This window comes from Jatropha curcas, chromosome 4 (assembly GCF_041381405.1).
Source record: "Jatropha curcas cultivar XTBG-Jc1 chromosome 4, XTBG_Jcur_1.0, whole genome shotgun sequence".
Classification (NCBI taxonomy): Eukaryota; Viridiplantae; Streptophyta; class Magnoliopsida; order Malpighiales; family Euphorbiaceae; genus Jatropha; species Jatropha curcas.
The window spans coordinates 26,468,969-26,541,057 of record NC_143154.1 but is presented as its reverse complement, the minus strand read 5'-3'; the positions used below and the strand labels follow the sequence as shown (position 1 = coordinate 26,541,057).

The following is a 72,089-nucleotide window of genomic DNA, read 5'->3' as shown; positions in this document are numbered from 1 at the left end:
CTATATTCGTGAATAGTAACTGTATACGTGAATATTACTATGCGTGAATAGTGCTGGGCTTACTTAAAACGACTCAGCAACAGTAACGCCAATAGTACTGGTCACCATCAACTTTGAGTTACTATTTTACTATTCATCACTAAGTCGATTCTGCAACGTAGTTCCGAACGGACTGCACCAATGGTCTCGGAGTAATTTTCTCGTTGTCGTGGTATATTTATTTTCAAAATATATCCACGGATCCGGTAAATCTGGCTCTGATACCACTTGTTAGGGCCCGGTAATAAAATTACGAGAATAATAATACAGCAGAAAAATAGAAATATGACACACAGATATTTACATGGTTCACTCTTAACTGTTTAGGGCTACGTCCACAGGACAAAAACTGAATAATTCTTCCACTATTAAAAAATAGTAGGCTTACAAAGAGAGTAATACAAAATAGTGGCACTCAAAAGTATTTCCTAAATTATCCTCACTATTCTCTCTACCCGAGTTTTAGAACCCAATTCTAAAACTGAAACTCTCAAAAAACTCTCTTTTTTGTTCTGTCGCTCGGTTGTGTGTATTAAGATGGCTGAGCCATCTCCTATTTATAGGAGAGGGTGGACGCGTTAATTACGCGTCCACCGAAATACAGGTCACCTACCAAAGAAATCTCCTATTTCCATCTTTTCTTTTTCAACTACGAGGTGATTCTCATATCTAACGATTCTCTTACGGTCTTATCTAACAAACTCAGTGAAAAAATCAATATAAGTCAATATAAAGAAAACGAAAACGAAATAGGAGAATTTATCTTTTACAGTCTTACCCAACAAACTCAATGAAAAAGTCAAAATAAGTTAATATAGAGAAATCGAAAACGACGCAAGAGAATTTAGTTATATTAAAAGGTGAAGATAATGAGGGCTTGAATTTGGAAATGATAATGAATATTATGGATTTGGATAGGAAATTTTAATGGCTTTATAGTTTTACTTTGTTTTATGTTAAAATTTTAAACTTGATAGTTTGATATTTTAAACTTACAACACGCAAGTGATTAAGTTATTTTCATTTTTTATTTAGTAAATAATTTAGAATTGAAATTTATATAAATACATTAATTATTTGCACTTAATTTTTAGTATTTTATGGCAGAATTAATACTGAATCTTCGATTCTCGATCCTCGATTCTAAAGATAAAGATTTCAAATCTTGAAAATGAAATTTCCTCCACGCAATATTTTGATTTGTCCGACAGTCTACTAGTGATCGAATCTCTGGCTATGTCTTGCATTGACTTGGAGTCAATTTCGTAAGTCTATTTTCCTGGCTTTGCTATAATTATTAATTTATTAATTTATTATAATAGCCATACAATTGCTTGGAAAAATCTATATATGGATTTACTGTGGAGTCAAGTAGGAATTAAATCTTTGGCTTTATATATTTTTTAACGTATACTGCAAATAATTATGCTATTAGAATTCAAAATTGGCTTGTTGATTTATTACTATAAATAAGAGTAGTTGAAAAATATAGGATCATCTCCAACATGAAGGCGGCCTTTCTCCTAATATGCATTCTCTTGGCTACCATTTTCTTTTCCCCTTCTCTCACTTCAGCTAGAGAATTTCCTGCTATGGAGAAAGGAATAATCTTTTTTTTTTGTTATTATTATAGACCGAAACTGAACTTAAATATGCAAAAGTTTACAAAGGTTCAAGCCAGACGAATTCATAATTTTTTTTTATAAATTGGAGTAATAAACGCGTTTATCTTGTAATAATGCAGTTAAATTTACAATAAAATATATGCAATGGAGTTTAAATTCTCCTTTTAATAATTTCTGATGTATATACCAATATGAATTAATATCAGATGCAGGAATAACAGGGCCAGTAGCAGCTGATCCCAAAAAACCACCGTTTGAATGCGGCCGTGGGAATAGATACTGTCTGCCCTATCGCAATAAAAGACACCCACCTTGTGGCCCTTACGGTTGTTCTCTGGTTACGAAACCTTGAATATATATATATATATATATATATATATAATGATGAATAAATAAAAACGAGTGTTAATGTCAAAAAAAAAAAAAAAAGAAAAAAGAAAAAACGAGTGTTATGAACTTGCCAACTATATATATGTCAAGACTTTTATATTTACCGAGGTGTTATCCTAGAATTGTCCCTCTTTTTATATGTAGTAATTTTATTTTGACTGGCATTGGACGTTATTTAGGTATTTATAATTTTATCTTTACATATATAATTTTTTATCTACAACATAATATAATATGATATGATCAACCGTTTATATTATTAAAGTATGTGAGAGTATACTAATATTTTAAATTGATGGGATAATTCAAATTGGGGTGAGAATTAATGGTTAAAAATGAAAAATCAAATTATTTTGACTTGCACAATTAATCTTAAATCTTGAATGAAATAATAATACCCGAAATAAAAGTAAATATTTGTTACCCACTCCATTGAATACTCGCCCGAATTTAATTCAAATGAGGCGGGTAAAATTTAATATATTTAAGAAAGAGGCGGATGTGAATTAAAAAATATATATATATATGACATGGTTATTACCTGCTCCATTTTATTTAAAAACATTAAGCTAATGTTTTCTATTTCTATTTTTATTTTCTTTTATAAAATTTATCTAAACATGGTCTGTCCTGTGACCTGTCCACTCTAATTAAAATCGATAGTGAGACAAAAATGTATTTAATTTTCATATCGGATAGAGGTATTAGAAAACCCGCCTTATACCTGATCCATTATCATTCCTAACTCTTATATAAGATAAACTCTTAATTTAATATTTGTCATTTGTTGATTTAAAAGATTTAATCGAGTGATAATAATCTAAAAAAGAAGAGAAATTCAAATCTCACCAATTTAGAAATTTAAAAAAAAAAAAAATTCCGATGATAAAATTATTTTTCTGGTATGAGAAAAAAAGTATACTTTCACAACAAAATGGTTCAATTTTCAATTGATGCAGTCAACCCTTGTCACTTTTCCACAACAAAGAACCAACAAATTTTGGAAAAAAGAAATTTCTTGCACAGAATCTGTTGGTGGGGTACTTTAAGTAATGACTAATGCATAGTAACAATAGGACCTATTTTATTATATTAAATTTAGCCAAATGTATAAATTCACTTTGCATTTTGTATAAAAATACTTTGTGGTATTTTCAATTTCTAATTTGACCATAGAAAATTTTAATTTATAAAATTATATAATTAAACACTTTAATTTAATTATTTTTTATATTAAATATTTTAAATTGAATCAATTGAATACTTATTAAATAGTTAAAAATGTGAAAATTTGTTATTCTAAAAATTAGAGTAACCAAAATATAAAATCAATGCTTTTACATAGAAAATTCAAAAGTAAAAAAATGAATGTTACATTGTTTGAAAGCTCCAAAATCATATATAGATGAGAATTTTGTTCTTACACATTAACATAAGAAGAAGGAAAAAACATATCTATTATTTCAATTTAATATAATTTCTTTTCAACCTCCCACGATGATTATTGAATTTCTTCTCATTATTATTGTATTTCCTTCCTTATTCCATTCGAGCTACTAGACATATAAATAGGAATATTTATTTTTATTACTATTCCATTTCATTTGTGTATTTCGCTTAGTGTTTCTGATTTGGAATATTTAGAACTTAAAGTCCAACTTCAATGGATGATTCTTGATTTAATATCTTGAATTTAGAATATTGATTTTCAATTGAATCTGACTTAAGTATGTAGAAGCGAAAAAAAAAAAAAAAAAAAAAAAGGAAGAAACAATGCATGGAGAATTCTAATTTGCTAACCGTGCGAATATCATTCCCGCCACAAAGGCACAAACAGAGCAGTTATTTAACGGTTACAATTTTAAAAACTTAGGAAACTGAATCAACCAAACCCTAGAATCTGCAATTCTTTCACTGCATTTGGGAAATTAATTAATTCTATGCAATGTCAACTATATTCCTTCTCTTTTTGCCGCTAATCACTGCTTCTACTTTCACATTTTTCCAGAATTCGCCCAGTTAGATTCTCTCTTTGTTTTCTTCCAGTAGTACATGAAATTTTATGCAATACTACTTTTTGATGCTTAACCTAATTTTCTCTTGATTTAGGCAAAGGACCTTCAACAAGAACCACTTGCAGGCTTTCGAAACCTCTTATTGGTGAAGATGGCAGGATTTATACTTGTTGTGAAAGAAATTTTTTTGCATTTGAAAGTAATGGGTCAATTTCTTGGACATTACATTTGACTCATGCATGCAATGTTACTCTAGCTCCTGTTCGTGGCGGTAGAGGAAAGGTAAGTGAGCAGTTTGTAATCCTCTCTATCTTCTTCTACAATATGGCACTGTGTAGACTCATTCATGGTTTTGGTAGTTATATATGGTTGCAGAAAACAGAGTCATGAACATAAGTTTTCTAGATGATGCAACAACTTCACCTACAGCAGATATCTTTTTTGGTCCTGAAAAGGGGCAAGAAGGTGGAGGAGAAATTATTGGGCTTGTAGTGAACACCATGAGTTCATTTGTGTTGATCAATATCAAGAACCAAGGGCTATTTGCATATTCGATGAGTGGACAGTTGCTATGGAGTATAGGACCTGTGATCTCTCAATTTAATTATAGTATTGGTTGCAGAAAAGGTATTCCAGATTGCTATTTTACTTCTGTTCCTGTGATTGATCATTGTCAGGCTAGTATATATGTAAGGTTTTGCTCTTACCCCTTTTTTATTTTGTGGGTTTAGTTAATTTTTGGTTCGATTATGAGTTAATTGAGATCTTTATACTTGCAGATTTCAAATAATGTAGGGGAGATTTATTCTGTGTCCCTTCATAGTCCTCATTTTAATTGGATCCATGATTTAAGCTCATTTTACAAAGATTTCAGTCTAATTTCTGGTAATAATGGTCTTTTGTATGTTATTCTGCCCATCAAGGCTCTTGTGTTGGCATTAGATGTTTCTATGGGCAATCTTTTACGGCAGACAAGTATTGGACCTTTAAGTGCAGCTGAAGGTGCAGCAATGGTGGATTCTAATGGTAAAGTTGAGTTACAGATGAACAGTGACTTCTAATACACATAAAGTACAATAATATAGGAATCAAACTCAAAATTTAAGATCTCAATGGCAGGTTGGATATCTCTCGGTTCATTGGATGGATTTCTCTACTCAATCTCACCAAATGGAGTTGTGAAGAAATTTTCAAAAGAATCTGAACTAAATAATGTTATTCAAGTTAGTCCATTACTTGATTGTTCTGGCTATGCAGTTTACATATGTCAAACAGAGATGGAAGGAAAGGTTAGTCAAGTAATTGGGGAATACAATTATATCTCAGCTTTGAAGCCTAAAGGTGTTGTCTTCACCTTGTTGGTTCCAGCAACTGGAGCTGTCTACTGGTCTGAAAGCTATCCTGGTAATTTTTTTTCAGTCTTGATTTTGGCATGAAAAGATTTTAATTAATGGAGTTTCTATCTCATTATCTCCAAAAGACTCTCAATGTGCTCTCCTGCAGATCAATTTCCATTGTTACTATCTCAAAGTGATTTGCAGCATTTTGTATTGGATGAGGGAATCCTTCTTGCATTTATTGCTGCTTCAAGTGAGATTCTAACACAATCATAAACTAAACCCTAATCAACTGGGATAAAAGTTAACAAATGGTATTATATTAAACTGACTTATTTTATTAGTAAACTTGACTCTAACCAGTGTTCGAACTCGAGATTTCTATATTTTATACACGATTACAGTACAAGCACTAAAAATTTTGCACATACATGTACAATTCTTATTGTTGTTCATTTCTAGATAATTGTTTGCTATAAAATTTTAAATTAATTAATTGAATAAATCATTGGTAATTAACTAATCACAGACTATGTTCTTCTTATGTGTTATTGAACTTACACTTTGGCTTTTGTGGATGACATGCAGAGGTAGGCAACCCACTACCATGCCGCAGCAAAGGTTCTTTTTCTTTTTAATCTCTTCTTGTAAATTTTCTTGATGATCGTATGATATAAACCACAACAATCTTTATTTATTTATTTATTTTGTGATCAGATGAGAAGCTTGTATCTACCTGCTCACAAGCAAGGCCCAAGCATCCCAAAAATTACACGGGTAAGCTCTATAATTCTATAAACATTGAAAAATTATTTAACAATTATTAAGAAGTTGATATGAAAAGCTGTCTTGTATTACTCTTGATTCAGGTAATGAGAGAACAATAATGTTGTTTCTGGTATTTGAGTCCATAGTGTTGGTGATTTTAGCTGGGCTTGTGCGATTTTGCTGCATATTTTGGAGCAAAAAGAAACTTCAAGATCAAGATTTGGGAGATTTTCTTGAAAAGAGAGTAAGAGCATTCATATGTTCTGCATTAATTCTTTGCATAAACATATTTTTCACATTTTCCGATATATAAAAATTAATATCATAAAATACTCGAGTGTCTGTCTTGTAATACAGAAAGATAAATCTTCAAATTCTGATACTTCTTCCCTCTTTGAAAAATGTTCAGCGATCTCTCCAGCTCAAGAAGAAAGCATTCGATAGGACGATAACAGAACTACAACAAAAGGCTGCAGAGGAAGCAGTGGCAAATAATGTGATAGAAGAAATGGGAGATTTGATAAGAGAAAGAAACGTAATTGAAAGGAAGCTTTCAACGACATACAGTTTGGGCAGAGATAGCCATGGCCTCCAGTCAAAACCTATCCTTCCAGTATGTGATGGAAAAACAAGGAGTTACTCTTTTCAAAGTGTAAAGAAAGAAAGTGTTACTATTTTTCACACATTAAGTGATACATCTTCTGAAGAAAGCAGCAGCGAGAGAGATTATAAGTTCAAGGCAAAAGAACCAGTACAAGCAGAAGATAGTTCGAGTGATGATGGAGATTGGGTAAGAGACTCACCAAATTCATCAGAACCAGTAGCATCGAGTTCAAAGGAAGTAATAGAGCTGTGTGATGATGGAGAAGAGGTGCAATCAACAGAAACAAGTGGAAGAAGAAGCATATGGTTGAAAAGAAGGAGGGCTTTGTCTTCAACTGACTAGCAACAATTTAATTTTGAAGTTTGGAAAGTTTTTGAGTAATTTTATAACAATGCAACTGGCATGAACTAAAAACATACCTTACCCAAATAATTGGCAAGTATCATTCTTTGCTTCTATATATATATAACCCTCGATTCCTAATACGAAATTTCCAATTGCAATCGATTTCAATGATATTTTGGTTTCGGCAATTTTTTCGTAAGCTACATATTTTTTTCATTTTTAGGAAAAATAAGAAATTCAAATAGAAATTTGAGCAAATTTTAATAAAATTATTTTATTTTAAATATTAAATTTATCTGATTTTTCTTTACCGATTTTATTTACCTATCAGTAATATAAGAAATAGCCTAAGCAATGTTTAAAGAATCATTAGCAACAAGCCATGGTATGATACCGGATGAAATAGCGTCCAAAATTTTTACATCTAAAAAAAACTGAATGAGCAAATTTAAAAAATTAATTTATACACAGAATTTGGTATCACCCTAAATATGAATTAAATAAATGAATATTATCACCGGATCTAATGGGTTAAAATTCCATGGATATGTTTGAAAGAAGTAAAATAGGAAAAGAAAGTTGTTAAAAGTTTAATTTCTTAGTAAAAAACATTTTCTAATTCTCAATATTTCCCTACCAAATTTAAATTAGAGTATAAAAAATGAATAAAAGTATAATTAATTTTCAATTCTAATGATTTTACCACTCCTATTCCGACATTTATATGATTATCGCCTCTTACTTCTTGGGGAAAGAAAATCCAACAGATCCGGCTCTCGATTCGATTCCGCTTCTGCTGGGTGGGGTTCACTTCTTTTGCAGATACACAAGTCTTCTGATTTCCATTATCTCAGGTGAAATCCTTTGCTTCAAAACCCTAATTCTACCTTCTTTTTCTTTCCCTGTTAGGTTGCCGAGAAAGTTCAGGAAAAGAATAGGAAGCAATTGAAACCGCTAACTTTGTCTCTTTCCTTTTTGATTTGTTCACCTTTTTAAGTTTAGTTGCTTCAATTTCTGTTATTTCCATCCCAGTAAGCAGAAAAGAATATTTTTCACTTAAATTGTTCGTTCTTGATATTACTTTGCCTTTTGCTATTAAAGAAATAGAAATGAGATTTGTTTAAGGTTTAATATAATGTCATTGGGTGATGTGATTGAAATGAACTATTTCCAATTTTGATTATGATTTTTAGGCAATACTTTAATTTCTTCTTCTTTGTAGGTTAAAGCACATGACTGAGAGTCTAGCATTTTGTACTGAGCTAAAGTTTCATTCAGTTTAGCGTGTAGTTGCCTGGCTAACTTGGCGTTTTAACTGTTGTAATGTTTGTATTCTATTTCCTCTTTCTAATTCACATACTGGAGATACTGCCACTTCTATTGTTAAAGACTTAGAGATGGAGTCTTCTGTAATCTCTAACGGAGTATGATATATAATTAACTAGAAAGTTAGAGATCGAGTCTTATTTACCAGATTATGATATATGGTTAATTAAAAAGTTGAAGTTTTCTTTTCTGTGAATGTAATTTCTCAATTGGCGTGTGATATGGTGAGCAGTTTTTTGCTTCAATAATTAGAAATGATTTCATGCAGGTTAATTGCAACACTTTTGGTAGCACACTTGTAACAAGAAAATACCTTCCCTAGGTATGGAAACTGAGGATATGATTGGCCTCCCTGCTTCCAGCAATTCTAGAGATAGCAGTGAGAGCGGTGAAATTCACAAGTCTGGATTTGGGTCAGGTGTAGCACACTTATTGTAGGTGTTGGTTAATATATTTTATAGAAAGCATAAATGTTGAAATTATTTATAAAAAATATATTAATGGACAATATATGTAAACTATATGATTTAACATAAAACATGGCTAGTAATATCAACATTTGAATTTTAGGTCAATAAAATATTTAATTCAATGATGTAAAATAAATAATTGAAATATAAAAAATTAATGTGAAATTGAGAATTAAATATATATGTAAAGGTGAAGATTAATTTTTCATGTATTTATAAAATTATGTTTTAATACATTAATCATAAAGGGTACTATGTGACTCTTAAGAGGCCTTAATAAAAAATTTCGTATTTGAACTCTAAATATAAAATCCTTTTAAATACTTTAAAGAGAGAATTTTTCTTTTTTACGGGTATAATCTAAATTGGGAGTTTTTAAACACCCAACGGTTCAAAAACTAAAAATAAAGGCTGCTAAGATGGAGGAAGAGGTAGAGTCCAAATTTGACGATTAACAACCCCATCGAACAAAGAAAAAAGAGAACGCTATCGCTTCCACTCTCTATCATGCCCATAATCGAGTTTTAAAGCCGTCGTAAGTCAAACATTCCGTCTTTTGATTTATACGTACAATTTTATTTTTTACATGTGTTTTAAATCTATTTAACGTACTTTTTTAAACAATTGTAATATCTATAAATTTTAGACTAATCAATATGTAACCTATTTAATATCTATGTATTTATATCTATCTTTCTATACCATATATAAATATGAAAACAGGGAGAATAATGAGAATTTTAATATTGCTCTCAATGAAATTTTGAATATCTTAAAATAGCTGTAGGTATAACCAATTCGAACATTATATTTTATATCAATGAGTATTTAGACGAGTAGTTCGACACACTTCTCCCTTATGTGAGATCAAGAGTTTCATTCTCATGGATGGAGTAAATACTCACTGAGATTATTTTATCCCTTCTTGGACTGACCTAATGCAAACAGAATTTAGTTATAACTCAATGGGCTCGGGATACTTGTGGTTAAGACAAAAAAAGTACATTTTATTATTGATTGGATATAATTTCTAAAACTTATTTTTTATAAATATATATAATAAAAAGGAAAACAATATACTCTTTTTTTTATGGTTGTAGGAAAAATTATGGGTTTATTTGGAGAGGATACATCGTTTCTTTTATGTAATCTTTTTTTATTACTTAATTAACTTATTTATTTATTTTTTATTACTTAATTAACTTATTGGATCCTAGCATGATTTGCTTTGTAATTTTCATTTATTGACTTGGCTTTTTTTTCCCATCAAATTCAAATTTAATTAAACTATAGCATTTTCAGAGTTATTTTTTAAATTCAAATTGGTAATTTTTTTAATATAATTTATTATAATATGTTGAGTTCTTAAAAGAGTTTTATTCTAAATAAAAATTTATTATTTATTATTTTCTTTTTCGTATTGAATTAATTTGTAACTGCTGTCACTTTAATTAGTAAGAGATTTATATCCCCTTGGCCTCGTGATTAAGCATTTTTAATTTTTTTAATATTTTTTCTTTTATATCCTAAATATATTTGACTTAAAAGAAAATAGTGTTTATAAAATTGAAAAAAACCATAATTATTATTTATATAGATGTGAATGTCTTAGGTGATGGTACTATTGGCATAATCGACAAGCCTCAACCAAAGAAAGGGTATCCATACAAACCTTATCCACCGAAGAAAAAGCCGCCACCCAAGAAGAAGAAGCCACCGATGTAGAAGCCTTGTTATCAATACAAGTCCCATGCTTATGAAACAAGTAGTTCTTGAAAATGGATTTCTGTACGTGTGGACAATAAATGTTCTCGATGTCACTGTCTTGAGAACTTTAATTTCTGGCTTAATTGCACTTTCTTAGTACTTATGTGTTGTTTGTACTTTGATTATAAAAAAAATACTATTAATGCAATAAAATTAGCCTATCAATAAATTCTTACAATTTCTTTCACGGATTGAGAAAAACATGCAATCTAGAAAAATAAATAAAGTGAAAAAAATAGAGTAAAATATTGTTCATTTTGAATTTCCGACAAAAGATTCATCTAATAAATTTTTTTGAATGATAATCTAAAATAAGATGTTAGATTCAAATTTCATCGATATAGATTTTTTTTTCATTTATTTAGGTATATTATAAAATTTTTTTTCTGATATGAGACAAAAAAATATAATTCTCTCAATAATTGCTTCAATTGACAAGTCAACCTTGGCCACCTTTCCTTTTTTAGTAACAGAGAGATCAAACCTTGAAAATAAAATTTACTCTGCCAACACCAACTACTAGTTGATCAGTGGGATGAGGTGTTGGATTCCTTAAGCAACCTCCACGATTCAAACTGGTACTATTAATATAGAACACTGGATTGGAAGGGTCACCTCCATAATAAATCTCCGCAAAACCTAAAATTTAAGTCATTTTTGGAAGATTATTTTGTACAAAATTATTATATTTTGAGACAAATGGAGTAATTTATTAATTTATTATAACAGCTATACAATTGCTTGGAAAAATCTATCTATGGATTTACTGTGGAGTCACGTTGTAATTGATCAAAGTCTTTGGCTTTATATATTTTTTAACATATAGTTGCAAATAATTGTGTATTTATTGTGGAAACAAGTTGTAATTGATTAAGTCTTGGCTTTATATATTTTTTAACATATAGTTGCAAATAATTATGTTATTACAATTCAAATTTGGCTTGCTGATTTATCACTATAAATAAGAGTACTCGAAGAAACACATAATCATCTCCAACATGAAGAAGGCCTTTCTCCTGATTTGCATTCTTTTGGCTACCATTTCCCTTTCCCCTTCTCTCACTTCAGCTAGGGAATTAGCTGCTATTGGGAAAGGTAAGAACTAGCTACCTAGCCAGCACTTTCTTTCAATAAATTTTTCATCTGCTAAGCAAATTCAAATATAAAATTTTCTTATATCGTCTTTTACGCTTTACTCCTAAAATGTTTTTTTAATAATATTTTTTTATTATTAAACATGTTTACAGGCCAAGACTGAATTTTAAAATGTAAAATATATATATTTTTTTAAATTGAAGTAATAAACGTGTTTTTTGTAATAGTGCTGTTAAATTTATAATAAATATATGCAATGGAGAGTTGAAATTCTCTTTTTTAATAATTTTTGATGTATCTACCGACATGGATTAATATCAGATGCAGGAATACCAATAAGGTGGAAGTGGCCAGGTAAGCCATTTGGATGCCTTGTGAAGAAAAATTGTCTGCCTCCAATCCCTCCCATAAAAAGATTCCCTCCCAGAAGAAGAATCTATGCCCCACCTCCCCCCCGTTGAGTTCCTTACAGAAATAAGGGTTGTGATTCTCATATTACGAACCCTTGAAAATATATATATATATAGACGAAGTCATCTTCATTTTATACATAATAATAAATAAATAAAAACAAATGTTATGGCCAATCAAATATGGTTTGGTTCACTTATATGAGGAGTGAGAAGTTTTAAGTTCGAGTCATTTTGGCTACAAGTGTTTTTATTATTTTAATGAGTCAAGGGGAGGGTTACCCCTATTGTGTAGCCCACAGTGTTATTTTAGTCTATTGTCAACTATACGTCAAGACTTATATATGTATGCAGATGTTATCTTAGAACATTGCCTCTTCTTATATGAAGTTATTTATTTATTTATTTATTTACCTTGTGTTGCATGTCGTTTACATATTTATAATTTTACCTTCACATATTCAAATATATATGAAATCTTCTTGTAGAGGTTTCTGACTCTTGCTCCTAAAATGGTTTTAGGAGAACCTTTTTTTTACCCAATTATTAGAGCTATTTATGAGCCTAGACTAAATTTAAGAATGCAAAACAAAGGTCCAATTAAGAAAATCCTACAATTTCTTTCACGGATTGAGGAAAACACACAGTCTAGAAAAATAAATAAAGTGAAGAAATAGAGTAAAATATTGTTTATTTTGAATTTCCGATAAAAGATTCATCTAATAAATTTTATTGAATGATAATCTAAAATAATACGGGAGATTCAAATTTTATTGATATATATATATATATATATATTTTTTGGCATATTATAAAATTCTTTTTCTGATATGAGAAAAGAAGTATAATTTTCTCTATAAATAACATAATAGTACAAATAATCACTAGATCAAAATCCAATAGATTAGCAGAAATTACAAGAGAATGCAAAATCCAATAGCTTGCTTTTAGTTTCTTCTTCTCCTTTGATCTATCTTTATCGGTGGTTTATGAATGGGGTCGCATCTATACCCAAATCAGATGTCAATACAAACACTAATGCATTGTTTAGACGGAGAGATGACGTAAAATGAGAGAGTAAAATAGTACTGTTCATTTTACCTTCTTATTTTATGCTCTTTATTTGGTTTGGAGGGAAAATAAAAGGGTGGGACTAAAAAAAATTTATTTTACTTAGTTGCATCTTTATTATTTTTATTTTCCTCTCATTTTGGAAAGTAAATTGGAGGAAGTAAAATAAAGATATTTTACATCCACTCCTTATTTTACCTCCTTTCCAAATAAGGTATTTTGCAAATCCAAATAAACTTTTACTTATTATTTTAAGTGCCTCCTTATTTTACATCCAACCAAATAAGTTCTAAGAAATCGTTGCATGGTGTTGTGAAGATTCGAATATAAAATTTTCTTATAACGTCTCTTACATTTTACTCCTAAAATGTTTTTTTAATAATATTTTTTTTATTATTAAACCTACTGTTTACAGGCCAAGACTGAGTTTTAAAATGTAAAATTTTACGAGATAGATGATTTATAATTTTTTTTTCATAAATTGAAGTAATAAACGTATTTTTTGTTATAGAGCTGTTAAATTTATAATAAATATATGCAATGGAGAATCGAAATTCTCCTTTTTAATAATTTCTGATGTATCTACCAATATGAATGAATAGCAGATGCAGGAATAAGAATAAGGCCGCCAATTATAGGTAAGCCCAAAAACCTACCATTTAGATGTAGCCGTGGGAAGAAATATTGTCTGCCTCCAATCCCTCCCAAAAGAAGAATCCCTCCCCCACCTCGCCCACCTTGAGGCCCTTACAAAAAGAAGGGTTGTGATTCTCATATTATGAACCCTTGAATATATATATATATATATATATGGTCTAGTTCACTTATATGAGGAGTGAGAAGTTTTAAGTTCGAGTCATTTTGGCTACAAGTGTTTTTACTAATTTAATGAGTCAAGGGGGAGGGCTACCCCTATTATGTGGTTCCGGACAATTTCAAAAATAGTGGAACCAGAACTGAACCATAGGCCATCGATTTCGGTTCCCATTCGAACCGATTTCGGTTCCAATTTTCACTGGTTCAGAACCGACGATTCCCATTCTCACCGGTTCGGAATCGACAGTTTCGATTCCGAAAACCGTAATATGTCTGTAACTAGCTACCTACTTTGTATTTCCACAATTTAAAATATTAGTATTATCAGAATTTTATGATTCATGATATGAATCCTATCATTCGATTCAATTTTCATGCTAAACAATTTGAATCTTATGATTCAAGTCAATTCTCATATCCAGTGATTCTCTTACGGTCTTACCTAACAAACTCAGTGGAAAAGTCAATACAAGTCAATATAGAGAAAACGAAGCAGGAGAATATAGTTATATTAAAAGGTGAAGATAATGACGGCTTGAATTTTGAAATGATAATGAATATTATGGATTTGGATAGGAAATTTTAATGGCTTCATAGTTTTACTTTGTTTTATGTTAAAATTTTGAACTTGATAGTTTGATATTTTAAACATACAACACGCAAGTCATTAAGTTCTCTTCATTTTGTATTTAGTAAGTGATTTAGAATTGAAATTTATATAAATACATTAATTATTTGCACTTAATTTTTAGTATCTTGTGGCAGAATGAATACTGAATCTTATGATTCGATTCTCGATCCTCGATTTTAAAGATAAAGATTTCGATTGTGGATTTGATAACTATAGTGTATAATATTATGTTTTTTTGAAGTAAAAAATGGTTTCATTAAATGAGCCACAGGAGATAGATTTGCTTATTCTTTGCTCAACATATTCAAATATATATGAAATCTTCTTGTAGAGGTCTTGACCTTTACTCCTAAAATGGTTTTTTTGGAGAACTTTTTTTTTCCCCCAATTATTAGAGCTATTTATGAGCCTAGACTAAATTTACGAATGCAAAACAAAGGTCCAATTAAGAAAATCCTACAATTTCTTTCACAGATTGAGAAAAACACAGAGTCTAGAAAAATAAATAAAGTGAAGAGTAAAATATTGTTCATTTTGAATTTCTGATAACAGATTCATTTAATAAATTTTATTAAATGATAATCTAAAATAAGATGGGAGATTCAAATTTCATGGATATAGATTTTTTTTGGTATATCATAAAATTCTTTTTCTGATATGAGAAAAAGAAGTAATTCTCTGAATAAATGGTTCAATTGATGAGTCAACTTTGATCACCTTTTACTTTTCATCAAGAGAGAGGTTCAATCTTGAAAATGAAATTTCCTCTACGCAATATTTTGATTTATCCGACAGTCTACTACTGAATATTTGGCTATGTCTTGCATTGACCTGGAGTCTGTGAATGTCTTTTCTACAGTGTCAATGCCGGACTGCAAACAGTCCGGCCGGACCGAAGGCCATTTTGGACATTTACTGGAAGTATGTCAATATGGTACTTAAAACGTCCGGAATGTCGCGAGGATCGCGGAACAGGTCCCGGAATATTTTTCGGAGGTCCGAAACTCCCAAAAAGGCTCCCGGAGCGAGGCACGGTGTCCACACCGGCCACGGCGGCGCCGGCCGCCGGGCACGGCGGCGCCTGCCGCCGGTCACGACGACTCCGGCCGCCGGGCACGGCGGCAGCAGCCGCCCAGCCTGGGCGGCACCTGCCGCCCCACTTCCTGGGCGAGGGCTGCCGCCCTGTGCGGGTGAGGCCTGCCGCCCAGCGCGCGCGGGGCCTGTCGCCCCGCGCGGGCGAGGCGTGACGCCCCGCGCGCGCGGGGCCTGTCGCCCCGCGCGGGCGAGGCCTGCCGCCCAGCGCGCGCGGGGCCTGTCGCCCCGCGCGGGCGAGGCGTGCCGCCCAGCGCACGCGGGGCCTGTCGCCCCGCGCGGGCAGGGCCTGGCCCCCCACCCCCCTGGGCGGCACCTGCCGCCCAGCTTGGGCGACACCTGCCGCCCAGACAGGGCGGGGCCTGCCGCCCCACCGACTGGGCGGCAGCAGCCGCGCTCCCAGACGGAACCCCCCGCCCAGCGTGGGCGGGGCCTGCCGCCCCACCGACAGGGCGGCACTGCCGCCGAGCCAGGCGGCACCTACCGCCCAGCCTCTTGGGCGGTAGCTGCCGCCAAGCCAGGCGGCACCTGCCGCCCTGGACCCGAAAATGGCCTATAAATAGACCATTTTCATCCATTTTCTGGTGCGCCTTGTCTGTTTTGATAGACGAATCCTTCTCCCTCTCACGCTCCTTGCGTTTTCTTTACCGCTTTTTGCATTTAATTTAATTTTTATTGCATTTTTATTGTGATATTTAGACATTAAAATTAAACAAATTAAAATTAATTAATATTTCCTAAGCGAGGAGCTTAATCTGGAATTAAGAAGCGGTCGTCGATTAAATCAGGTATGTAAACGAAACTCTGCCTATTTAATTTTAGCACTTCATGCATATTTCTCTTCTACTCTTAATAATTCTACAATTGCATAAATGCATCCACGTCATTATTTTTTTAGACAAATAAACTGTCTTAATTAAACACGATTAAGCTTAAATGCCCGGTTAATCAATAATCGTGGTATTAAAGCCTTAAATCCGATAATATTGGTTAAAAGAGCCTAGTTAATTAATAACTACGGTTCAATTGCCTTATTTCGAATAAATCTGGCTTAAGTCAAATTAATCAATAATTTTGACTAAAAGCTTTAATCAATCACGTTTCGACAATAAATTGTGATTAAGCTCGAACGCCCGATTAATTAATAATCGTGGCATTAAAGCCTAAATCGCACATTTTGGCAAACAAATTGCCTAAATCAACTCATTTTGGCCAAAGGCCTTAAAATCAACCATTTTGGCGAAAATCGCCTAAAATCAACATTTTTGGCAACAATTGCCCAAATCAAAAATCATTTTGGCTAAAAGCCATTAAAATCAACATTTTTGGCAACATGCCTAAAAATCAATCAATCTTTGGCAGAATGCCTAAACAAAATGCACAAAGCATACGCACTCATGCACAAAGCATACACACTCATGCACAAAGCATACACACTGATGCACAAAGCATACACACTCATGCACAAAGCATACACACTCATGCACAAAGCATACACACTCATGCATTAAGCATACACCTTCAAAGCCCTTCAAAGAAGGCCTATCGAACTACGTTGACTTTGATCTTCCATTCAAACGGAAGTACGTAGGCATGTTTGGGATTTAAACCCGAGCGGCTGTGAATACTCAAATTTTGAGGCTTCTCATGTTGTTGGTGGCATGTGAAACTCTTTAAATGGAGGAAAACACGCTGCTACAGTGCCATACCAATTAGTTTGACTTTGCTACAGTGCCATGCCAAACAGTCCGGCCGGACCGGAGGCCATTTTGGACATTTACTGGAAATATGTCAATATGGTACTTGAAACGTCCGGAATATCGCGAGGATCGCGGAACAGGTCCTGAAATATTTTTCAGAGGTTCGGAACTCCCAAAAAGGCCCTCGGAACGAGGCACGGTGCCTGCCGCCTAGCACGCGCGGGCGAGGCATGCCGCCTAGCATGCGCGGGGCCTGTCGCCCCGCGCAGGCGGGGCCTGTTGCCCCGCGCAGGCGGGGCCTGGCCCCCCACGCCCCTGGGCGGCACCTGCCGCCCAGCTTGGGCGACACCTGCCGCCCAGACCAGGCGGGGCCTGCCGCCCCACCGACTGGGCGGCAGCTGCCGCCCTCCCAGGCGGCACCCCCCGCCCAGCGTGGGCGGGGCCTGCTGCCGCCCTCCTGGGCGGCACCTGCCGCCGAGCCAGGCGGCACCTGCCGCCCAGCCCCCCGGGCGGCAGCTGCCGCCCTCCCGGCGGCACCTGCCGCCCTGGACCCGGAAATGGCCTATAAATAGGCCATTTTCAGTCCAATTTTGGCACGCCTTGTCTGTTTTGACGGACGAATCCTTCTCCCTCTCACGCTCCTTGCGTTTTCTTTACCGCTTTTTGCATTTTAATTTAATTTTTATTGCATTTTTATTGTGATATTTGACCACTAAAATTAAATAAAATTAAAAATTAATTAATATACCTAAACGAGGAGCTTAACCTGGAGTTAAGAAGTGGTCGACGATTGAATCGGGTACGTAAACGAAACTCTGCCTATTTAATTTTAGCACTTCATGCATGCTTCTTTTCTACTCTTAATAATTCTATAATTGCATAAACGCATTCACATCATCATTTAGACAAATAAACCGTCTTAAATTAATTTGATTAAGCTCAAATGCCCGGTTAATCAATAATCGCGGTATTAAAGTTTAAATCCGACAATATTGGCTAAAAGAGCCTAGTTAATTAATAACTACGGTTCAACTGCCTTATTTCGAACAAATCCGGCTTAAGTCCAATTAATCAATAATTGTGACTAAAAGCCTAAATCAATTTTTTTTGGCAAAATGCCTACAAATCAACCTTTTTCGGCTAAAAGTCGTAAAACCGAACCATTTTGGCGAAACGCCTTAAAATCAATCTTTTTCGACTAAAAGTCGTAGAATTGAACCATTTTGGCCGAAGGCCGCAAAATCAACCATTTTGGCGACAATCGCCTAAATCGCACATTTTTGGCAAACTAATTGCCTAAAACAACACCTTTTGGCCAAAGGCCTAAAATTAATCATTTTAGCGACAAATTTTAGGCCTTTTGGCCAAAGGCCTAAAATTAATCATTTTAGCGACAAATCGCTTAAAATCGACATTTTTAGCAAAATGCCTTTAAAATCAACCATTTTCGGCTCAAAGCCGTGAAATCGACATTTTTGGCAAAATGCCTTAAAATGAACCAATTTTCGGCCAAAGGCCTAAAATCAACCATTTAGCGACAAATCGCTTAAAATCAATCTTTTGGCAAAATGCCTTAAAATCAATCATTTTCGGTTTAAAACCGTAAAATCAACCATTTTAAACACAAATCGCTTGAAATCGACATTTTTGGCAAAATGCCTTAAAATCAACCATTTTCGGTTTAAAACCATAAAATCAATCTTTTAAGCGACAAATCGTTTAAATGAACCATTTTGGCACAAATGCCTCAAAATCAACATTTTTGGCAAAATGCCTAAACAAAATGCACAAAGCATACACACTTATGCACAAAGCATACACACTTATGCACAAAGCATACACAAAATCATGCACAAAGCATACACAAAATCATGCACTAAGCATACACACACCCATGCATTAAGCATATCATTCAAAGCCCTCTAAAAGAGGCCTATCGAACTACGTTGACTTTGATCTTCCATTCAAACGGAAGTACGTAGGCACGTTCGGGATTTCACCCCGGGTGGCAAGTCAAAATCACATAAACATTTCATTAATCCATCATTCACCTTGCAAAGCATTCATCCATCGGTTAGTTCATCAACATGACATAGTCTCGGGATCCACCTCGGGTTCGTAGATTGTGCCTTAATCATTGGGATAATTAATCTAGTAACTAGGTTAATTAAAAATGGAGTCACTTAGGGTTTTTTCCTAGTTTACCCTTAAATAATTAAACAAGGTGGCGACTCACACACTCACGTGCATTTCTTCTCATTCATCATATGCATCACATGCCCATGTGCTTTTGGGGAAGGGGTTCACAGCGGCAAGTCAAAATCACTCAAACATTTCATTAATCCATCATTCACCTTGCAAAGCATTCATTCATCGGTTAGTTTATCAGCATGACATAGTCTCGGGATCCACCTCGGGTTTGCAGACTGTGCCTTAAACATTGGGATAATTAATCTAGTAACTAGGTTAATTAAAATCGGAGTCACTTAGGGTTTTTTCCTAGTTTACCCTAAAATAATTAAACAAGGTGGCGACTCACACACTCACGTGCATTTCTTTCTTTTGTCATATGCATCACATGCCTATGATATTTTGGGGAGGGGTTCACAGTTTGGCGGCTTCACTGGGGATTTATGTAATCATTTTGCATAAAGCGGACTACGATTGTTGTGTAAACTAACCCGCCCTTCTTTAGGGTGTTATTTTACAATGCTTTGTTTTGCAGGGTATCCTAGCACGAATCAAGTGTTCTTTCTTTAAGAATACTTGATGAGGAAATTTGCACGATTGAGAATCTTTTTCTCCATTGCATAAAAAATGAACTTCAAATGAATTTCTTCTCTTCTGTTCAAACTTCTGAGTCTGGATAGCAAGTAGCGCTGATCGGCAGGTCTCTTTGATTATGCCGGCGGACAGCCAAAGCGTCCTCCCTGTTACCGCAAACCATCTCTAATCCTTTTGGAGGTGGCCCATGAGTATGCGTACCGTTGGACCCACGCGAAACTCCTTGTTTCACATGTGGTTAGGTATATCCATACTCAAGGTTCAAGGGTCCCTTAATGAGCCGATTCTCTATTTGTGTCATAGCCTATAGAACCTATCCTTTAGGACTGTATGCACCCGATGATGCTGAATCATTCCATTAAAAATGGATTATGTTGTGATGTTGTGCGCATTCATGCATTCATCCCATATTTCAAAAAAAAAAAATTCCATTTCAAAGCTGAAAATTCACATTTTGGCCCCTAAATCGAGTCTCTAAAATCAAGTCTCCATCACCAGTGGTCATTCCACAAGGAGTAACAAAAAATTGAGTCATTCTCAAAAGTTCATTTTGAAAGCGTCACTCTTTGAGTCATTCATCGAAAAAAAAAAAATGTCAATCCCCGGGGTTTCCAAAACAACCCTAAAAATGTCAAACATAATCGTTGAGAGGTAATTCTTTAATACCTCGTCTCCACTCGGACCATCGTTTCTTCGATCCTTTCAGACGAGCGATGTCATCAACATTGTCTGTTTCCTCGAGTCATATAAGTGACTTTGTTCTCTTTGATTCCTCAATCGATTGGACAAGTACAACACCAATGTTTTGAAGTATTCCATGGTCAGCACCATTCTGGGGGCAAGAAGTGATAAGAACCTTCACCATTCTCCCATCACAGAAGTAATCACGGAATTTCTAGTCTTTCATTAAGAAGAAATTCTATTTCAGCTAATAAAGGCATCAAACAGGGGGCGAAATCCTCCAGGTCGGATTCAGGGGCAAGTGTTAACATACACAACCCAGGGTGAAACCCAACTATCGTCGACCTCTTTTTACATAAAACTTAGGGTGAAACCCTAACCAATAGCCAACCATTCTTCATCCAAAACCAAGCCATTTGATCATTTCGACTTTAGGTGGACCCTTGGTTCTCAAAGAAAAAAAAAACACAAAAATAAAACAACTCTCTTATCGAGCTCTCTAAGAGGCAAAACATCTTTTCAAGTCCTCTAAGAGGCAAAATTTCTTTTTAACTCCTCAAAGAGGCTAAAACATCTTTAAGTTGCAAAAATAATTCCATGCATTTGATCATTTCATAAAAAAAATAAAAAATAAAAAATAAAAAAATAAAAATCACATTCGGCCGCAGAGGCCCAACAATCACATTCCGGCAACAGAGGCCCGAAGAATCAGAATCAGGCCCAGAGGCCCGAAAAATCACATTCAGGCCACAGAGGCCCGAAAAATCACAATTCAGGCCGCAGAGGCCCGAAAAATCACATTCAGGCCGCAGAGGCCCGAAAAATCACATTCAGGCCGCAGAGGCCCAAAAATTCACATTCAGGCCGCAGAGGCCCAACAATTCACATTCAGGCCAAAGTGGCCCGAAAAATCACATTCAGGCCACAGAGGCCCGAAAAATCACATTCAGGCCACAGAGGCCCGAAAAATCACATTCGGCCGCAGAGGCCTGAAAATTCACAATTCGGCCTAAGGCCCGAAATTCAAAACTCGGCCTAGGGTCCGAAAATTCACAACTCAGCCCAAGGCCCCACAATCCCAATTTGGCCCAAGGTCCGAGTTTCGCCTTCAAAATTTGCTCCTTCAGACGGCCACTGGCTCTCATAAATCATTTTTATGATAGCCAGTGGGGGGCAACTGTGAATACTCAAATTTTGACCTTGCTACAGTAACTTTGACTTTTCTACAGTGTCAATGCCGGACTGCAAACAGTCCGGCCGGACTGAAGGCCATTTTGGACATTTACTAGAAGTATGTCAATATGGTACTTAAAACGTCCGGAATGTCGCGAGGATCGCGGAACAGGTCCCGGAATATTTTTCGGAGGTCCGAAACTCCCAAAAAGGCTCCTGGAGCGAGGCACGGTGTCCACACCGGCCACGGCGGCGCCTACCGCAGGTCACGGCGACTCCGGCCGCCCCACTTCCTGGGCGAGGCCTGCCGCCCAGCGCGCGCGGGGCCTGTCGCCCCGCGCGGGCGAGGCGTGACGCCCCGCGCGGGTGAGGCGTGCCGCCCAGCGCACGCGGGGCCTGTCCCCCGCGCGGGCAGGGCCTGGCCCCCCACCCCCCTGGGCGGCACCTGCCGCCCAGCTTGGGCGACACCTGCCGCCCAGACCGGGCGGGGCCTGCCGCCCCACCGACTGGGCGGCAGCTGCTGCGCTCCCAGGCGGCACCCCCCGCCCAGCGTGGGCGGGGCCTGCCGCCCAGCCTCTTGGGCGGCAGCTGCCGCCAAGCCAGGCGGCACCTGCCGCCCTGGACCCGAAAATGGCCTATAAATAGACCATTTTCAGCCATTTTCTGGTGCGCCTTGTCTGTTTTGATAGACGAATCCTTCTCCCTCTCACGCTCCTTGCGTTTTCTTTACCGCTTTTTGCATTTAATTTAATTTTTATTGCATTTTTATTGTGATATTTGGACATTAAAATTAAACAAATTAAAATTAATTAATATTTCCTAAGCGAGGAGCTTAATCTGGAATTAAGAAGCGGTCGTCGATTAAATCAGGTATGTAAACGAAACTCTGCCTATTTAATTTTAGCACTTCATGCATATTTCTCTTCTACTCTTAATAATTCTACAATTGCATAAATGCATCCACGTCATTATTTTTTTAGACAAATAAACTGTCTTAATTAAACACGATTAAGCTTAAATGCCCGGTTAATCAATAATCGTGGTATTAAAGCCTTAAATCCGATAATATTGGTTAAAAGAGCCTAGTTAATTAATAACTACGGTTCAATTGCCTTATTTCGAATAAATCTGGCTTAAGTCAAATTAATCAATAATTGTGACTAAAAGCTTTAATCAATCACGTTTCGACAATAAATAGTGATTAAGCTCGAACGCCCGATTAATTAATAATCGTGGCATTAAAGCCTAAATCGCACATTTTGGCAAACAAATTGCCTAAATCAACTCATTTTGGCCAAAGGCCTTAAAATCAACCATTTTGGCGAAAATCGCCTAAAATCAACATTTTTGGCAACAATTGCCTAAATCAAAAATCATTTTGGCTAAAAGCCATTAAAATCAACATTTTTGGCAACATGCCTAAAAATCAATCAATCTTTGGCAGAATACCTAAACAAAATGCACAAAGCATACGCACTTATGCACAAAGCATACACACTTATGCACAAAGCATACGCACTCATGCACAAAGCATACGCACTCATGCACAAAGCATACACACTCATGCACAAAGCATACACACTCATGCATTAAGCATACACCTTCAAAGCCCTTCAAAGAAGGCCTATCGAACTACGTTGACTTTGATCTTCCATTCAAACGGAAGTACGTAGGCATGTTTGGGATTTAAACCCAAGCGGCAAGTCAAAATCACTCAAACATTTCATTAATCCATCATTCACCTTGCAAAGCATTCATTCATCGGTTAGTTTATCAGCATGACATAGTCTCGGGATCCACCTCGGGTTTGCAGACTGTGCCTTAAACATTGGGATAGTTAATCTAGTAACTAGGTTAATTAAAATCGGAGTCACTTAGGGTTTTTTCCTAGTTTACCCTAAAATAATTAAACAAGGTGGCGACTCACACACTCACGTGCATTTCTTTCTTTTGTCATATGCATCACATGCCTATGATATTTTGGGGAGGGGTTCACAGAGTCAATTTCGTAAGTCTATTTTCCTGGCTTGCTATAATTATTAATTTATTTTAATAGCCATACAATTGCTTGGAAAAATGTACGGAGTCAAGTAGTAATTAAGTCTTTGGCTTTATATATTTTTTAACATATACTGCAAATAATTATGTTATTAGAATTCAAATTTGGCTTGCTGATTTATTACTATAAATATAGGATCATCTCCAACATGAAGCGGCCTTTCTCCTAATATGCATTCTCTTGGCTACCATCTCCTTTTCCCCTTCTCTCACTGCAGCTAGAGAATTAGCTGCTATCGAGAAAGGTAAGACCTAGCTATCTCTTAAAAATGTTTCCTTGGAATAATCTTTTTATTATTATTATTATTATAGACCGAAACTGAACTTAATATGCAAAAGTTTACAAAGGTTCAAGCCAGACGAATTTATAATTTTTTTTTTCATAAATTTGGAGTAATAAACGCATTTATCTTGTAATAGTGCAGTTAAATTTACAATAAAATATATGCAATGGAGAGTTTAAATTCTCCTATTAATAATTTCTGATGTATCTACTAATAAGAATTAATATCAGATGCAGGAAGAACAGGGCCAGTAGGAGCTGATCCTAAAAAACCACCGTTTGAATGCGGCCGTGGGAAGAGATATTGTCTGCCCCCCAAAAGAAAAGACCCACCTTGTGACCCTTACAATAGGAAGAAGGGTTGTTCTCATGTTCCGAACCCTTGAATATATAACACATATAATATAAAAATGAAGTCATCTTTATTTTATATATAATAATGAATAAATAAAAAGGAGAGTGTTATGAACTTGGCAACTATATATACGTCAAGAGTTTTATATTTACTGAGGTGTTATCCTAGAATTGTCCCTCTTTTTATATGTAGTATTTTTATTTTGATTTGGGTTGCACGTTGTTTAGGTATTTATAATTTTATCTTTATATATATATAATTTTTTATTTACGACATAATGTAATATGATCAACCGTTTATATTATTAAAGTATGTGAGAGTATACTAATATTTTAAATTGATTGGATAATTCAAATTGGGGTAAGAATTAATGGTTTAAAATGAAAAATTAAATTATTTTGATTTGCACAATTATTCTTAAACTTTGGATGAAATAATAATACCCGAAATAAAAGTAAATATTTGTTACTCATTCCGTTGAATACTCGCCTGAATTTGATTCAAATGAGGCGGGTAAAATTTAATATATTTAAGAAAGAGGCGGATATGAATTAAAATATATATATATATATATATATATATATATATATATATATATATATATATATATATATATATATATATATATATATATATATCATAGTTATGACCTGCTCCATTTTATTTAAAAACATTAGGCCAATGTTTTCTATTTCTATTTTTATTTTCCTAACTCTTACATAAGATAAACTCTTAATTTAATATTTGTCATTTGTTGATTGAAAAGATTTAATCGAGTGATAATAATCTAAAATAAGAAGAGAAATTCAAATCTCACCAATATAGAAATCAAAAAAAAATTTTGGGAAGATAAAATTCTTTTTCTGGTATGAGAAAAAAGTATACTTCTCACAACAAAATGGTTCAGTTTTCAATTGACGCAGTCAACACTTGTCACTTTTCCACAGTAAGGAATGAACAAATTTTGGAAAAGAAATTTCTCGCACAGAATCTATTGATGGGGTACTTTAAATAATGACTAATGGATAGCAACAATAGGACCTATTTTATTATATTAAATTTAGCCAAATGCATAAATTCACTTTGCATTTTATATAAAAACATTTTGTGAATTTTTATTTTGACCATAAAACTTTAATTTATAAAATTATATAATTAAACACTTTAATTTAATTATTTTTTATATTAAATATTTTAACTTGAAAAATTGAATCAATTGAATACTTATTAAATAGTTAAAAAATGTGAAAATTTGTTATTCTAAAAATTATAGTAACCAAAATATAAAATCAATGCTTTTACATAGAAAAGTCAAAAGTAAAAAAATGAATGTTACATTGTTTGAAAGCTCCAAAATCATATATAGACGAGAATTTTGTTCTTACACATTAACATAAGAAGAAGGCAAAAAACATATTTATTATTTCAATTTAATATAATTTCTTTTCAACGTCCCACGATGATTATTGAATTTCTTCTCATTATTATTGTATTTCCTTCCTTATTCCATTCAAGCTGCTAGACATATAAATAGGAATACCTATTTTTATTACTATTCCATTTTATTTGTGTATTTCGCGTTTTCTCATCATAGTAGATGCAACTGTAAAGAAAAAATGATTCTTTTTGTACCCCCAATATATCATAGTCGGCTACCGACGTGTGGTCTTTAATCTTGCTTTTTGAAACTATAGTATGCTTGTTCGATAAGTCGTTCTTAGTTTTTATAATTTGGAATATTTAGAACTTAAAAGGCCAACTTCAATGGATGATTCTTGATTTGCATCGACTAACGAGTCAAGATAATTAAGTTATTTCATTTTTTATTTTTTTTCAAAAATATTTTTAAGATACAAATAAATCATGCTGTTAAGGGAAAATTTTTTGAATAATTAGTTTTATATAGCGTGTTTTTTATATTATTGATTATAATCTATATAAATATTACATTTAACTTTTTTTTTTTTTAAATAAACATTGAGAATTTTATATTATCTTAAAATTAAGGAAAATAAATTATTGCAATCGCTTAATGACGATATTCCCATCTCATTGATTTAATATCTTGGATTTAGAATATTGATTTTTTATTGAATCCGACTTAAGTATGTAGAAGCAAAAAAAGAAAAAAAAAAAAGGACAAAAAAAAAAAAAAAAAGAAACAATGCATGGAGAATTCTAATTCCTAACCGTGCGAATATCATTCCCGCCACAAAGGCACAAACAGAGCAGTTATTTAACGGTTACAATTTTAAAAACTTAGGAAACTGAATCAACCAAACCCTCGAATCTGCAATTCTTTCACTGCATTTGGGAAATTAATTAATTCTATGCAATGTCAACTATATTCCTTCTCTTTTTGCCGCTAATCACTGCCTCTACTTTCACATTTTTCCAGAATTCGCCCAGTTAGATTCTCCCTTTGTTTTCTTCCAGTGGTACATGAAATTTTATGCAATACTACTTTTTGATGCTTAACCTAATTTTCTCTTGATTTAGGCGAAGGACCTTCAACAAGAACCACTTGCAGGCTTTCGAAACCTCTTATTGGTGAAGATGGCAGGATTTATACTTGTTGTGAAAGAAATTTTTTTGCATTTGAAAGTAATGGGTCAATTTCTTGAACGTTACATTTGACTCATGCATGCAATGTTACTCTAGCTCCTGTTCATGGCGGTAGAGGAAAGGTAAGTAAGCAATTTGTAATTCTCTCTATCTTCTTCTACAATATGGCACTATGTAGACTCATTCATGGTTTTGGTAGTTATATATGGTTGCAGAAAACAGATAGTTATATATGGTTGCAGAAAACAGAGTCCTGAACATAAGTTTTCTAGATGATGCGACAACTTCACCTACAGCAGATATCTTTTTTGGTCCTGAAAAGGGGCAAGAAGGTGGAGGAGAAATTATTGGGCTTGTAGTGAACACAATGAGTTCATATGTGTTGATCAATATCAAGAACCAAGGGCTATTTGCATATTCGATGAGTGGACAGTTGCTATGGAGTGTAGGACCTGTGATATCTCAATTTAATTATAGTCTTGGTTGCAGAAAAGGTATTCCAGATTGCTATTTTACTTCTGTTCCTGTGATTGATCATTGTCAGGCTAGTGTATATGTAAGGTTTTGCTCTTACCCCTTTTTTATTTTGTGGGTTTAGTTAATTTTTTGTTTGATTAAGAGTTAATTGAGATCTTTACACCTGCAGATTTCAAATAATGCAGGGCAGATTTATTCTGTGTCCCTTCATAGTCCTCATTTTAATTGGATCCATGATTTAAGCTCATTTGACAAAAATTTCAGTCTAATTTCTGGTAATAATGGTCTTCTGTATGTTATTCTGCCCATCAAGGCTCTTGTGTTGGCATTAGATGTTTCTATGGGCAATCTTTTATGGCAGACAAGTATTGGACCTTTAAGTGCAGCTGAAGGTGCAGCAATGGTGGATTCTAATGGTAAAGTTGAGTTACAGATGAACAGTGACTTCTAATACAACTAAAGTACAATAATATAGGAATCAAACTCAAAATTGAAGATCTCAATGGCAGGTTGGATATCTCTTGGTTCATTGGATGGATTTCTCTACTAAATCTCACCAAATGGAGTTGTGAAGAAATTTTCAAAAGAATCTGAACTAAATAATGTTATTCAAGTTAGTCCATTACTTGATTGTTCTGGCTACGCAGTTTACATATGTCAAACAGAGATGGAAGGAAAGGTTAGTCAAGTAATTGGGGAATACAATTATATCTCAGCTTTGAAGCCTAAAGGTGTTGTCTTCACCTTGTTGGTTCCAGCAACTGGAGCTGTCTACTGGTCTGAAAGCTATCCTGGTAATTTTTTTCCAGTCTTGATTTTGGCATGAAAAGATTTTAATTAATGGAGTTTCTATCTCATTATCTCCAAAAGACCTCAAAGTGCTTTCTTGCAGATCAATTTCCATTGTTATTGTCTCAAAGTGATTTGCAGCATTTTTTATTGGATGAGGGAATCCTTCTTGCATTTATTGCTGCTTCAAGTGAGATTCTAACACAATAAACTAAACCCTAATCAACTGGGATAAAAGTTAACAAATGGTATTATATTAAACTGACTTATTTTATTAGTAAACTTGACTCTAACCGGTGTTGGAACTCGAGATTTCTATATTTTATACACTAAAAATTTTACTCATACATATACAATTCTTATTGTTACTCATTTCTAGATAATTGTTTGCTATAAAATTTTAAATTAATTAATTGAATAAATCATTGGTAATTAACTAATCACAGACTATGTTCTTCTTATGTGTTATTGAACTTACACTTTGGCTTTTGTGGATGACATGCAGAGGTAGGCAACGCACTACCATGCCGCAGCAAAGGTTCTTTTTCTTTTTAATCTCTTCTTGTAAATTTTCTTGATGATCATATGATATAAACCACGACAATCTTTTTTATTTATTTATTTTGTGATCAGATGAGAAGCTTGTATCTACCTGCTCACAAGCAAGGCCCAAGCATCCCAAAAATTACACGGGCAAGCTCTATAATTCTATAACCATTGAAAAATTATTTAACAATTATTAAGAAGTTGATATGAAAAGCTTTCTTGTATTACTCTTGATTCAGGTAATGAGAGAACAATAATGTTGTTTCTGGTATTTGAGTCCATAGTGTTGGTAATTTTAGCTGGACTTGTGCGATTTTGCTGCATATTTTGGAGCAAAAAGAAACTTCAAGATCAAGATTTGGGAGATTTTCTTGAAAAGAGAGTAAGAGCATTCATATGCTCTGCATTAATTCTTTGCATAAACATATTTTTCACATTTTCCGATATATAAAAATTAATATCATAAAATACTCGAGTGTCTGTCTTGTAATACAGAAAGATAAATCTTCAAATTCTGATACTTCTTCCCTCTTTGAAAAATGTTCAGCGATCTCTCCAGCTCAAGAAGAAAGCATTCGATAGGACGATAACAGAACTACAACAAAAGGCTGCAGAGGAAGCAGTGGCAAATAATGTGATAGAAGAAATGGGAGATTTGATAAGAGAAAGAAACGTAATTGAAAGGAAGCTTTCAACGACATACAGTTTGGGCAGAGATAGCCATGGCCTCCAGTCAAAACCTATCCTTCCAGTATGTGATGGAAAAACAAGGAGTTACTCTTTTCAAAGTGTAAAGAAAGAAAGTGCTACTATTTTTCACACATTAAGTGATACATCTTCTGAAGAAAGCAGCAGCGAGAGAGATTATAAGTTCAAGGCAAAAGAACCAGTACAAGCAGAAGATAGTTCGAGTGATGATGGAGATTGGGTAAGAGACTCACCAAATTCATCAGAACCAGTAGCATCGAGTTCAAAGGAAGTAATAGAGCTGTGTGATGATGGAGAAGAAGTGCAATCAACAGAAACAAGTGGAAGAAGAAGCATATGGTTGAAAAGGAGGAGGGCTTTGTCTTCGACTGACTAGCAACAATTTAATTTTGAAGTTTCGAAAGTTTTTGAGTAATTTTATAACAATGCAACTGGCATGAACTAAAAACATACATTACCCAAATAATTGGCAAGTATCATTCTTTGCTTCTATATATATATATATATATATATAACCCTCGATTCCCATTACGAAATTTCCAATTGCAATCTCCAATTGCAATCGATTTCAATGATATATTGGTTTCGGCAAGTTTTCGTAAGCTACATATTTTTTTCATTTTTAGGAAAAATAAGAAATTCAAATAGAAATTTTTACATCCAAGATTTTTACATCTAAAAAAATTGAATGAGCAAATTTTAAAAATTAATTTTTACACAGAATTTAGTGTCACCTTAAATATGAAATAAATAAATGAATATTATCACCGGATCTAATGGGTTAAAATTCAATGTTTATGTTTGAAAGAAGTAAAATAGGAAAAGAAAGTTGTTAAAAGTTTAATTTCTTAGCAAAAATAAAAAAAGAGAGAAAAGTGAGAGAGAGTAAAAAACATTTTCTAATTGACTCTTAATATTTCCCTACCAAATTTAAATTAGAGTATAAAAAAAAAAAGAATAAAATATAATTAATTTTCAATTCTAATGATTTTACCACTCCTTTTAGTAATTTCACAAGATGCGATACACTATCCTATTCCGACATTTATATGATTGTCGCCTCTTACTTCTTGGGGAAAGAAAATCCAACAGATCCGGCTCTCGATTCGATTCCGCTTCTGCTTGGTGGGGTTCACTTCTTTTGCAGATACACAAGTTTTCCGATTTCCCTTATCTCAGGTGAAAACCTTTGCTTCAAAACCCTAATTCTACCTTCTTTTTCTTTCCCTGTTAGGTTGCCGAGAAAGTTCAGGAAAAGAATAGGAAGCAATTGAAACCGCTAACTTTGTCTCCTTCCTTTTTGATTTGTTCACCTTTTTAAGTTTAGTTGCTTCAATTTCTGTTATTTTCATGTTGCTTCAATATTTTTCACTTAAATTGTTCGTTCTTGATATTACTTTGCCTTTTGCTATTAAAGAAATAGAAATGAGATTTGTTTAAAGTTTAATATAATGTCATTGGGTGATGTGATTGAAATGAACTATTTCCAATTTTGATTATGATTTTTAGGCAATACTTTAATTTCTTCTTCTTTGTAGGTTAAAGCACATGATTGAGAGTCCAGCATTTTGTACTGGGCTAAAGTTTCATTCAGTTTAGCGTGTAGTTGCCTGGCTAACTTGGCGTTTTAACTGTTGTAATGTTTGTATTCTATTTCCTCTTTCTAATTCACATACTGGAGATACTGCCACTTCTATTGTTAAAGACTTAGACATGGAGTCTTCTGTAATCTCTAACAGAGTATGATATATAATTAACTAGAAAGTTAGAGATCGAGTCTTATTTACCAGATTATGATATATGGTTAATTAAAAAGTTAAAGTTTTCTTTTGTGTGAATGTAATTTCTCAATTGGCGTGTGATATGGTGAGCAGTTTTTTGCTTCAATAATTAGAAATGATTTCATGCAGGTTAATTGCAACACTTTTGGTAGCACACTTGTAACAAGAAAATACCTTCCCTAGGTATGGAAACTGAGGATATGATTGGCCTCCCTGCTTCCAGCAATTCTAGAGATAGCAGTGAGAGCGGTGAAATTCACAAGTCTGGATTTGGGTCAGGTGAAGCTGATTCTCAGCCTAGGAATTTTGAAGCTGAAGAAGATGTGGGTGATGGAGATAGTTTGAGGCTCAATAATGACGTTGATATTGATACAGAAAAAGGAATAAGAGGCCCTTGATTGTTTGGCGCTTGTCGAAGACGATACTGGAGCAGAAAAAATATTAGGAGATTCTGAGGTTTTGGACAGCAATGAAGATGATATTGGAACAGAAGAACATGTGACAAGATTAGAGAACGAAATATTAAGTTATTGATGCATTGAAATATATAATTTTCAACTAACATTTTATCCATCAAAGCATAATGGATTGGAAATATTGGTTTATATTTAAATTAATGCAAAGTAGCAAGAAATTGCCATATTTATCCAGCATAGCATTGCTCTCTCTACAAGTAGCAAGAAATTGCCATATTGCTAAAACACGTTATGTAATTCTTATTACTGTCATTTCCTTCTTTAGAAACAAATCAGGTGGGTTAGATCAAGCGATAATGTAATTATGGTGCATGTACTTTGTCGATTTTTTTTATTTATTTTAGTGTCTGAACAAAAAATTGTGATAATTGAATTTTTAAATTTGCAATTTTTTTCATTTTGGTGTCTTCTGATGAAATGAACTATTAGAAAATTTAATGCGACCGATTGGGATCCGTAAATACCTACGTATTCGCTTACATGGATTGACTATTTTTACACGTAGGACACCAATGTGGCAAAAGAGATAAAATGTCTAATTTGCCCCTCTTTAATGTATATCACCCTAAACACAAGCTAATACCCCATTTTGACTAACCAAAATCACGATTCAAACTTGCAGCACCTCCCTTTCTTCTTTTCTCCCCCGCTCTTCTTTTGTCTTTCTTAAAGATGGATTTTCGATTTTGCAAGTGTGGAATTGCATGCCAGTTTGAACATCATGGATGGAGTTGAATCCTAGGAGATTTGTTACTTGCAAGATTCAATTGATGAGTGTGTATTTATATGTGTGTATATATAACATAATATATATAATTTGTTTGAACTTTGAAATAATGATACTCCATTGAAATTTTTGAATGTAAAATTCATTTGCATTGATCAGAATATATTACATGGCAATTAAACTATGGTTAATTTATTTTTTAAATAAATCAAACTAAAAATTTTATTAAGAACTAAAAGATAAAAAAAAAACAATCTTGATTTGAATTATTTGATCAGGTTGACAGCGCATAATATTTGTGTCATAGGCGATCACTTGTTCCATTTGGTAACTATTCATGACCACTATTCGACTTCATGATTTTTCTACAAGTCTGATATGATTACCTTCAAACAAAATACTTAAATAAAACCGCCATAATGGTGACAGTAATAACTTAGAACAAAATTTCAAGATATATAGCAATAATAAATCTCAGTATTTTAACAATAATATTTTAATAGCTTCTTGTAACGGTTGTATGTGAGGAAGGAGTTATCTCACGTTGGAAAAACACAAAGTTTAATTGTGTTTATAAAAACAAGTTGGTTTGGAGGGACAGTTTATTGAAATCAAAATTTTCATAAAATAATATTAAATGTCTAAATAAAGTCTTTTCTTTCACTCCTTGAATACAAATAGAAATAAAGAACTATATGATTGCCCGTGAAAGAATAGGGAAAGGGGACCGTGACCATTTGTGGAATAATAAAAGAGAGTTTTAGGTTTTGAGCTTTGTTATTGTAAGTGTTGGTTAATATATTTTATAGAAAGCATAAATGTTGAAATTTATTTATAAAAAATATATTAATGGACAATATATGTAAACTATATATATGATTTAACATAAAACATGGCTAGTAATATCAACATTTGAATTTTAGGTCAATAAAATATTTAATTCAATGATGTAAAATAAATAATTGAAATATAAAAAATTAATGTGAAATTGAGAATTAAATATATATGTAAAGGTGAAGATTAATTTTTCATGTATTTATAAAATTATGTTTTAATACATTAATTATAAAGGGTGCTAAGTGACTCTTAAGAGGCCTTAATAAAAAATTTCATATTTGAACTCTGAATATAAAATCCTTTTAAATACTTTAAAGAGAGAATTTTTCTTTTTTACGGGTATAATCTAAATTGGGAGTTTTTAAACACCCAACGGTTCAAAAACTAAAAATAAAGGCTGCTAAGATGGAGGAAGAGGTAGAGTCCAAATTTGACGATTAACAACCCCATCGAACAAAGAAAAAAGAGAACGCTATCGCTTTCACTCTCTATCATGCCCATAATCGAGTTTTAAAGCCGTCGTAAGTCAAACATTCCGTCTTTTGATTTATACGTACAATTTTATTTTTTACATGTGTTTTAAATCTATTTAACGTACTTTTTTAAACAATTGTAATATCTATAAATTTTAGACTAATCAATATGTAACATATTTAATATCTATCTATTTATATCTATCTTTCTATACCATATATAAAAATGAAAACATGGAGAATAATGAGAATTTTAATATTGCTCTCAATGAAATTTTGAATATCTTAAAATAGCTTTAGGTATAGCCAATTCGAACATTATATTTTATATCAATGAGTATTTAGACGAGTAGTTCGACACACTTCTCCCTTAGGTGAGATCAAGGGTTTCATTCTCATGGATGGAGTAAATACTCGCTGAGATTATTTTATCCCTTCTTGGACTGACCTGATGCAAACAGAATTTAGTTATAACTCAATGGGCTCGGGATACTTGTGGTTAAGACAAAAAATTACATTTTATTATTGATTAGATATAATTTCTAAAACTTATTTTTTATAAATATATATAATAAAAAAGAAAACAATATACTCTTTTTTTATGGTTGTAGGAAAAATTATGGATTTATTTGGAGAGGATACATCGTTTCTTTTATGTAATCTTTTTTTATTACTTAATTAACTTATTTATTTATTTTTTATTACTTAATTAACTTATTGGATCCTAGCATGATTTGCTTTGTAATTTTCATTTATTGACTTGGCTTTTTTTCCCATCAAATTCAAATTTAATTAAACTATAGCATTTTCAGAGTTATTTTTGAAATTCAAATTGGTAATTTTTTTAATATAATTTATTATAATATGTTGAGTTCTTAAAAGAGTTTTATTCTAAATAAAAATTTATTATTTATTATTTTCTTTTTCGTATTGAATTAATTTGTAACTGCTGTCACTTTAATTAGTAAGAGATTTATATCCCCTTGGCCTCATGATTAAGCATTTTTAATTTTTTTAATATTTTTTCTTTTATATCCTAAATATATTTGACTTAAAAGAAAATAGTGTTTATAAAATTAAAAAAAAACCATAATTATTATTTATATAGATGTGAATGTCTTAGGTGATGGTACTATTGGCATAATCGACAAGCCTCAACCAAAGAAAGGGTATCCATACAAACCTTATCCACCGAAGAAAAAGCCGCCACCCAAGAAGAAGAAGAAGCCACCGATGTAGAAGCCTTGTTATCAATACAAGTCCCATGCTTACGAAACAAGTAGTTCTTGAAAATGGATTTCTGTACGTGTGGACAATAAATGTTCTCGATGTCACTGTCTTGAAAACTTTAATTTCTGGCTTAATTGCACTTTCTTAGTACTTATGTGTTGTTTGTACTTTGATTATAAAAAAAAAAATAGTATTAATGCAATAAAATTAGCCTATCCATATATATTTAAGTATATGGATTATTAATTTGATTTCTATCATATTAATTCCATTTTCAATAATGAAAGTTCCTTTCTTATCTATCTTAAGAAATGAAATGTATGTATATATCTGGTGATTGGGCTTGATGAATATTTGAAACGGAGTGCCTGTGGCCCTGGATATACTGCTGTGTTGAATAAATATGGTAGAACACTGAATGCCTAAATGGTTGTGGACCATAATATGTGGCATGAATGAATGAGGGGAGTTTTGAAGGTTGGTCAATGGTATCTGGCATTGAAGTTTCATCCGAACTTGCAGACATCTTATCAAAAGATATTGGTTGCAAATTCAAATCCTTTCTCTTCAAATAATATTATATGAATTAGGATTAAAAAAAAAAAAAAAAATCTTCTAACCTTTTTATATTATGTACGAAATTTGAAAATGCACATATGATATACATCCAATAAATGTTATTTAATATTTATATAGACTAGCAAAAATAAAGAATCATCTCCAGCACGAAGGCCTTTCTCCTAATATGCATACTCTTGGGGACCATTTTCTTTTCCCTTTCTTTCTACGGCTAGGGAATTAGCTTGCTCAGATAGATAAGAACCAGCTAACTAGCTAGCTTTGTATTTCCACAATTTAAAATATTATTGTTACTGGATTCTTATGATTTATGATGTGAATCTTATGATTCGATTCAATTTTCATGTTAAACCATTCGAATTTTTTGGGTGAATCGGTATTGATCGCAAATCTTACGATTCAAGTCGATTCTCATATGCGACAATTTTCTTACCAAAAAAATCTAATGGAATATTCAATATAGAGGAAAGAAGCAAGAGAATATAGTTATATTAGAAGAAAAAGATAAAGAAGGGCTTGAATTTGGAAATGATAATGAATAAATATGGATTTAGATAAGAAATTTTAATGGCTTTATATTTTTACTTTGTTTTATATTAAAATTTTTAACTTGATAGTTTGATATTTTAAACTTGCAACACACAAGTCATTAAGTTTTCTTTCATATTGTATTTAGTAAATGATTTAGAATTGAAATTTATATAAATACATTATTTGCACTTAATATTTTGCATCATGTGACAGAATTAATGGAAATATATCCATATATATACATAATTAATTTGAAAAGTTATACTCAATCTTACGATTCGATTTTCGATCCTCGATTAAAAAAATAAAGATTCGATTCTCGATTTGATAATTATAGCGTTTAATTATATTTTTTTAAAGTGAAAAATAGTGTTTATGTATTTCACTAAATGAGCTACACTAGGAGATAGATTTGCTTATTCTTTGCTCAACATATTCAAATATATATGAAATGTTCTTGTAGAGGTTTCTGACCTTCACTCCTAAAATGGTTTTCGGAGAACCCTTTTTTTACCCAATTATTAGAGCTATTTTTGAGCCTAGACTAAATTTAAGAATGCAAAACAAAGGTCCAATCAATAAATTCTTACAATTTCTTTCACGTATTGAGAAAAACATGTAATCAAGAAAAATAAATAAAGTGAAAAAAATAGAGTAAAATATTGTTCATTTTGAATTTCCGATAAAAGATTCATCTAATAAATTTTATTGAATGATAATCTAAAATAAGATGTTAGATTCAAATTTCATCGATATAGATTTTTTTTCATTCATTTAGGTATATTATAAAAAAAAATTTTTCTGATATGAGACAAAAAATATAATTCTCTCAATAATTGGTTCAATTGACAAGTCAACCTTGGCCACCTTTCCTTTTTTAGTAACAGAGAGATCAAACCTTGAAAATAAAATTTACTCTGCCAATACCAACTACTAGTTGATAAGTGGGATGAGGTGTTGGATCCCTTAAGCAACCTCCACGATTCAAACTGGTACTATTAATATAGAACACTGGATTGGAAGGGTCACTTCCATAATAAATCTCCGCAAAACCTAAAATTTAAGTCATTTTTGGAAGATTATTTTGTACCAAATTATTATATTTTGAGACAAATGGAGTAATTTATTAATTTATTATAACAGCTATACAATTGCTTGGAAAAATCTATCTATGGATTTACTGTGGAGTCACGTTGTAATTGATCAAAGTCTTTGGCTTTATATATTTTTTAACATATAGTTGCAAATAATCATGTTATTACAATTCAAATTTGGCTTGCTGATTTATCACTATAAATAAGAGTACTCGAAGAAACACATAATTGCAAACAAAAATATAGAATCATCTCCAACATGAAGAAGGCCTTTCTCCTGATTTGCATTCTTTTGGCTACCATTTCCCTTTCCCCTTCTCTCACTTCAGCTAGGGAATTAGCTGCTATTGGGAAAGGTAAGAACTAGCTACGTAGCCAGCACTTTTTTTCAATAAATTTTTCATCTCGCTAAGCAAATTCGAATATAAAATTTTCTTATAACGTCTCTTACGCTTTACTCTTAAAATATTTTTTTTAATAATATTTTTTTTATTATTAAACCTGTTTACAGGCCAAGACTGAATTTTAAAATGTAAAATTTTACAAGATAGACGATTCATAATCTTTTTTTCATAAATTGAAGTAATAAACGTGTTTTTTGTAATAGTGCTGTTAAATTTATAATAAATATATGCAATGGAGAGTCGAAATTCTCCTTTTTAATAATTTCTGATGTATCTACCAACATGAATTAATATCAGATGCAAGAATACCAATTCCAAAATGGTGGCCAATCAAAGGTAAGCCCAAAAACCTACCATTTGGATGCAGCCGTGGGAAGAAAAATTGTGAGCTGCCTAAAGTCCCTGCCAGAAGAAGAAGCCCTGCCCCACCTCCCCCACGTTGAGGCCCTTACATAAAGAAGCGTTGTGATTCTCATATTACGAACCCTTGAAAATATATATATATATATATATATATATATATATATATATATATATATAGGAAGTCATCTTCATTTTATACATAATAATAAATAAATAAAAACAAGTGTTATGGCCAATCAAATATGGTTTGGTTCACTTATATGAGGAGTGAGAAGTTTTAAATTCGAGTCATTTTGGCTACAAGTGTTTTTATTATTTTAATAAGTCAATGGGAGAGTTACCCCTATTGTGTAGCCCACAGTGTTATTTTAGTCTATTATCAATTATACGTCAAGACTTATATATGTATGCAGATGTTATCTTAGAACATTGCCTCTTCTTATATGAAGTTTTTTATTTATTTATTTATTTACCTTGTGTTGCATGTCGTTTACATATTTATAATTTTACCTTCACATATTCAAATATATATGAAATCTTCTTGTAGAGGTTTCTGACTCTTGCTCCTAAAATGGTTTTAGGAGAACCTTTTTTTTACCCAATTATTAGAGCTATTTATGAGCCTAGACTAAATTTAAGAATGCAAAACAAAGGTCCAATCAAGAAATTCTTTCATGGATTGAGGAAAACACACAGTCTAAAAAAATAAATAAAGTGAAGAAATAGAGTAAATTATTGTTTATTTTGAATTTTAGATAAAAGATTCATCTAATAAATTTTATTGAATGATAATCTAAAATAATACGGGAGATTCAAATTTTATCGATATATATATATTTTTTGGCATATTATAAAATTCTTTTTCTGATATGAGAAAAGAAGTATAATTTTCTCTATAAATAGTCAACTTTGATCACCTTTCACTTCCAGTAACAGAGAGAAAGATCAAATCATCAAATCTTGAAAATGAAATTTATTCTACGCAATATTTTGATTTATTCGACAGTCCACTACTGAATCAAAATTTTCATCTCGCTAAGCAAATTCGAATATAAAATTTTCTTATAAAGTCTCTTACATTTTATTCCTAAAATGTTTTTTTAATAATATTTTTTTTTATTATTAAACTTGCTGTTTACAGGCCAAGACTGAGTTTTAAAATGTAAGATTTTATGAGATAGACGATTTATAATTTTTTTTTCATAAATTAAAGTAATAAACGTATTTTTTGTTATAGAGCTGTTAAATTTATAATAAATATATGCAATGTAGAATCGAAATTCTCCTTTTTAATAATTTCTGATGTATCTACCAATATTAATGAATAGCAAGTGCAGGAATAAGAAGGCCGCCAATTGTAGGTAAGCCCAAAAACCTACCATTTAGATGCAGCCGTGGGAAGAAATATTGTCTGCCTCCAATCCCTCCCAAAAGAAGAATCCCTCCCAGAAAAAGAATCCCTCCCCCACCTCCCCCACCTTGAGGCCCTTACAAAAAGAAGGGTTGTGATTCTCATATATATATATATATATATATATATATATATATATATATATATATATATATATATATATATATATATATATATATATGAAGTCATCTTCATTTTATACATAATAATAAATAAATAAAAACAAGTGTTATGGCCAATCAAATATGGTCTAGTTCACTTATATGAGGAGTGAGAAGTTTTAAGTTCGAGTCATTTTGGCTACAAGTATTTTTACTAATTTAATGAATCAAGGAGAGGGCTACCCCTATTATGTGGTTCCGGACAATTCCAAAAATAGTGGAACCAGAACTGAACCATAGGCCATCGATTTCGGTTCCCATTCGGACCGATTTCGATTCCAATTTTCACTGGTTCAGAACCGACGATTCCCATTCTCACCGGTTCGGAATCGACGGTTCCGATTCCGAAAACCGTAATATGGCCAAGTCTGTAACTAGCTACCTACTTTGTATTTCCACAATTTAAAATATTAGTATTATCAGAATTTTATGATTCATGATATGAATCTTATCATTCGATTCAATTTTCATGCTAAACAATTTGAATCTTATGATTCCAGTCAATTCTCATATCCAGTGATTCTCTTACGGTCTTACCTAACAAACTCAGTGGAAAAGTCAATACAAGTCAATATAGAGAAAACGAAGCAGGAGAATATAGTTATATTAAAAGGTGAAGATAATGACGGCTTGAATTTTGAAATGATAATGAATATTATGGATTTGGATAGGAAATTTTAATGGCTTCATAGTTTTACTTTGTTTTATGTTAAAATTTTGAACTTGATAGTTTGATATTTTAAACTTACAACACGCAAGTCATTAAGTTCTCTTCATTTTGTATTTAGTAAATGATTTAGAATTGAAATTTATATAAATACATTAATTATTTGCACTTAATTTTTAGTATCTTGTGGCAGAATGAATACTGAATCTTATGATTTGATTCTCGATCCTCGATTTTAAAGATAAAGATTTCGATTGTGGATTTGATAACTATAGTGTATAATATTATGTTTTTTTGAAGTAAAAAATGGTTTCATTAAATGAGCCACAGGAGATAGATTTGCTTATTCTTTGCTCAACATATTCAAATATATATGAAATCTTCTTGTAGAGGTTTTGACCTTTACTCCTAAAATGGTTTTTTTGGAGAACTTTTTTTTTCCCCCAATTATTAGAGCTATTTATGAGCCTAGACTAAATTTACGAATGCAAAACAAAGGTCCAATTAAGAAAATCCTACAATTTCTTTCACGGATTGAGAAAAACACAGAGTCTAGAAAAATAAATAAAGTGAAGAGTAAAATATTGTTCATTTTGAATTTCTGATAACAGATTCATTTAATAAATTTTATTAAATGATAATCTAAAATAAGATGGGAGATTCAAATTTCATGGATATAGATTTTTTTTGGTATATTATAAAATTCTTTTTCTGATATGAGAAAAAGAAGTAATTCTCTGAATAAATGGTTCAATTGATGAGTCAACTTTGATCACCTTTTACTTTTCATTAAGAGAGAGGTTCAATCTTGAAAATGAAATTTCCTCTACGCAATATTTTGATTTATCCGACAGTCTTGCATTGACTTGGAGTCAATTTCGTAAGTCTATTTTCCTGGCTTGCTATAATTATTAATTTATTTTAATAGCCATACAATTGCTTGGAACAATGTATGGAGTCAAGTAGTAATTAAGTCTTTGGCTTTATATATTTTTTAACATATACTGCAAATAATTATGTTATTAGAATTCAAATTTGGCTTGCTGATTTATTACTATAAATATAGGATCATCTCCAACATGAAGGCGGCCTTTCTCCTAATATGCATTCTCTTGGCTACCATCTCCTTTTCCCCTTCTCTCACTGCAGCTAGAGAATTAGCTGCTATCGAGAAAGGTAAGACCTAGCTATCTCTTAAAAATGTTTCCTTGGAATAATCTTTTTTTTATTATTATTATTATAGACCGAAACTGAACTTAAATATGTAAAAATTTACAAAGGTTCAAGCTAGACGAATTTATAATTTGTTTTCCTTGTAGCCCTTACATAAGGAAGGGTTGTTCTCATGTTCCGAACCCTTGAATATATATACATATATATATAAAATGAAGTTATCTTCATTTTATATATGATAATGAATAAATAAAAAGGAGAGTGTTATGAACTTGCCAACTATATATATGTCAAGAGTTTTATATTTACTGAGGTGTTATCATAGAATTGTCCCTCTTTTTATATGTAGTATTTTTATTTTGACTTGCGTTGCACGTTGTTTAGGTATTTATAATTTTATCTTTATATATATATAATTTTTTATCTATGACATAATGTAATATGATCAACCGTTTATATTATTAAAGTATGTGAGAGTATACTAATATTTTAAATTGATTGGATAATTCAGATTGGGGTAAGAATTAATGGTTTAAAATGAAAAATCAAATTATTTTGATTTGCACAATTATTCTTAAACCTTGAATGAAATAATAATACTCGAAATAATAGTAAATATTTGTTACTCACTCCGTTGAATACTCGCCCGAATTTGATTCAAATGAGGCGGGTAAAATTTAATATATTTAAGAAAGAGACGGATATGAATTATATATATATATATATATATATATATATATATATATATATATATATATATATATATATGACATGGTTATGACCTGCTCCATTTTATTTAAAAACATTAAGCCAATGTTTTCTATTTCTATTTTTATTTTCCTAACTCTCACATAAGATAAACTCTTGATTTAATATTTGTCATTTGTTGATTGAAAATATTTAATCGTGTGATAATAATCTAAACTAAGAAGAGAAATTCAAATCTCACCGATATAGAAATTTAAAAAAAAAAAATTTGGGATGATAAAATTATTTTTCTGGTATGAGAAAAAAAAGTATACTTCTCACAACAAAATGGTTCAGTTTTCAATTGGCGCAGTCAACCCTTGTCTCTTTTCCACAACAAAGAACGAACAAATTTTGGAAAAGAAATGTTTTGCACAGAATCTGCAGTGTACTTTAAATAATGACTAATGCACAGTAATAATAAGACCTATTTTATTATAGTAAATTTACCCAAATGCATAAATTTATTTTGCACTTTATATAAAAATATTTTGTGGTACTTTTAATTTCTACTTTGATCATTGAAAACTTTAATTTATAAAATTATATAATTAAACACTTTAATATAAATATTTTTTATACTAAATATTTTAATTTATAAAATTAAATCGATTGAATATTTATTAGATAGTTAAAAATTGTGAAAAATTGTTCTTGTAAAAATTATAGTAACCAAAATATAAAATCAATGCTTTTACATAGAAAAGTCAAAAATAAAAAAATGAATGTTACATTGTTTGAAAGCTCCAAAATCATATATAGATGAGAATTTTGTTCTTACACATTAACATAAGAAGAAGGAAAAAACATATTTATTATTTCAATTTAATATAATTTCTTTTCAACGTCCCACGATGATTATTGAATTTCTTCTCATTATTATTGTATTTCCTTCCTTATTCCATTCAAGCTACTAGACATATAAATAGAAATATTTATTTTTATTACTATTCCATTTTATTTGTGTATTTCGCGTTTTCTTATCACAGTAAATACCACTGTAAAGAAAAAATGATTCTTTTTGTACCCCAATATATCACAGTCGGCTACCGACGAGTGGTCTTTAGTCTTGCTTTTTGAAACTATAGTATGCTTGTTCGTCATTCTTAGTTTTGATGATTTGGAATATTTAGAACTTAAAAGGTCAACTTCAATGGATGATTCTTGATTTGCATAAACTAACGAGTAAAGTTAATTAAGTTATTTAATTTTTTATTTTTTTTCAAAAATATTTTTAAGATACAAATAAATCATGCTGTTAAGAGAAAATTTTTTGAATAATTAGTTTTATATAGCGTGTTTTTTATATTATTGATTATAATCTATATAAATATTACATTTAACTTTTTTTTAAATAAACATTGAGAATTTTATATTATCTTAAAATTAAGGAAAATAAATTATTGCAATCGCTTAATGACGATATTCCCATCTCACTGATTTAATATCTTGGATTTAGAATATTGATTTTTTATTGAATCCGACTTAAGTATGTAGAAGCAAAAAAAGAAAAAAAAAAAGGACAAAAAAAAAAAAAAGAAACAATGCATGGAGAATTCTAATTCCTAACCGTGCGAATATCATTCCCGCCACAAAGGCACAAACAGAGCAGTTATTTAACGGTTACAATTTTAAAAACTTAGGAAACTGAATCAACCAAACCCTAGAATCTGCAATTCTTTCACTGCATTTGGGAAATTAATTAATTCTATGCAATGTCAACTATATTCCTTCTCTTTTTGCCGCTAATCACTGCTTCTACTTTCACATTTTTCCAGAATTCGCCCAGTTAGATTCTCTCTTTGTTTTCTTCCAGTGGTACATGAAATTTTATGCAATACTACTTTTTGATGCTTAACCTAATTTTCTCTTGATTTAGGCAAAGGACCTTCAACAAGATCCACTTGCAGGCTTTCGAAACCTCTTATTGGTGAAGATGGCAGGATTTATACTTGTTGTGAAAGAAATTTTTTTGCATTTGAAAGTAATGGGTCAATTTCTTGGACATTACATTTGACTCATGCATGCAATGTTACTCTAGGTCCTGTTCATGGCGGTAGAGGAAAGGTAAGTAAGCAATTTGTAATTCTCTCTATCTTCTTCTACAATATGGCACTGTGTAGACTCATTCATGGTTTTGGTAGTTATATATGGTTGCAGAAAACAGAGTCCTGAACATAAGTTTTCTAGATGATGCGACAACTTCACCTACAGCAGATATCTTTTTTGGTCCTGAAAAGGGGCAAGAAGGTGGAGGAGAAATTATTGGGCTTGTAGTGAACACAATGAGTTCATATGTGTTGATCAATATCAAGAACCAAGGGCTATTTGCATATTCGATGAGTGGACAGTTGCTATGGAGTGTAGGACCTGTGATCTCTCAATTTAATTATAGTCTTGGTTGCAGAAAAGGTATTCCAGATTGCTATTTTACTTCTGTTCCTGTGATTGATCATTGTCAGGCTAGTATATATGTAAGGTTTTGCTCTTACCCCTTTTTTATTTTGCGGGTTTAGTTAATTTTTGGTTTGATTATGAGTTAATTGAGATCTTTACACCTGCAGATTTCAAATAATGCAGGGGAGATTTATTCTGTGTCCCTTCATAGTCCTCATTTTAATTGGATCCATGATTTAAGCTCATTTGACAAAGATTTCAGTCTAATTTCTGGTAATAATGGTCTTTTGTATGTTATTCTGCCCATCAAGGCTCTTGTGTTGGCATTAGATGTTTCTATGGGCAATCTTTTATGGCAGACAAGTATTGGACCTTTAAGTGCAGCTGAAGGTGCAGCAATGGTGGATTCTAATGGTAAAGTTGAGTTACAGATGAACAGTGACTTCTAATACAACTAAAGCACAATAATATAGGAATCAAACTCAAAATTTAAGATCTCAATGGCAGGTTGGATATCTCTCGGTTCATTGGATGGATTTCTCTACTCAATCTCACCAAATGGAGTTGTGAAGAAATTTTCAAAAGAATCTGAACTAAATAATGTTATTCAAGTTAGTCCATTACTTGATTGTTCTGGCTATGCAGTTTACATATGTCAAACAGAGATGGAAGGAAAGGTTAGTCAAGTAATTGGGGAATACAATTATATCTCAGCTTTGAAGCCTAAAGGTGTTGTCTTCACCTTGTTGGTTCCAGCTACTGGAGCTGTCTACTGGTCTGCAAGCTATCCTGGTAATTTTTTTCCAGTCTTGATTTTGGCATGAAAAGATTTTAATTAATGAATTTTCGATCTCATTATCTCCAAAAGACTCTCAATGTGCTCTCTTGCAGATCAATTTCCATTGTTATTGTCTCAAAGTGATTTGCAGCATTTTGTATTGGATGAGGGAATCCTTCTTGCATTTATTGCTGCTTCAAGTGAGATTCTAACACAATCATAAACTAAACCCTAATCAACTGGGATAAAAGTTAACAAATGGTATTATATTAAACTGACTTATTTTATTAGTAAACTTGACTCTAACCGGTGTTCGAACTCGAGATTTCCATATTTTATACACGATTACAGTACAAGCACTAAAAATTTTACACATACATATACAATTTTATTGTTACTCATTTCTAGATAATTGTTTGCTATAAAATTTTAAATTAATTAATTGAATAAATCATTGGTAATTAACCAATCACAGACTATGTTCTTCTTATGTGTTGTTGAACTTACACTTTGGCTTTTGTGGATGACATGCAGAGGTAGGCAACCCACTACCATGCCGCAGCAAAGGTTCTTTTTCTTTTTAATCTCTTCTTGTAAATTTTCTTGATGATCATATGATATAAACCACGACAATCTTTTTTATTTATTTATTTTGTGATCAGATGAGAAGCTTGTATCTACCTGCTCACAAGCAAGGCCCAAGCATCCAAAAAATTACACGGGCAAGCTCTATAATTCTATAAACATTGAAAAATTATTTAACAATTATTAAAAAGTTGATATGAAAAGCTGTATTGTTTTACTCTTGATTCAGGTAATGAGAGAACAATAATGTTGTTTCTGGTATTTGAGTCCACAGTGTTGGTGATTTTAGCTGGGCTTGTGCGATTTTGCTGCATATTTTGGGGCAAAAAGAAACTTCAAGATCAAGATTTGGGAGATTTTCTTGAAAAGAGAGTAAGAGCATTCATATGTTCTGCATTAATTCTTTGCATAAACATATTTTTCACATTTTCCGATATATAAAAATTAATATCATAAAATATTCGAGTGTCTGTCTTGTAACACAGAAAGATAAATCTTCAAATTCTGATACTTCTTCCCTCTTTGAAAAATGTTCAGCGATCTCTCCAGCTCAAGAAGAAAGCATTCGATAGGACGATAACAGAACTACAACAAAAGGCTGCAGAGGAAGCAGTGGCAAATAATGTGATAGAAGAAATGGGAGATTTGATAACAGAAAGAAACGTAATTGAAAGGAAGCTCTCAACGACATACAGTTTGGGCAGAGATGGCCATGGCCTCCAGTCAAAACCTATCCTTCCAGTATGCGATGGAAAAACAAGGAGTTACTCTTTTCAAAGTGTAAAGAAAGAAAGTGTTACTATTTTTCACACATTAAGTGATACATCTTCTGAAGGAAGCAGCAGCGAGAGAGATTATAAGTCCAAGGCAAAAGAACCAGTACAAGCAGAAGATAGTTCAAGTGATGATGGAGATTGGGTAAGAGACTCACCAAATTCATCAGAACCAGTAGCATCGAGTTCAAAGGAAGTAATAGAGCTGTGTGATGATGGAGAAGAGGTGCAATCAACAGAAACAAGTGGAAGAAGAAGCATATGGTTGAAAAGAAGGAGGGCTTTGTCTTCAACTGACTAGCAACAATTTAATTTTGAAGTTTCGAATGTTTTTGAGTAATTTTATAACAATGCAACTGGCATGAACTAAAAACATACCTTACCCAAATAATTGGCAAGTATCATTCTTTGCTTCTATATATATATAACCCTCGATTCCTAATACGAAATTTCCAATTGCAATCGATTTCAATGATATTTTGGTTTCGGCAAGTTTTCGTAAGCTACATATTTTTTTCATTTTTAGGAAAAATAAGAAATTCAAATAGAAATTTGAGCAAATTTTAATAAAATTATTTTATTTTAAATATTAAATTTATCTTATTTAATTAAGATGTACCGTATCTAATTTTATTTGGAACAATTTCGAATCAGCTTATTTTTTTTCCGATTTTATTCATCTATCAGTTGCATGAATTGAACCAAATTCTTTCTAACTAATACAAGAAAGAGCCTAAGCAATTTTTAAAGAATCATTAATAACAAGCCAAAGCCACGGTATGGTACTAGATAAAATAGCGTATAAAATTTGTACACTTAAAAGAACTAAATGAGCAAACTTTAAAAATTAATTTATACACGGAATTGGCTTCACCCTAAATATGAATTAAATAAGTGAATATTATCACCGGATCAAATGGGTTAAAATACAATTCCCAAGAAGAAGAAGCCACCCAAGAAGAAGAAGCCACCGATGTAGAAGCCTTGTTATCAATACAATTCCCATGCTTATGAAACAAGTAGTTCTTGAAAATGGATTTCTGTACGTGTGTTGAGAACTTTAATTTGTGGCTTAATTGCACTTTTTTAGTACTTATGTGTTGTTTGTACTTTGATTATAAAAAAAAGACTATTAATGCAATAAAATTAGCCTATCCATATATATTTAAGTATATGGATTATTAATTTGATTTCCATTATATTAATTCCATTTTCAATAATGAAAGTTCCTTTCTTATCTATCTTAAGAAATGGAGTGTATGTGTATATCTAGTGGTTGAGCTTGGTGAATTTTTGAAACGGAGTGTCAGTGGCCCTAGATATATTGGTGTGTTGAATGAATATGGTAGAATACTGGAGGAACTGACACTGAATGCCTAAATGGTTGTGGACCATAACATGTGGCATGAATGACTGAAGGGAGTTTTGAAGGTTGGTCAATGGTAGCTGACGTTGAAGTTTCATCCGAACTTGCAGACATCCTATCAAAAGATATTGGTTGCAAATTCAAATCCTTTCTCTTCAAATAATATCATACGAATTAGGATTTTTTTTTTTTAAAAAAAAAAAAAATCTTTTAACTTTTTTATATTATGTATGAAATTTGAAAATACACATATGATATACATCCAATAAATGTTATTTAATATTTATATAGACTAGCAAAAATATAGAATCATCTCCAGCACGAAGGTCTTTTTCCTAATATGCATACTCTTGGCTACCATTTTCTTTTCCCCTTCTTTCTACGGCTAGGGAATTAGCTTGCTCAGATGGATAAGAACCAGCTAACTAGCTAGCTACTTTGTATTTCCACAATTTAAAATATTATTGTTACCGGATTCTTATGATTTATGATGTGAATCTTACGATTCGATTCAATTTTCATGTTAAACAATTCAAATCTTACGGGTGAATCGGTATTGATCGCAAATCTTACGATTCAAGTCGATTTTTATATCCTACAATTTTCTTATCAAATAAATCTAACGAAAAAGTCAATACAAGTCAATACAGAGGAAAGAAGCAAGAGAATATAAGTATATTAGAAGAAAAAGATAAAGAAGGGCTTGAATTTGGAAATGATAATGAATAAACATGGATTTGGATAAGAAATTTTAATGGCTTTATATTTTTACTTTGTTTTATATTAAAATTTTTAACTTGATAGTTTGATATTTTAAACTTGCAACACAAGTAATTAAGTTCTTTTCATTTTGTATTTAGTAAATGATTTAGAATTGAAATTTATATAAATACATTATTTGCACTTAATTTTTTGCATCGTGTGACAGAATTAAGGGAAATAAAAATTTCGATTCTCGATTTGATAACTATAGCGTTTAATTATCTTTTTTTAAAGTGAAAAATAGTGTTTTTTTTTTTTTTTTTGCTCAACATATTCAAATATATATGAAATCTTCTTGTAGAGGTTTCTGACCTTTTCTCCTAAAATGGTTTTAGAAGAACCTTTTTTTTACCCAATTATTAGGCTATTTTTGAGCCTAGACTAAATTTAAGAATGCAAAACAAAGGTCCAATCAATAAATTCTTGCAGTTTCTTTCACGGATTGAGAAAAACATACATTCTAGAAAAATAAATAAAGTGAAAAAAATAGAGTAAAATATTGTTCATTTTGAATTTCTGATAAAACGTTCATCTAATAAATTTTATTGAATGATAATCTAAAATAAGATGTTACATTCAAATTTCATCGATATAGATTTTTTTTTCATTTATTTAGGTATATTATAAAATTTTTTTGTGATATGAGACAAAAAATATAATTCTCTCAATAATTGGTTCAATTGACAAGTCAACCTTGGCCACCTTTCATTTTTTAGTAATATAAAGAGATCAAATCTTGAAAAAAAAATTTACTCTACTAACACCAACTACTAGTTGATCAGTGGGATGAGTTGCTGGATCTCTTAAGCAACGTCCAAGATTCGAACTGGTACTGTTAATATAGGAACACTGGATTGGAAATGTCATCTCCATAATAAACTTGTGCAGAACCTAAAATATAAGTCATTTTTGGATGATTATTTTGTACAAATTATTATATTTTGAGACAAATGGAATAATTTATTAATTTATTATAACAGCTATACAATTGCTTGGAAAAATCTATCTATGGATTTACTGTGGAGTCACGTTGTAATTGATCAAAGTCTTTGGCTTTATATATTTTTTAACATATAGTTGCAAATAATCATGTTATTACAATTCAAATTTGGCTTGCTGATTTATTACTATAAATAAGAGTACTCGAAGAAACACATAATTGCAAACAAAAATATAGAATCATCTCCAACATGAAGAAGGCCTTTCTCCTGATTTGCATTCTTTTGGCTACCATTTCCTTTTCCCCTTCCCTCACTTCAGCTAGGGAATTAGCTGCTATTGGGAAAGGTAAGAACTAACTACCTAGCCAGCACTTTCTTTCAATAAATTTTTCGTCTCAGTAAGCAAATTCAAATATAAAATTTTATTATAACGTCTCTTACGCTTTACTCTTAAAATGTTTTTTTTAATAATATTTTTATTATTATTAAACCTGTTTACAGGCTAAGACTGAAGTAATAAACGTGTTTTTTTATAATAGTGCTGTTAAATTTATAATAAATATATGCAATGGAGAGTCGAAATTCTCCTTTTTTATAATTTCTGATGTATCTACCGACATGAATTAATATCAGATGCAAGAATACCAATTCCAAAAGGGTGGCCGCGGCCAGGTAAGCCAACACCCCTACCATTTCGATGCAGCCCTGGGAAGAAAAATTGTCTGCCTCCCAAAAGAAGAATGTTTGCCCCACCTCCCCCACGTTGAGGACCTTACATAAAGAAGGGTTGTGATTCTCATATTACGAACCCTTGAAAATATATATATATATATATATATATATATATATATATATATATATATGAAGTCATCTTCATTTTATACATAATAATAAATAAATAAAAATAAGTGTTATGGCCAATCAAATATAGTTTGGTTCATTTATACGAGGAGCGAGAAGTTTCAAGTTTGAGTCATTTTAACTATAAGTGTTTTTATTAATTTAATGAGTCAATGGGAGGGTTACCCCTATTGTGTATCCCGCAGTGTTATTTTAATCTATTGTCAACTATACGTCAAGACTTATATATGTATGCAGATGTTATCTTAGAACATTGCCTCTTCTTATATGAAGTTTTTTATTTATTTACTTTGTGTTGCATGTCGTTTACATACTTATAATTTTACCTTCACATATATAATTTGTTATCATATGATCAACCGTTTGTATTATTAAACTCTCTCACAGTATAATCATATTTTAAATTGATTGGATAATTCAAATTGAGGTGAGAATTAATGGTTTAAATTGAAAAATCAAATTGTTTTTTGATTTGCACAATCATTCTTAAACCTTGAACGAAATAATAATACTCAAAAGAAAGTTAATATTTTTTTTTTAATTTTTAATAAATCAAAGGTGTAAAGAACAAATTAAAAAAATAATTCTTAAGGAGTGAAAATATTAAAATAACTATTAATGCCTTCCAATTTTTGGATATCTAATACAATGAATTTTGTTCTTGGTGGATAGGTAAAATATTTTCTTTTGTTTAATTTAACAAAAAAAAAAAAAAAGTATTCATTGTTTTCTAGCAAAACCATCCTCTGGACACCTATTAACAGGTAAGAAATAAATACATAAAAATATGCAAAGATAATTATATAAGAGATGTTATTAGTGTAAAATTTACAATTGAAAATAAACAAATTATATATGCATTGCCTCTTCCAATGATTTAATGAATTTGTTAATTGGATATCCAATTGGGTATTTCACCATTATTAAAAGGTAATAATACTGCAATATACTTTAAATTGTACATTAAAAGGTTTTGAATATCCAATCCTAAAATTAGAATTTGGCCTATTAGAACTAGTAACTAAAAAATATCCGATCGATCAAAATAACACTGTGAGCTACACAGTATGATGACTCTCCCCTTTCAATAACCTTCACTAAATTGATAACAATTTTTTTGGCGGAGAGATAAATTTAATAGCAATTTTTTTAGTGGAAATTAATAGCAATTTTTTTAGTGGAAAGGACTCGAAGTCGAGACTTTGTAGGAGACTAATCAAAACACAACAAATTGGTGTGAAAATTATTTTTTCTGGTATGAAAAAAAGAATATAATTTTTTAAATTGAGGCAGTCAGCCCTTTACCATTTTATGAGTCAGTAAAATATCAAATTTTGAAAATATAGCAGTACTGTGGTAAAGTGGCTTCATAAGTGAGATCCAATTGATATATTTAGATAATTTAATTTGAAAAGGCAGTCTACTTCAATGGAAAATTATTATCACTACTTTTTTTTTCCGCATTGACTTGGAGTCAACAAGTATATTTATTATTTTTTATACATCCCAAAAATATATTTTTTTAAAATTAGTACTTTATTATTTTTTTTTAATTTTACAGATACTAAAAATATTATATTTTCCTTATATTCATTTGATTGTCATACCATAAAAAATTTGCTTTTCTGAATAAGTAAACCTCGGCAAAAAAATAATACTACAATAATTAGCTTGGCACACGAAATTCATATTTATAAATTAAGTAAACTTATACTATTAATATTAGAAAAAAATATATAAAATTTTAACATGTAGATATTTGTTTAATTTATATAAAAATATATAATGACCAAATAATTAAAAGAAAAATATTGGTAGATATTTGTTTAATTTATTATAACAGCCATACAATTGCTTGGAAAAAACTACAAAATGGATTTATTGTAGAGTCAAGTAGAAAGTCTTTATATATGTTTTAACATGTAGTGCAAATTATTATGTTATTACAATTCAAATTTGTCTTGCTGATTTATTACTATAAATAAGAGTAATTTAGGAAAGACATAATTGCAAATAAAAATATAAATCATCTCCAACATGAAGGCCTTTCTCCTATTTTGCATTCTCTTGGTTACCATTTCCCTTTCCCCTTCTTCAGCTGCAGCTAGTGAATTAGCTGATTTTGAGACAGGTAATAACTAGCTAGCTACCACTTTCTTTCAATAAATTATTCATCTCGCTTAGCAAATTCAAATATAAAATATAAAATATAAAACTTTCTTATAACGACTCTAACCTTAATTTCTAAAATATTGGTTTTATAATTCTTTTCACAAATTGAAGTAATAGACGTGTTTATTTTATGATATTGCCACCTTGTTAAATTTATAATAAATATATACAATCAAGAGTCTAAATGTTGAATATGAATAAATGTTTGGTGCAGGAATAGCAACAGCAGCAGTTAATGCCAGTGGCAAACCAATAACAAGGCCAGTAGCAAGAAATCCCAAAAGCCCATCATTTGGATGCGGCCGTGGGAGTCGATACTGTCTCCCTGCTGGGCGTAGTCCTCCCAAAAAACCTTGTAATCCTTACGAGCGTGATCCACGTTGTCCCAACCCTTGAAGATACATATACAGTTAAAAAAACTTACCTGAATATAGTTCATGTTCCACTGCTGGACCAAGTAAATAAAATTCAGATTTCTAAAAAGAGCAGAGACATTGATCGAATCTAAGTAAGTTTTTCTATAAAGAGCGAGGATATGGATCGGATCTAGGTAAGTTTTTTCTCGTACGAAGATATCCTCAGTCCTTTTTCATCATTTTATACCTAATTATGAATAAAAGTGAGTTTGTAATCAACTTGCAAGCTACATATGTACTGAGGTGTTTTTCTCTTTGAAGTTTACCTATATATATATATATATATATATATATATATATATATATATATACACACACACACACATATGTAGAGTAATTATTCTGTTTTCTGAAAGAATAATTAAGCTTAGCGTGGAAATTAAGTGTATGAATAAGATGAAGCAGTCTGTTCTAAGGGTTTTTGTCTTCGGTTAATCATAAAACAGAAATATGTAATAATGTAATCTTCTATCTATATGTGGAGAATAAAAGACTATGTATGTCTTTTTTTTTTTTTCAAGAGGACGATGTTACGTATATGGTGAATATTTGGACTATGTTTATTAATTTTATCAATTTAGTTATCCATTCTAAACATATAAATAGAAATATCTATTTTTATTATTAGTCCTAACCGCGCAAATTCGCAAGTGCACGAAATCGCAAATAAATAATAAAAAGTGAGTAGAGTATTGTCCCACGAAATTGCATACTAAGTATCAAAATTGTGTTAATCTATTATTATTTACACGACAACAAGGATAATATATTTGAAAATAAAAGAAATAAAATAGAACAATAACAGAGAAATCAAATAAGTAATTATTGAAAAAAATCAAGGTTTAAAGATTATTAGGGATTTTGACTTCACTTAATTCTATTCAATATATCATTTTAGTTTGATAAATTTTAATTATTCAAGAAGGAGAAATAACCCTAAAATCGCTAATAAGTTCTCTCGATGTGTTATTAACTATTTAAACCAATTCAATTACCCATCTCTCAACGACACAACCAAACATAAATTAAATTATTAAGTTTTATGATTATTCAAGAATTCACAAATTAATACTTTTAATTTTATAAAAACCTCTCACAAGTCAAACCATTTAACTCTCACATTAAGTTATTATTCTTATGAAATTTATTACTCTGTTCATATCAAAGACCCTTCTCTCTATAATGATTAATGAAATAAATTATCTTATGGAAGAAATTCTGTCTGAAAGCATTAAGATCAATAATAAATTTTACTTAAATAAAGAAAATTAAATTTAATATTATGAATTGGAGTTGAATTTAAGCTACATCATATCCCCTAAAAGATTTAGTTGGACATATAAAAATTTAATTTCTGGCTATGTGGACAATAAATGTTCTCGATGACAGTGTCTTGAGAACTTTAATTTCTGGCTTAATTGCACTTTCTTAGTACTTATGTGTCGTTTTTGATTAAAAAAAAAAAAACCATTACTGCAATAAAATTTGTCTATCCATTATATTTAAGTATATGGACTCTTAATTTAATTTCTTATTATACTGATTCGCTTTTCAATAATGAAAGTTCCTTTCTTATCTATCTTAATTTACATTAATGATATAATTAGAATTTATTTATAACCCATGGGCCATATGTAAAGATACATTAAAATTTTTGTTTAACGGACCTAACATTTTATTTCAAAAAAATTATGAGAAAAAAAAAATTGATACGTGATATTATATATAAAAAAAATACATTAAATATAAATAGTTTATCTTCAAGTATCCATTACCAGGGATCATCTGATCTGACTCGAAGCTTAATTACAGTTAAGGTTTTTCAGCGCTCTCTGCAGATGCATTTAGTTGGGATCGAATCCCAAGAGCTCTTTCCACGTGCCCTGTTTGCGATATCAACTGAACCACAACTAGGGTTTTTTTTTTTTTTTTTAAATACCTTTTAACCTTTTTATATTATGTATGAAATTTGAAAACCTTTTGAAAATACGGATATGATATAAATCCAATAAATGTTATTTAATATTTATATAGATAGGCAAAAATATAGAATCATCTCCAGACGCGAAAGCATTTCTCCTAATATGCATACTGTTGGCTACCATTTTCTTTTTCCTTACTTTCACTGCGGTTGGTCAAATAGTTAAGAACTAGCTAACTAGCTACCTACTTTGTATTTCCACAATTTAAAATAATAGTATTATTAGAATCTTATAATTCATTATAGGAATTTTACAATTTGATTCAATTTTCATGCTAAACAATTTGAATCTTATGATTTGAGTCGATTCTCATATCTAATGATTTTCTTGCGGTCTTACCTAACAAATTCAGTAAAAAAGTTAATATAAATCAATATAGAGAAATCGAGAACAAAGCAGGAGAATTTAGTTATATTAAAATATGAAGATAATGAGGGCTTGAATTTGAAAATGATAATGAATATTATGGATTTGGATAGGAAATTTTAATGGCTTTATAGTTTTACTTTGTTTTATGTTAAAATTTTAAACTTGATAGTTTGATATTTTAAACTTACAACACGCAAGTCATTAAGTTCTTTTCATTTTGTATTGAGTAAATAATTTAGAATTGAAATTTATATAAATACATTAATTATTTGCACTCAATTTTTAGTATTTTATGGCAGAATTAATACTGAATCTTCGATTCTCGATCCTCGATTCTAAAGATAAAGATTTCAAATCTTGAAAATGAAATTTCCTCCTAGCAATATTTTGATTTGTCCGACAGTCTACTAGTGATCGAATCTCTGGCTATGTCTTGCATTGACTTGGAGTCAATTTCGTAAGTCTATTTTCCTGGCTTTGCTATAATTATTCATTTATTAATTTATTATAATAGCCATACAATTGCTTGGAAAAATCTATATATGGATTTACTGTGGAGTCAAGTAGGAATTAAATCTTTGGCTTTATATATTTTTTAACATATACTGCAAATAATTATGCTATTAGAATTCAAAATTGGCATGCTGATTTATTACTATAAATAAGAGTACTTGAAAAATATAGGATCATCTCCAACATGAAGGCGGCCTTTCTCCTAATATGCATTCTCTTGGCTACCATTTTCTTTTCCCCTTCTCTCACTTCAGCTAGAAAATTAGCTGCTATCGAGAAAGGTAAGAACTAGCTATCTCTTCAAAATGTTTCCTGGAATAATCCTTTTTTTATTATTATTATTATAAACCGAAACTGAACTTAAATATGTAAAAGTTTACAAAGGTTCAAGCCAGATGAATTCATAATTTTTTTTCATAAATTGGAGTAATAAACGTGTTTATCTTGTAATAGTGCAGTTAAATTTACAATAAAATATATGCAATGGAGAGTTTAAATTCTCCTATTAATAATTTCTGATGTATCTACCAATATGAATTAATATCATATGCAGGAAGAACAGGAAGAACAGGACCGTTTGAATGCGGCCATGGGAAGAGATATTGTCTGCCCTCTCCCAAAAGAAAAGACCCACCTTGTGGCCCTTACTCAAGGTCAGGGAAGGCTTGTTCTCATGTTCCGAACCCACCACCTTGTGACCCTTACAAAAGGAATTGCTCTCATGTTCCGAACCCTTGAATATATATACATATATATATAAAATGAAGTTATCTTCATTTTATATATAATAATGAATAAATAAAAAGGAGAGTGTTATGAACTTGCCAACTATATATATGTCAAGAGTTTTATATTTACTGAGGTGTTATCCGAGAATTGTCCCTCTTTTTATATGTAGTATTTTTATTTTGACTTGGGTTGCACGTTGTTTAGGTATTTATAATTTTATCTTTATATATATATAATTTTTTATTTACGACATAATGTAATATGATCAACCGTTTATATTATTAAAGTATGTGAGAATATACTAATGTTTTAAATTGATTGGATAATTCAAATTGGGGTGAGAATTAATGGTTTAAAATGAAAAATCAAATTATTTTGATTTGTACAATTATTCTTAAACCTTGAATGAAATAATAATACCCGAAATAAAAGTAAATATTTGTTACCCACTCCATTGAATACTCGCCCGAATTTAATTCAAATGAGGCGGGTAAAATTTAATATATTTAAGAAAGAGGCGGATGTGAATTAAAATATATACATATATGACATGGTTATGACCTGCTCCATTTTATTTAAAAACATTAAGCCAATGTTTTCTATTTCTATTTTTATTTTCTTTTATAAAATTTATCTAAACATGGTCTGTCCTGTAACCCGCCCACTCTAATTAAAATGGATAGTGAAACGAAAATGTATTTAATTTTCACGTCGAATAGAGGTATTAGAAAATCCGCCTTATACCTTATCCATTATCATTCCTAACTCTTATATAAGATAAACTCTTAATTTAATATTTGTCATTTGTTGATTTAAAAGATTTAATGGAGTGATAATAATCTAAAAAAGAAGAGAAATTCAAATCTCACCAATATAAAATTGGGGAAGATAAAATTCTTTTTCTGGTACGAGAAAAAAAGTGTACTTCTCACAACATAATGGTTCAATTTTCAATTGACGCAATCAACCCTTGTCACTTTTCCACAACAAAGAACGAACGAATTTTGGAAAAGACTGAAACCGTTGGTGGGGTACTTTAAATAATGAGTAATGCATAGCAACAATAAGGCCTATTTTATTATATTAAACTTAGCCCAATGCATAAATTCACTTTGTATTTTATATAAAAATATTTTGGGATACTTTCAATTTCTATTTTTGACTATTGAAATTTTTAATTTATTTAAAAATTATATAATTAAAAACTTTAATTTAAATATTTTTTAAATTAAATATTTTAACTTAAAAAATTAAATCGATGGAATACTTCTTAAATAGTTAAAAAAATATGTAAAATTGTTGTTCTAAAAATTATAGTAACCAAAATATAAAATGAATGCTTTTACGTGGAAAAGTCAAAAGTTAAAAAAAAAAAGACTATGAATGTCTTAGGAAATATCATTCCGGTGCTAATATCATTCCCGCCACAAAGGCACAAACAGAGCAATTATGTAACGGTTACAATTTTAAAAACTTAGGAAACTGAATCAACCAAACCCTAGAATCTGCAATTCTTACACTGCATTTGGGAAATTAATTAATTCTCTGCAATGTCAACTGTATTCCTTCTCTTTTTGCCCCTAATCACTGACTTTCACATATTTCCAGAATTCGCCCAGTTAGATTCTCTCTTTCTTTTCTTCCAGTAGTACATGAAATTTTATGCAATACTACTTTTTGATGCTTAACATAATTTTCTCTTGATTTAGGCAAAGGACCTTCAACAAGAACCACTTGCAGGCTTTCGAAACCTCTTATTGGTGAAGATGGCAGGATTTATACTTGTTGTGAAAGAAATTTCTTTGCATTTGAAAGTAATGGGTCAATTTCTTGGACATTACATTTGACTCGTGCATGCAATGTTACTCTAGCTCCTGTTCATGGCGGTAGAGGAAAGGTAAGTAAGCAGTTTGTAATCCTCTCTATCTTCTTCTACAATATGGCACTATGTAGACTCATTCATGGTTTTGGTAGTTATATATGGTTGCAGAAAACAGAGTCCTGAACATAAGTTTTCTAGATGATGCAACAACTTCACCAAAAGCAGATATCTTTTTTGGTCCTGAAAAGGGGCAAGAAGGTGGAGGAGAAATTATTGGGCTTGTAGTGAACACAATGAGTTCATTTGTGTTGATCAATATCAAGAACCAAGGGCTATTTGCATATTCGATGAGTGGACAGTTGCTATGGAGTGTAGGACCTGTGATCTCTCAATTTAATTATAGTCTTGGTTGCAGAAAAGGTATTCCAGAATGCTATTTTACTTCTGTTCCTGTGATTGATCATTGTCAGGCTAGTATATATGTAAGGTTTTGCTCTTACCCCTTTTTTATTTTGTGGGTTTAGTTAATTTTTGGTTCGATTATGAGTTAATTGAGATCTTTATACTTGCAGATTTCAAATAATGGAGGGGAGATTTATTCTGTGTCCCTTCATAGTCCTCATTTTAATTGGATCCATGATTTAAGCTCATTTGACAAAGATTTCAGTCTAATTTCTGGTAATAATGGTCTTTTGTATGTTATTCTGCCCATCAAGGCTCTTGTGTTGGCATTAGATGTTTCTATGGGCAATCTTTTATGGCAGAAAAGTGTTGGACCTTTAAGTGCAGCTGAAGGTGCAGCAATGGTGGATTCTAATGGTAAAGTTGAGTTACAGATGAACAGTGACTTCTAATACACCTAAAGTACAATAATATCTCTTGGTTGGATATCTCAATGGCAGGTTGGATATCTCTTGGTTCATTGGATGGATTTCTCTACTCAATCTCACCAAATGGAGTTGTGAAGAAATTTTCAAAAGAATCTGAACTAAATAATGTTATTCAAGTTAGTCCATTTCTTGATTGTTCTGGCTATGCAGTTTACATATGTCAAACAGAGATGGAAGGAAAGGTTAGTCGAGTAATTGGGGAATATAATTATATCTCAGCTTTGAAGCCTAAAGGTGTTGTCTTCACCTTGTTGGTTCCAGCAACTGGAGCTGTCTATTGGTCTGAAAGCTATCCAGGTAATTTTTTTCCAGTCTTGATTTTGGCATGAAAAGATTTTAATTAATGGAGTTTCTATCTAATTATCTCCAAAAGACTCTCAATGTGCTCTCTTGCAGATCAATTTCCATTGTTATTGTCTCAAAGTGATTTGCAGCATTTTGTATTGGATGAGGGAATCCTACTTGCATTTATTGCTGCTTCAAGTGAGAGTCTAACACAATCATAAACTAAACCCTAATCAACTGGGATAAAAGTTAACAAATGGTATTATATTAAACTGACTTATTTTATTAGTAAACTTGACTCTAACCGGAGTTCGAACTCGAGATTTCTATATTTTATACACGATTACAGTACAAGCACTAAAAATTTTACACATACATGTACAATTTTATTGTTACTCATTTCTAGATAATTGTTTGCTATAAAATTTTAAATTAATTAATTGAATAAATCATTGGTAATTAACTAATCACAGACTATGTTCGTATGAAAAGCTGTCTTGTATTACTCTTGATTCAGGTAATGAGAGAACAATAATGTTGTTTCTGGTATTTGAGTCCATAGTGTTGGTAATTTTAGCTGGACTTGTGCGATTTTGCTGCATATTTTGGGGCAAAAAGAAACTTCAAGATCAAGATTTGGGAGATTTTCTTGAAAAGAGAGTAAGAGCATTCATATGTTCTGCATTAATTCTTTGCATAAACATATTTTTCACATTTTCCGATATATAAAAATTAATATCATAAAATACTCGAGTGTGTGTCTTGTAATACAGAAAGATAAATCTTCAAATTCTGATACTTCTTCCCTCTTTGAAAAATGTTCAGCGATCTCTCCAGCTCAAGAAGAAAGCATTCGATAGGACGATAACAGAACTACAACAAAAGGCTGGAGAGGAAGCAGTAGCAAATAATGTGATAGAAGAAATGGGAGATTTGATAAGAGAAAGAAACGTAATTGAAAGGAAGCTCTCAACGACATACAGTTTGGGCAGAGATGGCCATGGCCTCCAGTCAAAACCTATCCTTCCAGTATGTGATGGAAAAACAAGGAGTTACTCTTTTCAAAGTGTAAAGAAAGAAAGTGTTACAATTTTTCACACATTAAGTGATACATCTTCTGAAGAAAGCAGCAGCGAGAGAGATTATAAGTCCAAGGCAAAAGAACCAGTACAAGCAGAAGATAGTTCAAGTGATGATGGAGATTGGGTAAGAGACTCACCAAACTCATCAGGCCCAGTCGCATCGAGTTCAAAGGAAGTAATAGAGCTGTGTGATGATGGAGAAGAGGTGCAATCAACAGAAACAAGTGGAAGAAGAAGCATATGGTTGAAAAGGAGGAGGGCTTTGTCTTCAACTGACTAGCAACAATTTAATTTTGAAGTTTCGAAAGTTTTTGAGTAATTTTATAACAATGCAACTGGCATGAACTAAAAACATACATTACCCAAATAATTGGCAAGTATCATTCTTTGCTTCTATATATATATATAACCCTCGATTCCTAACACGAAATTTCCAATTGCAATCGATTTCAATGATATTTTGGTTTCGGCAAGTTTTGGTAAGCTACATATTTTTTTCATTTTTAGGAAAAATAAGAAATTCAAATAGAAATTTGAGCAAATTTTAATAAAATTATTTTATTTTAAATATTAAATTTATCTGATTTAATTAAGATGTACCGTATCTTCATTATGTTAAAAAAAAAAAAAAAGGAACTAAGTTTGCGCAAACCACTAGTTTATTTGGTGGTTTTGGGCTAGGTTGATTCTAATCTAATTTTATTTGGAACAATTTCGAATCAGCTTATTTTTTTTCCGATTTTATTCATCTATCAGTTGCATGAATCAATTGAACCAAATTATTTCTAACTAATACAAGAAAGAGCCTAAGCAATTTTTAAAGAATCATTAATAACAAGCCAAAGCCATGGTATGGTACTAGATAAAATAGCGTATAAAATTTGTACACTTAAAAGAACTGAATGAGCAAACTTTAAAAATTAATTTATATACGGAATTGGCTTCACCCTAAATATGAATTAAATAAGTGAATATTATCACCGGATCAAATGGGTTAAAATTCAATGGCTATGTTTGAAAGAAGTAAAATAGGAAAAGAAAGTTGTTAAAAGTTTAATTTCTTAGCAAAAATAAAAAAAGAGAGAAAAGTGAGAGAGAGGAAAAAACATTTTCTAATTGACTCTCAATATTTCCCTACCAGATTTAAATTAGAGTATAAAAAAAAAGAATAAAATATAATTAATTTTCAATTCTAATGATTTTGCCACTCCTTTTAGTAATTTCACAAGATGCAATACACTATCCTATTCCGACATTTATATGATTATCGCCTCTTACTTCTTGGGGAAAGAAAATCCAACAGATCCGGCTCTCGATTCGATGCCGCTTCTGCTTGACCGTTTGTGGAATAATAAAAGAGAGTAATAGGTTTTGAGGGAAAGTATTGTGATTGAAATGAACTATTTCCAATTTTGATTATGATTTTTAGGCAATACTTTAATTTCTTCTTCTTTGTAGGTTAAAGCACATGATTGAGAGTCTAGCATTTTGTACTGAGCTAAAGTTTCATTCAGTTTAGCGTGTAGTTGCCTGGCTAACTTGGCGTTTTAACTGTTGTAATGTTTGTATTCTATTTCCTCTTTCTAATTCACATACTGGAGATACTGCCACTTCTATTGTTAAAGACTTAGAGATGGAGTCTTCTGTAATCTCTAACGGAGTATGATATATAATTAACTAGAAAGTTAGAGATCGAGTCTTATTTACCAGATTATGATATATGGTTAATTAAAAAGTTAAAGTTTTCTTTTCTGTGAATGCAATTTCTCAATTGGCGTGTGATATGGTGAGCAGTTTTTTGCTTCAATAATTAGAAATGATTTCATGCAGGTTAATTGCAACACTTTTGGTAGCACACTTGTAACAAGAAAATACCTTCCCTAGGTATGGAAACTGAGGATATGATTGGCCTCCCTGCTTCCAGCAATTCTAGAGATAGCAGTGAGAGCGGTGAAATTCACAAGTCTGGATTTGGGTCAGGTGTAGCACACTTATTGTAGGTGTTGGTTAATATATTTTATAGAAAGCATAAATGTTGAAATTTATTTATAAAAAATATATTAATGGACAATATATGTAAACTATATGATTTAACATAAAACATGGCTAGTAATATCAACATTTGAATTTTAGGTCAATAAAATATTTAATTCAATGATGTAAAATAAATAATTGAAATATAAAAAATTAATGTGAAATTGAGAATTAAATATATATGTAAAGGTGAAGATTAATTTTTCATGTATTTATAAAATTATGTTTTAATACATTAATCATAAAAGGTGCTATGTGACTCTTAAGAGGCCTTAATAAAAAATTTCGTATTTGAACTCTAAATATAAAATCCTTTTAAATACTTTAAAGAGAGAATTTTTCTTTTTTACGGGTATAATCTAAATTGGGAGTTTTAAACACATCGAACAAACAAAACTAAAAATAAAGGCTGCTAGATGGAGGAAGAGGTAGAGTCCAAATTTGACGATTAACAACCCCATCGAACAAAGAAAAAAGAGAACGCTATCGCTTTCACTCTCTATCATGCCCATAATCGAGTTTTAAAGCCGTCGTAAGTCAAACATTCCGTCTTTTGATTTATACGTACAATTTTATTTTTTACATGTGTTTTAAATCTATTTAACGTACTTTTTTAAACAATTGTAATATCTATAAATTTTAGACTAATCAATATGTAACCTATTTAATATCTATCTATTTATATCTATCTTTCTATACCATATATAAATATGAAAACAGGGAGAATAATGAGAATTTTAATATTACTCTCAATGAAATTTTGAATATCTTAAAATAGCTTTAGGTATAGCCAATTCGAACATTATATTTTATATCAATGAGTATTTAGACGAGTAGTTCGACACACTTTTCCCTTAGGTGAGATCAAGGGTTTTATTCTCATGGATGGAGTAAATACTCGCTGAGATTATTTTATCCCTTCTTGGACTGAGCTGATGCAAACAGAATTTAGTTATAACTCAATGGGCTCGGGATACTTGTGGTTAAGACAAAAAATTACATTTTATTATTGATTGGATATAATTTCTAAAACTTATTTTTTATAAATATATATAATAAAAAAGAAAACAATATACTCTTTTTTTTATGGTTGGAGGAAAAATTATGGGTTTATTTGGAGAGGATACATCGTTTCTTTTATGTAATCTTTTTTTATTACTTAATTAACTTATTTATTTATTTTTTATTACTTAATTAACTTATTGGATCCTAGCATGATTTGCTTTGTAATTTTCATTTATTGACTTGGCTTTTTTTCCCATCAAATTCAAATTTAATTAAACTATAGCATTTTCAAAGTTATTTTTGAAATTCAAATTGGTAATTTTTTAATATAATTTATTATAATATGTTGAGTTCTTAAAAGAGTTTTATTCTAAATAAAAATTTATTATTTATTATTTTCTTTTTCGTATTGAATTAATTTGTAACTGCTATCACTTTAATTAGTAAGAGATTTATATCCCCTGGCCTCATGATTAAGCATTTTTAATTTTTTTAATATATATTTTTTTATATCCTAAATATATTTGACTTAAAAGAAAATAGTGTTTATAAAATTGAAAAAAACCATAATTATTATTTATATAGATGTGAATGTCTTAGGTGATGGTACTATTGGAATAATCGACAAGCCTCAACCAAAGAAAGGGTATCCATACAAACCTTATCCCCCGAAGAAAAAGCCGCCACCCAAGAAGAAGAAGAAGCCACCGATGTAGAAGCCTTGTTATCAATACAAGTCCCATGCTTACGAAACAAGTAGTTCTTGAAAATGGATTTCTGTACGTGTGGACAATAAATGTTCTCGATGTCACTGTCTTGAAAACTTTAATTTCTGGCTTAATTGCACTTCCTTAGTACTTATGTGTTGTTTGTACTTTGATTATAAAAAAAAAAATAGTATTAATGCAATAAAATTAGCCTATCCATATATATTTAAGTATATGGATTATTAATTTGATTTCTATTATATTAATTCCATTTTCAATAATGAAAGTTCCTTTCTTATCTATCTTAAGAAATGAAATGTATGTATATATCTGGTGATTGGGCTTGATGAATATTTGAAACGGAGTGCCTGTGGCCCTGGATATACTGCTGTGTTGAATAAATATGGTAGAACACTGAATGCCTAAATGGTTGTGGACCATAATATGTGGCATGAATGACTGAGGGGAGTTTTGAAGGTTGGTCAATGGTATCTGGCATTGAAGTTTCATCCGAACTTGCAGACATCTTATCAAAAGATATTGGTTGCAAATTCAAATCCTTTCTCTTCAAATAATATTATATGAATTAGGATTAAAAAAAAAAAAAATCTTTTAACTTTTTTATATTATGTACGAAATTTGAAAATGCACATATGATATACATCCAATAAATGTTATTTAATATTTATATAGTGTTAGGAACCAAGCTCTGGTACTAGTGTTTGGGCATCAGCTCTGATACCACTTGTTAGGGCCCGACAATAAAATTACGAGAATAATAACACAGCGGAAAATAGAAATATGACACACAGATTTACGTGGTTCACCCTTTAACTGTTAGGGCTACGTCCACGGAACAAAAACCGAATAATTCTTCCACTATTAAAAATAGTAGGCTTACAAAGAGAGTAATACAAAATAGTGGCACTCACAGTGTTTCCCAAAAACACCCTAATAATCCTCACTATTTTTCTCTCCCTCGTTTTAGGAACCCATCCTAAAACGGTAACACTCTCTCACTACATTTTCTCTCTTCGTTCGGTGTGTGTATTGAGATGGCTGAGCCATCTCCTATTTATAGGAGAGGGTGGACGCGTTAATTACGCGTCCACCGAAATACAGGTAACCTACCAAAGAAATCTCTCATTTCCTTCTTTCCTTTTTCAACTACGTGTGGGTCCTATCACGTTTTCCATTCTTCGCTTTTTTTTTTCTTTCATTCAAAGCGTGTAGGTCCCACATGTCGGAGGGACCCACAACAATTCTCCCCCTCCCGACAACATGGTGGGACTCTTCATTCATGCTGCTTTGACACACAGCTCGAACTTTTCCTTCTGCCTCAGTTGTTGACAGAGCAACACACTTCTGTAATCTTGACTGCTACGACAAATCTCCCCCTGCACACTCAAGTGGGGACGTTAGCCATCATCATCCCGGCAGCTATAATCTATTAGATCTGCCCACCATCTTGTACCGCCGCTATAACTTTGCGGGACACGCCGCCCGACCTCCTCTTGTCGGGAAGACTTTCGACACAAGGCACCACCTGCAGATCTTTTTCCGGTCTTTAGCTACCACAAATGAACCTTTTGTGAGCTTCCACTGACCATTTCTGAAGGTGCTACAGAAACCTTCATCATCAAATCTACCAACTGAGATTTGGACGCATGCTTAAAAGCCCATTCCTCATCAGTCTTGTCTTCCGGTTTAGTTCAACTAAACACGGGCAAATGCATACTGATTACCATAAAGAAATATCTCATTTCTCCATATATGATAATTCCCGCCATTTAGACTGATCATTTTGCTTGTCCATTTTGACTTGTGCAGGATATCATCATCAACATAAACCGTATACGTGAACAGTAGTATACGTGAATAGTGACTGTGAATAGTAATAGTATACTCGAATAGTAACTGTATGTATGAACAGTAACAGTACACGTAAATAGTACTATATGTGAATAGTACCTGTATTCGTGAATAGTACTATACGTAATAGTGCTGGGCTTCAACAACAGTAACGCCAATAGTAACTATTCACCATCAACCGCGAGTTACTATTTTACTATTCATCACTAAGTCGATTCTGTAACGTCTTTCCGAACGGACTGCACCAATGGACTCGGCGTAATTTTCTCGTCGTCGTGGTATATTTATTTTCAAAATATATCCACGGATCCGGTAAACCAGGCTCTGATACCACTTGTTAGGAACCAAGCTCTGGTACTAGTGTTTGGGCATCAGCTCTGATACCACTTGTTAGGGCCCGACAATAAAATTACGAGAATAATAACACAGCGGAAAATAGAAATATGACACACAGATTTACGTGGTTCACCCTTTAACTGTTAGGGCTACGTCCACGGAACAAAAACCGAATAATTCTTCCACTATTAAAAATAGTAGGCTTACAAAGAGAGTAATACAAAATAGTGGCACTCACAGTGTTTCCCAAAAACACCCTAATAATCCTCACTATTTTTCTCTCCCTCGTTTTAGGAACCCATCCTAAAACGGTAACACTCTCTCACTACATTTTCTCTCTTCGTTCGGTGTGTGTATTGAGATGGCTGAGCCATCTCCTATTTATAGGAGAGGGTGGACGCGTTAATTACGCGTCCACCGAAATACAGGTAACCTACCAAAGAAATCTCTCATTTCCTTCTTTCCTTTTTCAACTACGTGTGGGTCCTATCACGTTTTCCATTCTTCGCTTTTTTTTTTTCTTTCATTCAAAGCGTGTAGGTCCCACATGTCGGAGGGACCCACAACATATAGACTAGCAAAAATAAAGAATCATCTCCGGCACGAAGGCCTTTCTCCTAATATGCATACTCTTGGGGACCATTTTCTTTTCCCTTTCTTTCTACGGCTAGGGAATTAGCTTGCTCAGATAGATAAGAACCAGCTAACTAGCTAGCTTTGTATTTCTACAATTTAAAATATTATTGTTACTGGATTCTTATGATTCATGATGTGAATCTTATGATTCGATTCAATTTTCATGTTAAACCATTCGAATTTTTTGGGTGAATCGGTATTGATCGCAAATCTTACGATTTAAGTCGATTCTCATATCCGACAATTTTCTTACCAAAAAAATCTAATGGAATATTCAATATAGAGGAAAGAAGCAAGAGAATACAGTTATATTAGAAGAAAAAGATAAAGAAGGGCTTGAATTTGGAAATGATAATGAATAAATATGGATTTAGATAAGAAATTTTAATGGCTTTATATTTTTACTTTGTTTTATATTAAAATTTTTAACTTGATAGTTTGATATTTTAAACTTGCAACACACAAGTCATTAAGTTTTCTTTCATATTGTATTTAGTAAATGATTTAGAATTGAAATTTATATAAATACATTATTTGCACTTAATATTTTGCATCATGTGACAGAATTAATGGAAATATATCCATATATATACATAATTAATTTGAAAAGTTATACTCAATCTTACGATTCGATTTTCGATCCTCGATTAAAAAAATAAAGATTCGATTCTCGATTTGATAATTATAGCGTTTAATTATGTTTTTTTAAAGTGAAAAATAGTGTTTATGTATTTCACTAAATGAGCTACACTAGGAGATAGATTTGCTTATTCTTTGCTCAACATATTCAAATATATATGAAATGTTCTTGTAGAGGTTTCTGACCTTTACTCCTAAAATGGTTTTCGGAGAACCCTTTTTTTACCCAATTATTAGAGCTATTTTTGAGCCTAGACTAAATTTAAGAATGCAAAACAAAGGTCCAATCAATAAATTCTTACAATTTCTTTCACGTATTGAGAAAAACATGCAATCTAGAAAAATAAATAAAGTGAAAAAAATAGAGTAAAATATTGTTCATTTTGAATTTCCGATAAAAGATTCATCTAATAAATTTTATTGAATGATAATCTAAAATAAGATGTTAGATTCAAATTTCATCGATATAGATTTTTTTTCATTCATTTAGGTATATTATAAAAAAAATATTTTCTGATATGAGACAAAAAAATATAATTCTCTCAATAATTGGTTCAATTGACAAGTCAACCTTGGCCACCTTTCCTTTTTTAGTAACAGAGAGATCAAACCTTGAAAATAAAATTTACTCTGCCAACACTAACTACTAGTTGATCAGTGGGATGAGGTGTTGAATTCCTTAAGCAACCTCCACGATTCAAATTGGTACTATTAATATAGAACACTGGATTGGAAGGGTCACCTCCATAATAAATCTCCGCAAAACCTAAAATTTAAGTCATTTTTGAAAGATTATTTTGTACCAAATTATTATATTTTGAGACAAATGGAGTAATTTATTAATTTATTATAACAGCTATACAATTGCTTGGAAAAATCTATCTATGGATTTACTGTGGAGTCACGTTGTAATTGATCAAAGTCTTTGGCTTTATATATTTTTTAACATATAGTTGCAAATAATTGTGTATTTATTGTGGAAACAAGTTGTAATTGATTAAGTCTTGGCTTTATATATTTTTTAACATATAGTTGCAAATAATCATGTTATTACAATTCAAATTTGGCTTGCTGATTTATCACTATAAATAAGAGTACTCGAAGAAACACATAATTGCAAACAAAAATATAGAATCATCTCCAACATGAAGAAGGCCTTTCTCCTGATTTGCATTCTTTTGGCTACCATTTCCTTTTCCCCTTCTCTCACTTCAGCTAGGGAATTAGCTGCTATTGGGAAAGGTAAGAACTAGCTACCTAGCCAGGACTTTCTTTCAATAAATTTTTCATTTTGCTAAGCAAATTCAAATATAAAATTTTCTTATAACGTCTCTTACGCTTTACTCCTAAAATGTTTTTTCAATAATATTTTTTTATTATTAAATCTGTTTACAGGCCAAAACTGAATTTTAAAATGTAAAATTTTATAAGATGGACGATTCATAATCTTTTTTTCATAAATTGAAGTAATAAACGTGTTTTTTGTAATAGTGCTGTTAAATTTATAATAAATATATGCAATGGAGAGTCCAAATTCTCCTTTTTAATAATTTCTGATGTATCTACGGACATGAATTAATATCAGATGCAAGAATACCAATTCCAAAATGGTGGCCAATCAAAGGTAAGCCCAAAAACCTACCATTTGGATGCAGCCGTGGGAAGAAAAATTGTGAGCTGCCTAAAGTCCCTGCCAGAAGAAGAAGCCCTGCCCCACCTCCCCCACGTTGAGGCCCTTACATAAAGAAGGGTTGTGATTCTCATATTACGAACCCTTGAAAATATATATATATATATATATATATATATATATATATATATATATATATATATATATATATATATATATATATATATATATATATGAAGTCATCTTCATTTTATACATAATAATAAATAAATAAAAACAAGTGTTATGGCCAATCAAATATGGTTTGGTTCACTTATATGAGGAGTGAGAAGTTTTAAGTTCGAGTCATTTTGGCTACAAGTGTTTTTATTATTTTAATGAGTCAATGGGAGAGTTACCCCTATTGTGTAGCCCACAGTGTTATTTTAGTCTATTGTCAATTATACGTCAAGACTTATATATGTATGCAGATGTTATCTTAGAACATTGCCTCTTCTTATATGAAGTTTTTTATTTATTTATTTACCTTGTGTTGCATGTCGTTTACATATTTATAATTTTACCTTCACATATTCAAATATATATGAAATCTTCTTGTAGAGGTTTCTCTTAAAATGGTTTTAGGAGAACCTTTTTTTTACCCAATTATTAGAGCTATTTATGAGCCTAGACTAAATTTAAGAATGCAAAACAAAGGTCCAATCAAGAAATTCTTTCATGGATTGAGGAAAACACACAGTCTAAAAAAATAAATAAAGTGAAGAAATAGAGTAAAATATTGTTTATTTTGAATTTCAGATAAAAGATTCATCTAATAAATTTTATTGAATGATAATCTAAAATAATACGCGGAGATTCAAATTTTATCGATATATATATATTTTTTGGCATATTATAAAATTCTTTTTCTGATATGAGAAAAGAAGTATAATTTTCTCTATAAATAGTCAACTTTGATCACCTTTCACTTCCGGTAACAGAGAGAAAGATCAAATCATCAAATCTTGAAAATGAAATTTATTCTACGCAATATATTGATTTATTCGACAGTCCACTACTGAATCAAAATTTTCATCTCGCTAAGCAAATTCGAATATAAAATTTTCTTATAAAGTCTCTTACATTTTACTCCTAAAATGTTTTTTTAATAATATTTTTTTTTTTATTATTAAACTTGTTGTTTACAGGCCAAGACTGAGTTTTAAAATGTAAGATTTTATGAGATAGACGATTTATAATTTTTTTTTCATAAATTAAAGCAATAAACGTATTTTTTGTTATAGAGCTGTTAAATTTATAATAAATATATGCAATGTAGAATCGAAATTCTCCTTTTTAATAATTTCTGATGTATCTACCAATATTAATGAATAGCAAGTGCAGGAATAAGAAGGCCGCCAATTGTAGGTAAGCCCAAAAACCTACCATTTAGATGCAGCCGTGGGAAGAAATATTGTCTGCCTCCAATCCCTCCCAAAAGAAGAATCCCTCCCAGAAAAAGAATCCCTCCCCCACCTTGAGGCCCTTACAAAAAGAAGGGTTGTGATTCTCATATATATATATATATATATATATATATATATATATATATAGATATATGAAGTCATCTTCATTTTATACATAATAATAAATAAATAAAAACAAGTGTTATGGCCAATCAAATATGGTCTAGTTCACTTATATGAGGAGTGAGAAGTTTTAAGTTCGAGTCATTTTGGCTACAAGTATTTTTACTAATTTAATGAGTCAAGGAGAGGGCTACCCCTATTATGTGGTTCCGGACAATTCCAAAAATAGTAGAACCAGAACTGAACCATAGGCCATCGATTTCGGTTCCCATTCGGACCGATTTCGATTCCAATTTTCACTTGTTCAGAACCGACGATTCCCATTCTCATCGGTTCGGAATCGACGGTTCCGATTCCGAAAACCG

The 72,089-nt window shown here is 31.6% G+C and overlaps 4 protein-coding genes, 7 long non-coding RNA genes and 1 pseudogene across 12 annotated transcripts; 11 read left to right on the top strand and 1 right to left on the bottom strand.

The window, feature by feature from the left end:
• The first annotated feature begins 3,947 nt into the window (after positions 1-3,947).
• LOC105646849 (protein GAMETE EXPRESSED 3-like) lies at positions 3,948-7,120 on the top strand. Its single transcript, XM_089720120.1, has 10 exons — positions 3,948-4,072; positions 4,164-4,351; positions 4,429-4,758; positions 4,849-5,095; positions 5,189-5,473; positions 5,573-5,659; positions 5,995-6,027; positions 6,124-6,183; positions 6,276-6,418; positions 6,584-7,120. Exons 1-10 carry the CDS (start codon positions 4,000-4,002, stop codon positions 7,118-7,120), a joined length of 1,983 nt encoding a protein of 660 aa, XP_089576246.1. The 5' UTR covers positions 3,948-3,999.
• Positions 6,081-6,869, bottom strand: LOC149497088 (uncharacterized). Its single transcript, XR_016320422.1, has 2 exons — positions 6,740-6,869; positions 6,081-6,644 (listed from the first exon to the last, which is right to left on the bottom strand). It is a non-coding gene; the product is annotated as an uncharacterized LOC149497088 (long non-coding RNA).
• Positions 7,121-7,770: 650 nt separating the features above from the next.
• On the top strand, positions 7,771-9,005 carry LOC149497087 (uncharacterized). Its single transcript, XR_016320569.1, has 2 exons — positions 7,771-7,977; positions 8,718-9,005. It is a non-coding gene; the product is annotated as an uncharacterized LOC149497087 (long non-coding RNA).
• An 18,627-nt stretch (positions 9,006-27,632) lies between these two features.
• On the top strand, positions 27,633-28,876 carry LOC149497086 (protein GAMETE EXPRESSED 3-like). The gene is made up of 4 exons (XM_089720009.1): positions 27,633-27,956; positions 28,047-28,293; positions 28,525-28,671; positions 28,770-28,876. Exons 1-4 carry the CDS (start codon positions 27,633-27,635, stop codon positions 28,874-28,876), a joined length of 825 nt encoding a protein of 274 aa, XP_089576135.1.
• A 592-nt stretch (positions 28,877-29,468) lies between these two features.
• On the top strand, positions 29,469-30,296 carry LOC149497085 (protein GAMETE EXPRESSED 3-like). Its single transcript, XM_089720611.1, has 2 exons — positions 29,469-29,594; positions 29,760-30,296. Exons 1-2 carry the CDS (start codon positions 29,469-29,471, stop codon positions 30,294-30,296), a joined length of 663 nt encoding a protein of 220 aa, XP_089576737.1.
• Positions 30,297-30,959: 663 nt separating this feature from the next.
• On the top strand, positions 30,960-32,351 carry LOC110010839 (uncharacterized). Its single transcript, XR_005177051.2, has 2 exons — positions 30,960-31,099; positions 31,831-32,351. It is a non-coding gene; the product is annotated as an uncharacterized LOC110010839 (long non-coding RNA).
• Positions 32,352-37,826: 5,475 nt separating this feature from the next.
• On the top strand, positions 37,827-38,883 carry LOC105646829 (uncharacterized). The gene is made up of 2 exons (XR_005177248.2): positions 37,827-38,004; positions 38,350-38,883. It is a non-coding gene; the product is annotated as an uncharacterized LOC105646829 (long non-coding RNA).
• A 2,850-nt stretch (positions 38,884-41,733) lies between these two features.
• Positions 41,734-47,559, top strand: LOC110010848 (protein GAMETE EXPRESSED 3-like). The gene is made up of 10 exons (XM_089720008.1): positions 41,734-41,830; positions 44,454-44,641; positions 44,719-45,048; positions 45,139-45,385; positions 45,479-45,763; positions 45,863-45,949; positions 46,284-46,316; positions 46,412-46,471; positions 46,564-46,706; positions 46,872-47,559. Exons 1-10 carry the CDS (start codon positions 41,734-41,736, stop codon positions 47,406-47,408), a joined length of 2,007 nt encoding a protein of 668 aa, XP_089576134.1. The 3' UTR covers positions 47,409-47,559.
• A 5,491-nt stretch (positions 47,560-53,050) lies between these two features.
• On the top strand, positions 53,051-54,136 carry LOC149497084 (uncharacterized). Its single transcript, XR_016320631.1, has 2 exons — positions 53,051-53,168; positions 53,424-54,136. It is a non-coding gene; the product is annotated as an uncharacterized LOC149497084 (long non-coding RNA).
• Positions 54,137-56,572: 2,436 nt separating this feature from the next.
• On the top strand, positions 56,573-57,473 carry LOC149497083 (uncharacterized). Its single transcript, XR_016320600.1, has 2 exons — positions 56,573-56,770; positions 57,043-57,473. It is a non-coding gene; the product is annotated as an uncharacterized LOC149497083 (long non-coding RNA).
• A 438-nt stretch (positions 57,474-57,911) lies between these two features.
• On the top strand, positions 57,912-61,713 carry LOC105646848 (protein GAMETE EXPRESSED 3-like; annotated as a pseudogene). The gene is made up of 7 exons (XR_016320327.1): positions 57,912-57,939; positions 58,928-59,522; positions 59,613-59,859; positions 59,943-60,227; positions 60,327-60,430; positions 60,675-60,875; positions 61,041-61,713. The product of XR_016320327.1 is annotated as a protein GAMETE EXPRESSED 3-like (transcript).
• Positions 61,714-69,566: 7,853 nt separating this feature from the next.
• Positions 69,567-70,677, top strand: LOC105646823 (uncharacterized). The gene is made up of 2 exons (XR_005177046.2): positions 69,567-69,768; positions 70,112-70,677. It is a non-coding gene; the product is annotated as an uncharacterized LOC105646823 (long non-coding RNA).
• Positions 70,678-72,089: the final 1,412 nt, after the last annotated feature.

Bases quoted from the DNA above. Each gene is read 5' to 3' on its own strand.
- LOC110010848 (XM_089720008.1), top strand. From the start codon at position 41,734: ATGAAGGCGGCCTTTCTCCTAATATGCATTCTCTTGGCTACCATCTCC. The intron at 44,642-44,718 runs GTAAGTAAGCAA...TGGTTTTGGTAG, and splicing joins TTCATGGCGGTAGAGGAAAG to TTATATATGGTTGCAGAAAA. The intron at 46,707-46,871 runs GTAAGAGCATTC...AAAAATGTTCAG, and splicing joins GAGATTTTCTTGAAAAGAGA to CGATCTCTCCAGCTCAAGAA.
- LOC105646849 (XM_089720120.1), top strand. From the start codon at position 4,000: ATGTCAACTATATTCCTTCTCTTTTTGCCGCTAATCACTGCTTCTACT. The intron at 5,660-5,994 runs GTGAGATTCTAA...GATGACATGCAG, and splicing joins TGCATTTATTGCTGCTTCAA to AGGTAGGCAACCCACTACCA. The intron at 6,028-6,123 runs GTTCTTTTTCTT...TTTTGTGATCAG, and splicing joins ACTACCATGCCGCAGCAAAG to ATGAGAAGCTTGTATCTACC.
- LOC149497085 (XM_089720611.1), top strand. From the start codon at position 29,469: ATGTTGTTTCTGGTATTTGAGTCCATAGTGTTGGTAATTTTAGCTGGA. The intron at 29,595-29,759 runs GTAAGAGCATTC...AAAAATGTTCAG, and splicing joins GAGATTTTCTTGAAAAGAGA to CGATCTCTCCAGCTCAAGAA.
- LOC149497086 (XM_089720009.1), top strand. From the start codon at position 27,633: ATGGTTGCAGAAAACAGAGTCCTGAACATAAGTTTTCTAGATGATGCG. The intron at 28,294-28,524 runs GTAAAGTTGAGT...CTGGCTACGCAG, and splicing joins AGCAATGGTGGATTCTAATG to TTTACATATGTCAAACAGAG. The intron at 28,672-28,769 runs GTAATTTTTTTC...GCTTTCTTGCAG, and splicing joins CTGGTCTGAAAGCTATCCTG to ATCAATTTCCATTGTTATTG.